Genomic DNA, 72,089 nt, shown 5'->3' with positions numbered 1-72,089 from the left:
ATAGTTTTTACTCTACCTTGGTAGGCACCTGAAAGACACCACAAAAGTTGTTCTTCCTGCTTTCTGGGCTGAGATGGGGAACCGCTGAATTTTGGAGTCGGCCGGTGACAAAATGTTCCAAAGACACCCCATGCACAACTCCACCGGGGAAGGTGCCAGAAAGGAGATCTCCTGATAGTTTTTACACTACCTTGGTAGGCATCTAAAAGACACCACAAAAGTTGTTCTACCTGCTTTCTGGGCTGAGATGGGGAACCGCTGAATTTTGGAGTCGGCTGGTGACAAAATGTTCCAAACACACCCCCTGCACAACTCCACCGGGGAAGGTGCCAGACAGGAGTTCTCTTAGTAGTTTTTACACTACCTTGGTAGGAATCTGAAAGGCACCACAAAAGTTGTTCTACCTGCTTTCTGGGCTGAGATGGGGAACCGCTGAATTTTGGAGTCGGCCGGTGACAAAATTTTAATAAATACACCCCATGCACAACTCCACCGGGGAAGGTGCCAGGAACGAATTCTGTTGGTAGTTTTTACACTACCTTGGTAGGCAGCTGCAAGGCACCACAAAAGTTGTTCTACCTGCTTTCTGGGCTGAGATGGGGAACCGCTGAATTTTGGACTCGGCTGGTGACAAAATGTTCCAAAGACACCCCCTGCACAACTCCACCGGGGAAGGTGCCAGACAGGAGTTCTCTTGGTAGATTTTACACTACCTTAGTAGGCATCTGAAAGGCACCACAAAAGTTGTTCTACCTGCTTTCTGGGCTGAGATGGGGAACAGCTGAATTTTGGAGCGGCTGGTGGCAAAATGTTCCAAACACACCCCATGCACGACTCCACCGGGGAAGGTGCCAGACAGGAGTTTTCTTGATAGATTTTACATTGCTCTGGTAGGCACCTCAAAGACACCACAAAACTCGTTCTACCTGCTTTCTGGGCTGAGATGGGGAAACGCTGAATTTTGGAGTCGGCTGGTGACAAAATGTTCCAAAGACACCCCATGCACAACTCCACCGGGGAAGGTGCCAGACAGGAGTTCTCTTAATAGTTTTTACACTACCTTGGTAGGCACCTGAAAGACACCACAAAAGTTGTTCTACCTGCTTTCTGGGCTGAGATGGGGAACAGCTGAATTTTGGACTCGGCTGGTGACAAAATGTTCCAAACACACCCCCTGCACAACTCCACCGGGGAAGGTGCCAGGCAGGAGTTCTCCTGGTAGTTTTTACATTGCTCCGGTAGGCATCTGAAAGACACCACAAAAGTTGTTCTACCTGCTTTCTGGGCTGAGATGGGGAACCGCTGAATTTTGGAGTCGGCCGGTGACAAAATGTTCCACAGACACCCTATGCACAACTCCACCGGGGAAGGTGCCAGGAACGAATTCTGTTGGTAGTTTTTACACTACCTTGGTAGGCAGCTGCAAGGCACAAGAAAAGTTGTTCTACCTGCTTGCTGGGCTGAGATGGGGAACCGCTGAATTTTGGAGTCGGCCGGTGACAAAATGTTCCACAGACACCCCATGCACAACTCCACCGGGGAAGGTGCCAGGAACGAATTCTGTTGGTAGTTTTTACACTACCTTGGTAGGCAGCTGCAAGGCACAAGAAAAGTTGTTCTACCTGCTTTCTGGGCTGAGATGGGGAACCGCTGAATTTTGGAGACGGCTGGTGACAAAATGTTCCAAACACACCCCATGCACAACTCCACCGGGGAAGGTGCCAGACAGGAGTTCTCCTGGTAGTTTTTACACTACCTTGGTAGGCATTTGAAAGGCACCACAAAAGTTGTTCTACCTGCTTTCTGGGCTGAGATGAGGAACAGCTGAATTTTGGAGTCGGCTGGTGGCAAAATGTTCCAAACACACCCCATGCACAACTCCACCGGGGAAGGTGCCAGACAGGAGTTTTCTTGATAGATTTTACATTGCTCTGGTAGGCACCTCAAAGACACCACAAAACTCCTTCTACCTGCTTTCTGGGCTGAGATGGGGAACAGCTGAATTTTGGAGTCGGCCGGTGACAAAATGTTCCAAACACACCCCATGCACAACTCCACCGGGGAAGGTGCCAGACAGGAGTTCTCTTAATAGTTTTTACACTACCTTGGTAGGCATCTGAAAGACACCACAAAAGTTGTTCTTCCTGCTTTCTGGGCTGAGATGGGGAACAGCTGAATTTTGGACTCAGCTGGTGACAAAATGTTCCAAACACACCCCCTGCACAACTCCACCACGGAAGGTGCCAGACAGGAGTTCTCCTGGTAGTTTTTACATTGCTCCGGTAGGCATCTGAAAGACACCACAAAAGTTGTTCTACCTGCTTTCTGGGCTGAGATGGGGAACCGCTGAATTTTGGAGTCGGCTGGTGACAAAATGTTCCAAACACACCCCCTGCACAACTCCACCGGGGAAGGTGCCAGACAGGAGTTCTCTTGATAGTTTTTACACTACCTTGGTAGGCACCTGAAAGACACCACAAAAGTTGTTCTACCTGCTTTCTGGGCTGAGATGGGGAACCGCTGAATTTTGGAGTCGGCCGGTGACAAAATGTTCCACAGACACCCCATGCACAACTCCACCGGGGAAGGTGCCAGGAACGAATTCTGTTGGTAGTTTTTACACTACCTTGGTAGGCAGCTGCAAGGCACAAGAAAAGTTGTTCTACCTGCTTTGTGGGCTGAGATGGGGAACCGCTGAATTTTGGACTCGGCTGGTGACAAAATGTTCCAAACACACCCCCTGCACAACTCCACCGGGGAAGGTGCCAGACAGGAGTTCTCTTAGTAGTTTTTACACTACCTTGGTAGGCACCTGAAAGACACCACAAAAGTTGTTCTACCTGCTTTCTGGGCTGAGATGGGGAACCGCTGAATTTTGGACTCGGCTGGTGACAAAATGTTCCAAACACACCCCCTGCACAACTCCACCGGGGAAGGTGCCAGACAAGAGTTCTCTTGATAGTTTTTACTCTACCTTGGTAGGCACCTGAAAGACACCACAAAAGTTGTTCTTCCTGCTTTCTGGGCTGAGATGGGGAAACGCTGAATTTTGGAGTCGGCCGGTGACAAAATGTTCCAAAGACACCCCATGCACAACTCCACCGGGGAAGGTGCCAGAAAGGAGATCTCTTGATAGTTTTTACACTACCTTGGTAGGCATCTAAAAGACACAACAAAAGTTGTTCTACCTGCTTTCTGGGCTGAGATGGGGAACCGCTGAATTTTGGAGTCGGCTGGTGACAAAATGTTCCAAACACACCCCCTGCACAACTCCACCGGGGAAGGTGCCAGACAGGAGTTCTCTTAGTAGTTTTTACACTACCTTGGTAGGAATCTGAAAGGCACCACAAAAGTTGTTCTACCTGCTTTCTGGGCTGAGATGGGGAACCGCTGAATTTTGGAGTCGGCCGGTGACAAAATTTTAATAAATACACCCCATGCACAACTCCACTAGCGAAGGTGCCAGGAACGAATTCTGTTGGTAGTTTTTACACTACCTTGGTAGGCAGCTGAAAGGCACAAGAAAAGTTGTTGTACCTGCTTTCTGGGCTGAGATGGGGAACCGCTGAATTTTGGACTCGGCTGGTGACAAAATGTTCCAAAGACACCCCCTGCACAACTCCACCGGGGAAGGATCCAGACAGGAGTTCTCTTGGTAGATTTTACACTACCTTAGTAGGCATCTGAAAGGCACCACAAAAGTTGTTCTACCTGCTTTCTGGGCTGAGATGGGGAATAGCTGAATTTTGGAGTCGGCCGGTGGCAAAATGTTCCAAACACACCCCATGCACGACTCCACCGGGGAAGGTGCCAGACAGGAGTTTTCTTGATAGATTTTACATTGCTCTGGTAGGCACCTCAAAGACACCACAAAACTCGTTCTACCTGCTTTCTGGGCTGAGATGGGGAACCGCTGAATTTTGGAGTCGGCTGGTGACAAAATGTTCCAAACACACCCCCTGCACAACTCCACCGGGGAAGGTGCCAGACAGGAGTTCTCTTGATAGTTTTTACACTACCTTGGTAGGCACCTGAAAGACACCACAAAAGTTGTTCTACCTGCTTTCTGGGCTGAGATGGGGAACAGCTGAATTTTGGAGTCGGCCGGTGACAAAATGTTCCAAACACACCCCATGCACAACTCCACCGGGGAAGGTGCCAGGCAGGAGTTCTCCTGGTAGTTTTTACATTGCTCCGGTAGGCATCTGAAAGACACCACAAAAGTTGTTCTACCTGCTTTCTGGGCTGAGATGCGGAACCGCTGAATTTTGGAGTCGGCCGGTGACAAAATGTTCCACAGACACCCTATGCACAACTCCACCGGGGAAGGTGCCAGGAACGAATTCTGTTGGTAGTTTTTACACTACGTTGGTAGGCAGCTGCAAGGCACAAGAAAAGTTGTTCTACCTGCTTTCTGGGCTGAGATGGGGAACCGCTGAATTTTGGAGTCGGCCGGTGACAAAATGTTCCTAACACACCCCATGCACAACTCCACCGGGGAAGGTGCCAGACAGGAGTTCTCTTAGTAGTTTTTACACTACCTTGGTAGGCATCTGAAAGGCACCACAAAAGTTGTTCTACCTGCTTTGTGGGCTGAGATGGGGAATCGCTGAATTTTGGACTCGGCTGGTGACAAAATGTTCCAAAGACACCCCATGCACAACTCCACCGGGGAAGGTGCCAGACAGGAGTTCTGTTGGTAGATTTTACACTACCTTGGTAGGCAGCTGAAAGGCACCACAAAAGTTGTTCTACCTGCTTTCTGGGCTGAGATGGGGAAACGCTGAATTTTGGACTCGGCTGGTGACAAAATGTTCCAAACACACCCCCTGCACAACTCCACCGGGGAAGGTGCCAGAAAGGAGATCTCTTGATAGATTTTACATTGCTCTGGTAGGCACCTCAAAGACACCACAAAAGTTGTTCTACCTGCTTTGTGGGCTGAGATGGGGAACCGCTGAATTTTGGAGTCGGCTGGTGACAAAATGTTCCAAACACACCCCCTGCACAACTCCACCGGGGAAGGTGCCAGACAAGAGTTCTCTTGATAGTTTTTACACTACCTTGGTAGGCACCTGAAAGACACCACAAAAGTTGTTCTTCCTGCTTTCTGGGCTGAGATGGGGAACCGCTGAATTTTGGAGTCGGCCGGTGACAAAATGTTCCAAAGACACCCCATGCACAACTCCACCGGGGAAGGTGCCAGGAACGAATTCTGTTGGTAGTTTTTACACTACCTTGGTAGGCAGCTGCAAGGCACAAGAAAAGTTGTTGTACCTGCTTTCTGGGCTGAGATGGGGAACCGCTGAATTTTGGAGTCGGCTGGTGACAAAATGTTCCAAACACACCCCCTGCACAACTCCACCGGGGAAGGTGCCAGACAGGAGTTCTCCTGGTAGTTTTTACATTGCTCCGGTAGGCATCTGAAAGACACCACAAAAGTTGTTCTACCTGCTTTCTGGGCTGAGATGGGGAACCGCTGAATTTTGGAGTCGGCCGGTGACAAAATGCTCCAAACACACCCCCTGCACAACTCCACCGGGGAAGGTGCCAGAAAGGAGATCTCTTGATAGTTTTTACACTACCTTGGTAGGCATCTGAAAGGCACCACAAAAGTTGTTCTACCTGCTTTCTGGGCTGAGATGGGGAACCGCTGAATTTTGGAGTCGGCCGGTGACAAAATGTTCCAAACACACCCCCTGCACAACTCCACCGGGGAAGGTGCCAGGCAGGAGTTCTCCTGGTAGTTTTTACATTGCTCCGGTAGGCATCTAAAAGACACCACAAAAGTTGTTGTACCTGCTTTCTGGGCTGAGATGGGGAACCGCTGAATTTTGGAGTCGGCTGGTGACAAAATGTTCCAAACACACCCCATGCACAACTCCACCGGGGAAGGTGCCAGACAGGAGTTTTCTTGATAGATTTTACATTGCTCTGGTAGGCACCTCAAAGACACCACAAAACTCGTTCTACCTGCTTTCTGGGCTGAGATGGGGAACCGCTGAATTTTGGACTCGGCCGGTGACAAAATGTTCCAAAGACACCCCATGCACAACTCCACCGGGGAAGGTGCCAGACAGGAGTTCTCTTAATAGTTTTTACACTACCTTGGTAGGCATCTGAAAGACACCACAAAAGTTGTTCTACCTGCTTTCTGGGCTGAGATGGGGAACAGCTGAATTTTGGACTCGGCTGGTGACAAAATGTTCCAAACACACCCCCTGCACAACTCCACCGGGGAAGGTGCCAGACAGGAGTTCTCCTGGTAGTTTTTACATTGCTCCGGTAGGCATCTGAAAGACACCACAAAAGTTGTTCTACCTGCTTTCTGGGCTGAGATGGGGAACCGCTGAATTTTGGAGTCGGCTGGTGACAAAATGTTCCAAACACACCCCCTGCACAACTCCACCGGGGAAGGTGCCAGACAAGAGTTCTCTTGATAGTTTTTACTCTACCTTGGTAGGCACCTGAAAGACACCACAAAAGTTGTTCTTCCTGCTTTCTGGGCTGAGATGGGGAACCGCTGAATTTTGGAGTCGGCCGGTGACAAAATGTTCCAAAGACACCCCATGCACAACTCCACCGGGGAAGGTGCCAGAAAGGAGATCTCTTGATAGTTTTTACACTACCTTGGTAGGCATCTAAAAGACACAACAAAAGTTGTTCTACCTGCTTTCTGGGCTGAGATGGGGAACCGCTGAATTTTGGAGTCGGCTGGTGACAAAATGTTCCAATCACACCCCCTGCACAACTCCACCGGGGAAGGTGCCAGACAGGAGTTCTCTTAGTAGTTTTTACACTACCTTGGTAGGCATCTGAAAGGCACCACAAAAGTTGTTCTACCTGCTTTGTGGGCTGAGATGGGGAACAGCTGAATTTTGGACTCGGCTGGTGACAAAATTTTAATAAATACACCCCATGCACAACTCCACTAGCGAAGGTGCCAGGAACGAATTCTGTTGGTAGTTTTTACATTGCTCCGGTAGGCAGCTGAAAGGCACAAGAAAAGTTGTTGTACCTGCTTTCTGGACTGAGATGGGGAACCGCTGAATTTTGGACTCGGCTGGTGACAAAATGTTCCAAAGACACCCCCTGCACAACTCCACCGGGGAAGGTGCCAGACAGGAGTTCTCTTGGTAGATTTTACACTACCTTGGTAGGGATCTGAAAGGCACCACAAAAGTTGTTCTACCTGCTTTCTGGGCTGAGATGAGGAACAGCTGAATTTTGGAGCGGCTGGTGGCAAAATGTTCCAAACACACCCCATGCTCAACTCCACCGGGGAAGGTGCCAGACAGGAGTTTTCTTGATAGATTTTACATTGCTCTGGTAGGCACCTCAAAGACACCACAAAACTCCTTCTACCTGCTTTCTGGGCTGAGATGGGGAACCGCTGAATTTTGGACTCGGCTGCTGACAAAATGTTCCAAACACACCCCATGCACAACTCCACCGGGGAAGGTGCCAGAAACGAGTTCTGTTGGTAGTTTTTACATTGCTCCGGTAGGCATCTGAAAGATACCACAAAAGATGTTCTACCTGCTTTCTGGGCTGAGATGGGGAACCGCTGAATTTTGGACTCGGCCGGTGACAAAATGTTCCAAACACACCCCATGCACAACTCCACCGGGGAAGGTGCCAGACAGGAGTTCTCCTGGTAGTTTTTACATTGCTCCGGTAGGCATCTGAAAGACACCACAAAAGTTGTTCTACCTGCTTTCTGGGCTGAGATGGGGAACCGCTGAATTTTGGAGTCGGCTGGTGACAAAATGTTCCAAACACACCCCCTGCACAACTCCACCGGGGAAGGTGCCAGACAGGAGTTCTCTTGATAGTTTTTACACTACCTTGGTAGGCACCTGAAAGACACCACAAAAGTTGTTCTACCTGCTTTCTGGGCTGAGATGGGGAACCGCTGAATTTTGGAGTCGGCCGGTGACAAAATGTTCCACAGACACCCCATGCATAACTCCACCACGGAAGGTGCCAGGAACGAATTCTGTTGGTAGTTTTTACACTACCTTGGTAGGCAGCTGCAAGGCACAAGAAAAGTTGTTGTACCTGCTTTGTGGGCTGAGATGGGGAACAGCTGAATTTTGGACTCGGCTGGTGACAAAATGTTCCAAACACACCCCATGCACAACTCCACCGGGGAAGGTGCCAGACAGGAGTTCTCCTGGTAGTTTTTACATTGCTCCGGTAGGCATCTGAAAGATACCACAAAAGTTGTTCTACCTGCTTTCTGGGCTGAGATGGGGAACCGCTGAATTTTGGAGTCGGCCGGTGACAAAATGTTCCAAACACACCCCATGCACAACTCCACCGGGGAAGGTGCCAGAAAGGAGTTCTGTTGCTAGTTTTTACACTACCTTGGTAGGCATCTGAAAGACACCACAAAAGTTGTTCTACCTGCTTTCTGGGCTGAGATGGGGAACCGCTGAATTTTGGAGTCGGCTGGTGACAAAATGTTCCAAACACACCCTATGCACAACTCCACCGGGGAAGGTGCCAGACAAGAGTTCTCTTGATAGTTTTTACACTACCTTGGTAGGCAGCTGAAAGGCACCAGAAAACTTGTTCTACCTGCTTTCTGGGCTGAGATGGGGAACCGCTGAATTTTGGAGTCGGCCGGTGACAAAATGTTCCACAGACACCCCATGCACAACTCCACCGGGGAAGGTTCCAGGAACGAATTCTGTTGGTAGTTTTTACACTACCTTGGTAGGCAGCTGCAAGGCACAAGAAAAGTTGTTCTACCTGCTTTCTGGGCTGAGATGGGGAACCGCTGAATTTTGGAGTTGGCTTGTGACAAAATGTTCCAAACACACCCCATGCACAACTCCACCGGGGAAGGTGCCAGACAGGAGTTCTCCTGGTAGTTTTTACACTACCTTGGTAGGCATTTGAAAGGCACCACAAAAGTTGTTCTACCTGCTTTCTGGGCTGAGATGAGGAACAGCTGAATTTTGGAGTCGGCTGGTGGCAAAATGTTCCAAACACACCCCATGCACAACTCCACCGGGGAAGGTGCCAGACAGGAGTTTTCTTGATAGATTTTACATTGCTCTGGTAGGCACCTCAAAGACACCACAAAACTCCTTCTACCTGCTTTCTGGGCTGAGATGGGGAACAGCTGAATTTTGGAGTCGGCCGGTGACAAAATGTTCCAAACACACCCCATGCACAACTCCACCGGGGAAGGTGCCAGACAGGAGTTCTCTTAATAGTTTTTACACTACCTTGGTAGGCATCTGAAAGACACCACAAAAGTTGTTCTTCCTGCTTTCTGGGCTGAGATGGGGAACAGCTGAATTTTGGAGTCGGCTGGTGACAAAATGTTCCAAACACACCCCCTGCACAACTCCACCACGGAAGGTGCCAGACAGGAGTTCTCCTGGTAGTTTTTACATTGCTCCGGTAGGCATCTGAAAGATACCACAAAAGTTGTTCTACCTGCTTTCTGGGCTGAGATGGGGAAACGCTGAATTTTGGACTCCGCTGGTGACAAAATGTTCCAAACACACCCCCTGCACAACTCCACCGGGGAAGGTGCCAGACAGGAGTTCTCTTGATAGTTTTTACACTACCTTGGTAGGCACCTGAAAGACACCAGAAAACTTGTTCTACCTGCTTTGTGGGCTGAGATGGGGAACCGCTGAATTTTGGAGTCGGCCGGTGACAAAATGTTCCACAGACACCCCATGCACAACTCCACCGGGGAAGGTGCCAGGAACGAATTCTGTTGGTAGTTTTTACACTACCTTGGTAGGCAGCTGCAAGGCACCACAAAAGTTGTTGTACCTGCTTTGTGGGCTGAGATGGGGAACCGCTGAATTTTGGAGTCGGCTGGTGACAAAATGTTCCAAACACACCCCCTGCACAACTCCACCGGGGAAGGTGCCAGGCAGGAGTTCTCCTGGTAGTTTTTACATTGCTCCGGTAGGCATCTAAAAGACACCACAAAAGTTGTTGTACCTGCTTTCTGGGCTGAGATGGGGAACCGCTGAATTTTGGAGTCGGCTGGTGACAAAATGTTCCAAACACACCCCATGCACAACTCCACCGGGGAAGGTGCCAGACAGGAGTTTTCTTGATAGATTTTACATTGCTCTGGTAGGCACCTCAAAGACACCACAAAACTCGTTCTACCTGCTTTCTGGGCTGAGATGGGGAACCGCTGAATTTTGGAGTCGGCTGGTGACAAAATGTTCCAAAGACACCCCATGCACAACTCCACCGGGGAAGGTGCCAGACAGGAGTTCTCTTAATAGTTTTTACACTACCTTGGTAGGCATCTGAAAAACACCACAAAACTCCTTCTACCTGCTTTCTGGGCTGAGATGGGGAACAGCTGAATTTTGGACTCGGCTGGTGACAAAATGTTCCAAACACACCCCCTGCACAACTCCACCGGGGAAGGTGCCAGACAGGAGTTCTCCTGGTAGTTTTTACATTGCTCCGGTAGGCACCTGAAAGACACCACAAAAGTTGTTCTACCTGCTTTCTGGGCTGAGATGGGGAACCGCTGAATTTTGGAGTCGGCCGGTGACAAAATGTTCCAAACACACCCCCTGCACAACTCCACCGGGGAAGGTGCCAGACAAGAGTTCTCTTGATAGTTTTTACTCTACCTTGGTAGGCACCTGAAAGACACCACAAAAGTTGTTCTTCCTGCTTTCTGGGCTGAGATGGGGAACCGCTGAATTTTGGAGTCGGCCGGTGACAAAATGTTCCAAAGACACCCCATGCACAACTCCACCGGGGAAGGTGCCAGAAAGGAGATCTCCTGATAGTTTTTACACTACCTTGGTAGGCATCTAAAAGACACAACAAAAGTTGTTCTACCTGCTTTCTGGGCTGAGATGGGGAACCGCTGAATTTTGGAGTCGGCTGGTGACAAAATGTTCCAAACACACCCCCTGCACAACTCCACCGGGGAAGGTGCCAGGAACGAATTCTGTTGGTAGTTTTTACACTACCTTGGTAGGCATCTGAAAGGCACCACAAAAGTTGTTCTACCTGCTTTCTGGGCTGAGATGGGGAACTGCTGAATTTTGGAGTCGGCCGGTGACAAAATTTAAATAAATACACCCCATGCACAACTCCACTAGCGAAGGTGCCAGGAACGAATTCTGTTGGTAGTTTTTACATTGCTCCGGTAGGCAGCTGAAAGGCACAAGAAAAGTTGTTGTACCTGCTTTCTGGGCTGAGATGGGGAACCGCTGAATTTTGGAGTCGGCTGGTGACAAAATGTTCCAAAGACACCCCCTGCACAACTCCACCGGGGAAGGTGCCAGACAGGAGTTCTCTTGGTAGATTTTACACTACCTTAGTAGGCATTTGAAAGGCACCACAAAAGTTGTTCTACCTGCTTTCTGGGCTGAGATGGGGAACAGCTGAATTTTGGAGCGGCTGGTGGCAAAATGTTCCAAACACACCCCATGCACGACTCCACCGGGGAAGGTGCCAGACAGGAGTTTTCTTGATAGATTTTACATTGCTCTGGTAGGCACCTCAAAGACACCACAAAACTCGTTCTACCTGCTTTCTGGGCTGAGATGGGGAAACGCTGAATTTTGGAGTCGGCTGGTGACAAAATGTTCCAAAGACACCCCATGCACAACTCCACCGGGGAAGGTGCCAGACAGGAGTTCTCTTAATAGTTTTTACACTACCTTGGTAGGCACCTGAAAGACACCACAAAAGTTGTTCTACCTGCTTTCTGGGCTGAGATGGGGAACCGCTGAATTTTGGAGTCGGCTGGTGACAAAATGTTCCAAACACACCCCCTGCACAACTCCACCGGGGAAGGTGCCAGGCAGGAGTTCTCCTGGTAGTTTTTACATTGCTCCGGTAGGCATCTGAAAGACACCACAAAAGTTGTTCTACCTGCTTTCTGGGCTGAGATGGGGAAACGCTGAATTTTGGACTCGGCCGGTGACAAAATGTTCCAAACACACCCCATGCACAACTCCACCGGGGAAGGTGCCAGACAAGAGTTCTCTTGATAGTTTTTACTCTACCTTGGTAGGCACCTGAAAGACACCACAAAAGTTGTTCTTCCTGCTTTCTGGGCTGAGATGGGGAACCGCTGAATTTTGGAGTCGGCCGGTGACAAAATGTTCCAAAGACACCCCATGCACAACTCCACCGGGGAAGGTGCCAGAAAGGAGATCTCCTGATAGTTTTTACACTACCTTGGTAGGCATCTAAAAGACACAACAAAAGTTGTTCTACCTGCTTTGTGGGCTGAGATGGGGAACCGCTGAATTTTGGAGTCGGCTGGTGACAAAATGTTCCAAACACACCCCCTGCACAACTCCACCGGGGAAGGTGCCAGACAGGAGTTCTCTTAGTAGTTTTTACACTACCTTGGTAGGAATCTGAAAGGCACCACAAAAGTTGTTCTACCTGCTTTCTGGGCTGAGATGGGGAACCGCTGAATTTTGGAGTCGGCCGGTGACAAAATTTTAATAAATACACCCCATGCACAACTCCACTAGCGAAGGTGCCAGGAACGAATTCTGTTGGTAGTTTTTACATTGCTCCGGTAGGCAGCTGAAAGGCACAAGAAAAGTTGTTGTACCTGCTTTCTGGGCTGAGATGGGGAACCGCTGAATTTTGGAGTCGGCTGGTGACAAAATGTTCCAAAGACACCCCCTGCACAACTCCACCGGGGAAGGTGCCAGGCAGGAGTTCTCTTGGTAGATTTTACACTACCTTAGTAGGCATCTGAAAGGCACCACAAAAGTTGTTCTACCTGCTTTCTGGGCTGAGATGGGGAACAGCTGAATTTTGGAGCGGCTGGTGGCAAAATGTTCCAAACACACCCCATGCACGACTCCACCGGGGAAGGTGCCAGACAGGAGTTTTCTTGATAGATTTTACATTGCTCTGGTAGGCACCTCAAAGACACCACAAAACTCGTTCTACCTGCTTTCTGGGCTGAGATGGGGAACCGCTGAATTTTGGAGTCGGCTGGTGACAAAATGTTCCAAAGACACCCCATGCACAACTCCACCGGGGAAGGTGCCAGACAGGAGTTCTCTTAATAGTTTTTACACTACCTTGGTAGGCACCTGAAAGACACCACAAAAGTTGTTCTACCTGCTTTCTGGGCTGAGATGGGGAACAGCTGAATTTTGGACTCGGCTGGTGACAAAATGTTCCAAACACACCCCCTGCACAACTCCACCGGGGAAGGTGCCAGGCAGGAGTTCTCCTGGTAGTTTTTACATTGCTCCGGTAGGCATCTGAAAGACACCACAAAAGTTGTTCTACCTGCTTTCTGGGCTGAGATGGGGAACCGCTGAATTTTGGAGTCGGCCGGTGACAAAATGTTCCACAGACACCCTATGCACAACTCCACCGGGGAAGGTGCCAGGAACGAATTCTGTTGGTAGTTTTTACACTACCTTGGTAGGCAGCTGCAAGGCACAAGAAAAGTTGTTCTACCTGCTTTCTGGGCTGAGATGGGGAAGCGCTGAATTTTGGAGTCGGCCGGTGACAAAATGTTCCACAGACACCCCATGCACAACTCCACCGGGGAAGGTGCCAGGAACGAATTCTGTTGGTAGTTTTTACACTACCTTGGTAGGCAGCTGCAAGGCACAAGAAAAGTTGTTCTACCTGCTTTCTGGGCTGAGATGGGGAACCGCTGAATTTTGGAGACGGCTGGTGACAAAATGTTCCAAACACACCCCATGCACAACTCCACCGGGGAAGGTGCCAGACAGGAGTTCTCCTGGTAGTTTTTACACTACCTTGGTAGGCATTTGAAAGGCACCACAAAAGTTGTTCTACCTGCTTTCTGGGCTGAGATGAGGAACAGCTGAATTTTGGAGTCGGCTGGTGGCAAAATGTTCCAAACACACCCCATGCACAACTCCACCGGGGAAGGTGCCAGACAGGAGTTTTCTTGATAGATTTTACATTGCTCTGGTAGGCACCTCAAAGACACCACAAAACTCCTTCTACCTGCTTTCTGGGCTGAGATGGGGAACAGCTGAATTTTGGAGTCGGCCGGTGACAAAATGTTCCAAACACACCCCATGCACAACTCCACCGGGGAAGGTGCCAGACAGGAGTTCTCTTAATAGTTTTTACACTACCTTGGTAGGCATCTGAAAGACACCACAAAAGTTGTTCTTCCTGCTTTCTGGGCTGAGATGGGGAACAGCTGAATTTTGGACTCGGCTGGTGACAAAATGTTCCAAACACACCCCCTGCACAACTCCACCACGGAAGGTGCCAGACAGGAGTTCTCCTGGTAGTTTTTACATTGCTCCGGTAGGCATCTGAAAGACACCACAAAAGTTGTTCTACCTGCTTTCTGGGCTGAGATGGGGAAACGCTGAATTTTGGACTCCGCTGGTGACAAAATGTTCCAAACACACCCCCTGCAGAACTCCACCGGGGAAGGTGCCAGACAGGAGTTCTCTTGATAGTTTTTACACTACCTTGGTAGGCACCTGAAAGACACCACAAAAGTTGTTCTACCTGCTTTCTGGGCTGAGATGGGGAACCGCTGAATTTTGGAGTCGGCCGGTGACAAAATGTTCCACAGACACCCCATGCACAACTCCACCGGGGAAGGTGCCAGGAACGAATTCTGTTGGTAGTTTTTACACTACCTTGGTAGGCAGCTGCAAGGCACAAGAAAAGTTGTTCTACCTGCTTTGTGGGCTGAGATGGGGAACCGCTGAATTTTGGACTCGGCTGGTGACAAAATGTTCCAAACACACCCCATGCACAACTCCACCGGGGAAGGTGCCAGACAGGAGTTCTCTTAGTAGTTTTTACACTACCTTGGTAGGCACCTGAAAGACACCACAAAAGTTGTTCTACCTGCTTTCTGGGCTGAGATGGGGAACCGCTGAATTTTGGACTCGGCTGGTGACAAAATGTTCCAAACACACCCCCTGCACAACTCCACCGGGGAAGGTGCCAGACAAGAGTTCTCTTGATAGTTTTTACTCTACCTTGGTAGGCACCTGAAAGACACCACAAAAGTTGTTCTTCCTGCTTTCTGGGCTGAGATGGGTAACCGCTGAATTTTGGAGTCGGCCGGTGACAAAATGTTCCAAAGACACCCCATGCACAACTCCACCGGGGAAGGTGCCAGAAAGGAGATCTCCTGATAGTTTTTACACTACCTTGGTAGGCATCTAAAAGACACAACAAAAGTTGTTCTACCTGCTTTCTGGGCTGAGATGGGGAACCGCTGAATTTTGGAGTCGGCTGGTGACAAAATGTTCCAAACACACCCCCTGCACAACTCCACCGGGGAAGGTGCCAGACAGGAGTTCTCTTAGTAGTTTTTACACTACCTTGGTAGGAATCTGAAAGGCACCACAAAAGTTGTTCTACCTGCTTTCTGGGCTGAGATGGGGAACCGCTGAATTTTGGAGTCGGCCGGTGACAAAATTTTAATAAATACACCCCATGCACAACTCCACTAGCGAAGGTGCCAGGAACGAATTCTGTTGGTAGTTTTTACATTGCTCCGGTAGGCAGCTGAAAGGCACAAGAAAAGTTGTTGTACCTGCTTTCTGGGCTGAGATGGGGAACCGCTGAATTTTGGACTCGGCTGGTGACAAAATGTTCCAAAGACACCCCCTGCACAACTCCACCGGGGAAGGTGCCAGACAGGAGTTCTCTTGGTAGATTTTACACTACCTTAGTAGGCATCTGAAAGGCACCACAAAAGTTGTTCTACCTGCTTTCTGGGCTGAGATGGGGAACAGCTGAATTTTGGAGCGGCTGGTGGCAAAATGTTCCAAACACACCCCATGCACGACTCCACCGGGGAAGGTGCCAGACAGGAGTTTTCTTGATAGATTTTACATTGCTCTGGTAGGCACCTCAAAGACACCACAAAACTCGTTCTACCTGCTTTCTGGGCTGAGATGGGGAAACGCTGAATTTTGGAGTCGGCTGGTGACAAAATGTTCCAAAGACACCCCATGCACAACTCCACCGGGGAAGGTGCCAGACAGGAGTTCTCTTAATAGTTTTTACACTACCTTGGTAGGCACCTGAAAGACACCACAAAAGTTGTTCTACCTGCTTTCTGGGCTGAGATGGGGAACAGCTGAATTTTGGAGTCGGCCGGTGACAAAATGTTCCAAACACACCCCCTGCACAACTCCACCGGGGAAGGTGCCAGGCAGGAGTTCTCCTGGTAGTTTTTACATTGCTCCGGTAGGCATCTGAAAGACACCACAAAAGTTGTTCTACCTGCTTTCTGGGCTGAGATGGGGAACCGCTGAATTTTGGAGTCGGCCGGTGACAAAATGTTCCACAGACACCCTATGCACAACTCCACCGGGGAAGGTGCCAGGAACGAATTCTGTTGGTAGTTTTTACACTACCTTGGTAGGCAGCTGCAAGGCACAAGAAAAGTTGTTCTACCTGCTTTCTGGGCTGAGATGGGGAACCGCTGAATTTTGGAGTCGGCCGGTGACAAAATGTTCCACAGACACCCCATGCACAACTCCACCGGGGAAGGTGCCAGACAGGAGTTCTCCTGGTAGTTTTTACATTGCTCCGGTAGGCATCTAAAAGACACCACAAAAGTTGTTGTACCTGCTTTCTGGGCTGAGATGGGGAACCGCTGAATTTTGGAGTCGGCTGGTGACAAAATGTTCCAAACACACCCCATGCACAACTCCACCGGGGAAGGTGCCAGACAGGAGTTTTCTTGATAGATTTTACATTGCTCTGGTAGGCACCTCAAAGACACCACAAAACTCGTTCTACCTGCTTTCTGGGCTGAGATGGGGAACCGCTGAATTTTGGACTCGGCCGGTGACAAAATGTTCCAAAGACACCCCATGCACAACTCCACCGGGGAAGGTGCCAGACAGGAGTTCTCTTAATAGTTTTTACACTACCTTGGTAGGCATCTGAAAGACACCACAAAAGTTGTTCTACCTGCTTTCTGGGCTGAGATGGGGAACAGCTGAATTTTGGACTCGGCTGGTGACAAAATGTTCCAAACACACCCCCTGCACAACTCCACCGGGGAAGGTGCCAGACAGGAGTTCTCCTGGTAGTTTTTACATTGCTCCGGTAGGCATCTGAAAGACACCACAAAAGTTGTTCTACCTGCTTTCTGGGCTGAGATGGGGAACCGCTGAATTTTGGAGTCGGCTGGTGACAAAATGTTCCAAACACACCCCCTGCACAACTCCACCGGGGAAGGTGCCAGACAAGAGTTCTCTTGATAGTTTTTACTCTACCTTGGTAGGCACCTGAAAGACACCACAAAAGTTGTTCTTCCTGCTTTCTGGGCTGAGATGGGGAACCGCTGAATTTTGGAGTCGGCCGGTGACAAAATGTTCCAAAGACACCCCATGCACAACTCCACCGGGGAAGGTGCCAGAAAGGAGATCTCTTGATAGTTTTTACACTACCTTGGTAGGCATCTAAAAGACACAACAAAAGTTGTTCTACCTGCTTTCTGGGCTGAGATGGGGAACCGCTGAATTTTGGAGTCGGCTGGTGACAAAATGTTCCAATCACACCCCCTGCACAACTCCACCGGGGAAGGTGCCAGACAGGAGTTCTCTTAGTAGTTTTTACACTACCTTGGTAGGCATCTGAAAGGCACCACAAAAGTTGTTCTACCTGCTTTGTGGGCTGAGATGGGGAACAGCTGAATTTTGGACTCGGCTGGTGACAAAATTTTAATAAATACACCCCATGCACAACTCCACTAGCGAAGGTGCCAGGAACGAATTCTGTTGGTAGTTTTTACATTGCTCCGGTAGGCAGCTGAAAGGCACAAGAAAAGTTGTTGTACCTGCTTTCTGGACTGAGATGGGGAACCGCTGAATTTTGGACTCGGCTGGTGACAAAATGTTCCAAAGACACCCCCTGCACAACTCCACCGGGGAAGGTGCCAGACAGGAGTTCTCTTGGTAGATTTTACACTACCTTGGTAGGCATCTGAAAGGCACCACAAAAGTTGTTCTACCTGCTTTCTGGGCTGAGATGAGGAACAGCTGAATTTTGGAGCGGCTGGTGGCAAAATGTTCCAAACACACCCCATGCTCAACTCCACCGGGGAAGGTGCCAGACAGGAGTTTTCTTGATAGATTTTACATTGCTCTGGTAGGCACCTCAAAGACACCACAAAACTCCTTCTACCTGCTTTCTGGGCTGAGATGGGGAACCGCTGAATTTTGGACTCGGCTGCTGACAAAATGTTCCAAACACACCCCATGCACAACTCCACCGGGGAAGGTGCCAGAAACGAGTTCTGTTGGTAGTTTTTACATTGCTCCGGTAGGCATCTGAAAGATACCACAAAAGATGTTCTACCTGCTTTCTGGGCTGAGATGGGGAACCGCTGAATTTTGGACTCGGCCGGTGACAAAATGTTCCAAACACACCCCATGCACAACTCCACCGGGGAAGGTGCCAGACAGGAGTTCTCCTGGTAGTTTTTACATTGCTCCGGTAGGCATCTGAAAGACACCACAAAAGTTGTTCTACCTGCTTTCTGGGCTGAGATGGGGAACCGCTGAATTTTGGAGTCGGCTGGTGACAAAATGTTCCAAACACACCCCCTGCACAACTCCACCGGGGAAGGTGCCAGACAGGAGTTCTCTTGATAGTTTTTACACTACCTTGGTAGGCACCTGAAAGACACCACAAAAGTTGTTCTACCTGCTTTCTGGGCTGAGATGGGGAACCGCTGAATTTTGGAGTCGGCCGGTGACAAAATGTTCCACAGACACCCCATGCATAACTCCACCACGGAAGGTGCCAGGAACGAATTCTGTTGGTAGTTTTTACACTACCTTGGTAGGCAGCTGCAAGGCACAAGAAAAGTTGTTGTACCTGCTTTGTGGGCTGAGATGGGGAAACGCTGAATTTTGGACTCGGCTGGTGACAAAATGTTCCAAACACACCCCATGCACAACTCCACCGGGGAAGGTGCCAGACAGGAGTTCTCCTGGTAGTTTTTACATTGCTCCGGTAGGCATCTGAAAGATACCACAAAAGTTGTTCTACCTGCTTTCTGGGCTGAGATGGGGAACCGCTGAATTTTGGAGTCGGCCGGTGACAAAATGTTCCAAACACACCCCATGCACAACTCCACCGGGGAAGGTGCCAGAAAGGAGTTCTGTTGCTAGTTTTTACACTACCTTGGTAGGCATCTGAAAGACACCACAAAAGTTGTTCTACCTGCTTTCTGGGCTGAGATGGGGAACCGCTGAATTTTGGAGTCGGCTGGTGACAAAATGTTCCAAACACACCCTATGCACAACTCCACCGGGGAAGGTGCCAGACAAGAGTTCTCTTGATAGTTTTTACACTACCTTGGTAGGCAGCTGAAAGGCACCAGAAAACTTGTTCTACCTGCTTTCTGGGCTGAGATGGGGAACCGCTGAATTTTGGAGTCGGCCGGTGACAAAATGTTCCACAGACACCCCATGCACAACTCCACCGGGGAAGGTTCCAGGAACGAATTCTGTTGGTAGTTTTTACACTACCTTGGTAGGCAGCTGCAAGGCACAAGAAAAGTTGTTCTACCTGCTTTCTGGGCTGAGATGGGGAACCGCTGAATTTTGGAGTTGGCTTGTGACAAAATGTTCCAAACACACCCCATGCACAACTCCACCGGGGAAGGTGCCAGACAGGAGTTCTCCTGGTAGTTTTTACACTACCTTGGTAGGCATTTGAAAGGCACCACAAAAGTTGTTCTACCTGCTTTCTGGGCTGAGATGAGGAACAGCTGAATTTTGGAGTCGGCTGGTGGCAAAATGTTCCAAACACACCCCATGCACAACTCCACCGGGGAAGGTGCCAGACAGGAGTTTTCTTGATAGATTTTACATTGCTCTGGTAGGCACCTCAAAGACACCACAAAACTCCTTCTACCTGCTTTCTGGGCTGAGATGGGGAACAGCTGAATTTTGGAGTCGGCCGGTGACAAAATGTTCCAAACACACCCCATGCACAACTCCACCGGGGAAGGTGCCAGACAGGAGTTCTCTTAATAGTTTTTACACTACCTTGGTAGGCATCTGAAAGACACCACAAAAGTTGTTCTTCCTGCTTTCTGGGCTGAGATGGGGAACAGCTGAATTTTGGAGTCGGCTGGTGACAAAATGTTCCAAACACACCCCCTGCACAACTCCACCACGGAAGGTGCCAGACAGGAGTTCTCCTGGTAGTTTTTACATTGCTCCGGTAGGCATCTGAAAGATACCACAAAAGTTGTTCTACCTGCTTTCTGGGCTGAGATGGGGAAACGCTGAATTTTGGACTCCGCTGGTGACAAAATGTTCCAAACACACCCCCTGCACAACTCCACCGGGGAAGGTGCCAGACAGGAGTTCTCTTGATAGTTTTTACACTACCTTGGTAGGCACCTGAAAGACACCAGAAAACTTGTTCTACCTGCTTTGTGGGCTGAGATGGGGAACCGCTGAATTTTGGAGTCGGCCGGTGACAAAATGTTCCACAGACACCCCATGCACAACTCCACCGGGGAAGGTGCCAGGAACGAATTCTGTTGGTAGTTTTTACACTACCTTGGTAGGCAGCTGCAAGGCACCACAAAAGTTGTTGTACCTGCTTTGTGGGCTGAGATGGGGAACCGCTGAATTTTGGAGTCGGCTGGTGACAAAATGTTCCAAACACACCCCATGCACAACTCCACCGGGGAAGGTGCCAGACAGGAGTTTTCTTGATAGATTTTACATTGCTCTGGTAGGCACCTCAAAGACACCACAAAACTCGTTCTACCTGCTTTCTGGGCTGAGATGGGGAACCGCTGAATTTTGGAGTCGGCTGGTGACAAAATGTTCCAAAGACACCCCATGCACAACTCCACCGGGGAAGGTGCCAGACAGGAGTTCTCTTAATAGTTTTTACACTACCTTGGTAGGCATCTGAAAAACACCACAAAACTCCTTCTACCTGCTTTCTGGGCTGAGATGGGGAACAGCTGAATTTTGGACTCGGCTGGTGACAAAATGTTCCAAACACACCCCCTGCACAACTCCACCGGGGAAGGTGCCAGACAGGAGTTCTCCTGGTAGTTTTTACATTGCTCCGGTAGGCACCTGAAAGACACCACAAAAGTTGTTCTACCTGCTTTCTGGGCTGAGATGGGGAACCGCTGAATTTTGGAGTCGGCCGGTGACAAAATGTTCCAAACACACCCCCTGCACAACTCCACCGGGGAAGGTGCCAGACAAGAGTTCTCTTGATAGTTTTTACTCTACCTTGGTAGGCACCTGAAAGACACCACAAAAGTTGTTCTTCCTGCTTTCTGGGCTGAGATGGGGAACCGCTGAATTTTGGAGTCGGCCGGTGACAAAATGTTCCAAAGACACCCCATGCACAACTCCACCGGGGAAGGTGCCAGAAAGGAGATCTCCTGATAGTTTTTACACTACCTTGGTAGGCATCTAAAAGACACAACAAAAGTTGTTCTACCTGCTTTCTGGGCTGAGATGGGGAACCGCTGAATTTTGGAGTCGGCTGGTGACAAAATGTTCCAAACACACCCCCTGCACAACTCCACCGGGGAAGGTGCCAGGAACGAATTCTTTTGGTAGTTTTTACACTACCTTGGTAGGCATCTGAAAGGCACCACAAAAGTTGTTCTACCTGCTTTCTGGGCTGAGATGGGGAACTGCTGAATTTTGGAGTCGGCCGGTGACAAAATTTAAATAAATACACCCCATGCACAACTCCACTAGCGAAGGTGCCAGGAACGAATTCTGTTGGTAGTTTTTACATTGCTCCGGTAGGCAGCTGAAAGGCACAAGAAAAGTTGTTGTACCTGCTTTCTGGGCTGAGATGGGGAACCGCTGAATTTTGGAGTCGGCTGGTGACAAAATGTTCCAAAGACACCCCCTGCACAACTCCACCGGGGAAGGTGCCAGACAGGAGTTCTCTTGGTAGATTTTACACTACCTTAGTAGGCATTTGAAAGGCACCACAAAAGTTGTTCTACCTGCTTTCTGGGCTGAGATGGGGAACAGCTGAATTTTGGAGCGGCTGGTGGCAAAATGTTCCAAACACACCCCATGCACGACTCCACCGGGGAAGGTGCCAGACAGGAGTTTTCTTGATAGATTTTACATTGCTCTGGTAGGCACCTCAAAGACACCACAAAACTCGTTCTACCTGCTTTCTGGGCTGAGATGGGGAAACGCTGAATTTTGGAGTCGGCTGGTGACAAAATGTTCCAAAGACACCCCATGCACAACTCCACCGGGGAAGGTGCCAGACAGGAGTTCTCTTAATAGTTTTTACACTACCTTGGTAGGCACCTGAAAGACACCACAAAAGTTGTTCTACCTGCTTTCTGGGCTGAGATGGGGAACCGCTGAATTTTGGAGTCGGCTGGTGACAAAATGTTCCAAACACACCCCCTGCACAACTCCACCGGGGAAGGTGCCAGGCAGGAGTTCTCCTGGTAGTTTTTACATTGCTCCGGTAGGCATCTGAAAGACACCACAAAAGTTGTTCTACCTGCTTTCTGGGCTGAGATGGGGAACCGCTGAATTTTGGAGTCGGCCGGTGACAAAATGTTCCAAACACACCCCCTGCACAACTCCACCGGGGAAGGTGCCAGACAAGAGTTCTCTTGATAGTTTTTACTCTACCTTGGTAGGCACCTGAAAGACACCACAAAAGTTGTTCTTCCTGCTTTCTGGGCTGAGATGGGGAACCGCTGAATTTTGGAGTCGGCCGGTGACAAAATGTTCCAAAGACACCCCATGCACAACTCCACCGGGGAAGGTGCCAGAAAGGAGATCTCCTGATAGTTTTTACACTACCTTGGTAGGCATCTAAAAGACACAACAAAAGTTGTTCTACCTGCTTTCTGGGCTGAGATGGGGAACCGCTGAATTTTGGAGTCGGCTGGTGACAAAATGTTCCAAACACACCCCCTGCACAACTCCACCGGGGAAGGTGCCAGACAGGAGTTCTCTTAGTAGTTTTTACACTACCTTGGTAGGAATCTGAAAGGCACCACAAAAGTTGTTCTACCTGCTTTCTGGGCTGAGATGGGGAACCGCTGAATTTTGGAGTCGGCCGGTGACAAAATTTTAATAAATACACCCCATGCACAACTCCACTAGCGAAGGTGCCAGGAACGAATTCTGTTGGTAGTTTTTACATTGCTCCGGTAGGCAGCTGAAAGGCACAAGAAAAGTTGTTGTACCTGCTTTCTGGGCTGAGATGGGGAACCGCTGAATTTTGGAGTCGGCTGGTGACAAAATGTTCCAAAGACACCCCCTGCACAACTCCACCGGGGAAGGTGCCAGGCAGGAGTTCTCTTGGTAGATTTTACACTACCTTAGTAGGCATCTGAAAGGCACCACAAAAGTTGTTCTACCTGCTTTCTGGGCTGAGATGGGGAACAGCTGAATTTTGGAGCGGCTGGTGGCAAAATGTTCCAAACACACCCCATGCACGACTCCACCGGGGAAGGTGCCAGACAGGAGTTTTCTTGATAGATTTTACATTGCTCTGGTAGGCACCTCAAAGACACCACAAAACTCGTTCTACCTGCTTTCTGGGCTGAGATGGGGAACCGCTGAATTTTGGAGTCGGCTGGTGACAAAATGTTCCAAAGACACCCCATGCACAACTCCACCGGGGAAGGTGCCAGACAGGAGTTCTCTTAATAGTTTTTACACTACCTTGGTAGGCACCTGAAAGACACCACAAAAGTTGTTCTACCTGCTTTCTGGGCTGAGATGGGGAACAGCTGAATTTTGGACTCGGCTGGTGACAAAATGTTCCAAACACACCCCCTGCACAACTCCACCGGGGAAGGTGCCAGGCAGGAGTTCTCCTGGTAGTTTTTACATTGCTCCGGTAGGCATCTGAAAGACACCACAAAAGTTGTTCTACCTGCTTTCTGGGCTGAGATGGGGAACCGCTGAATTTTGGAGTCGGCCGGTGACAAAATGTTCCACAGACACCCTATGCACAACTCCACCGGGGAAGGTGCCAGGAACGAATTCTGTTGGTAGTTTTTACACTACCTTGGTAGGCAGCTGCAAGGCACAAGAAAAGTTGTTCTACCTGCTTTCTGGGCTGAGATGGGGAAGCGCTGAATTTTGGAGTCGGCCGGTGACAAAATGTTCCACAGACACCCCATGCACAACTCCACCGGGGAAGGTGCCAGGAACGAATTCTGTTGGTAGTTTTTACACTACCTTGGTAGGCAGCTGCAAGGCACAAGAAAAGTTGTTCTACCTGCTTTCTGGGCTGAGATGGGGAACCGCTGAATTTTGGAGACGGCTGGTGACAAAATGTTCCAAACACACCCCATGCACAACTCCACCGGGGAAGGTGCCAGACAGGAGTTCTCCTGGTAGTTTTTACACTACCTTGGTAGGCATTTGAAAGGCACCACAAAAGTTGTTCTACCTGCTTTCTGGGCTGAGATGAGGAACAGCTGAATTTTGGAGTCGGCTGGTGGCAAAATGTTCCAAACACACCCCATGCACAACTCCACCGGGGAAGGTGCCAGACAGGAGTTTTCTTGATAGATTTTACATTGCTCTGGTAGGCACCTCAAAGACACCACAAAACTCCTTCTACCTGCTTTCTGGGCTGAGATGGGGAACAGCTGAATTTTGGAGTCGGCCGGTGACAAAATGTTCCAAACACACCCCATGCACAACTCCACCGGGGAAGGTGCCAGACAGGAGTTCTCTTAATAGTTTTTACACTACCTTGGTAGGCATCTGAAAGACACCACAAAAGTTGTTCTTCCTGCTTTCTGGGCTGAGATGGGGAACAGCTGAATTTTGGACTCGGCTGGTGACAAAATGTTCCAAACACACCCCCTGCACAACTCCACCACGGAAGGTGCCAGACAGGAGTTCTCCTGGTAGTTTTTACATTGCTCCGGTAGGCATCTGAAAGACACCACAAAAGTTGTTCTACCTGCTTTCTGGGCTGAGATGGGGAAACGCTGAATTTTGGACTCCGCTGGTGACAAAATGTTCCAAACACACCCCCTGCAGAACTCCACCGGGGAAGGTGCCAGACAGGAGTTCTCTTGATAGTTTTTACACTACCTTGGTAGGCACCTGAAAGACACCACAAAAGTTGTTCTACCTGCTTTCTGGGCTGAGATGGGGAACCGCTGAATTTTGGAGTCGGCCGGTGACAAAATGTTCCACAGACACCCCATGCACAACTCCACCGGGGAAGGTGCCAGGAACGAATTCTGTTGGTAGTTTTTACACTACCTTGGTAGGCAGCTGCAAGGCACAAGAAAAGTTGTTCTACCTGCTTTGTGGGCTGAGATGGGGAACCGCTGAATTTTGGACTCGGCTGGTGACAAAATGTTCCAAACACACCCCATGCACAACTCCACCGGGGAAGGTGCCAGACAGGAGTTCTCTTAGTAGTTTTTACACTACCTTGGTAGGCACCTGAAAGACACCACAAAAGTTGTTCTACCTGCTTTCTGGGCTGAGATGGGGAACCGCTGAATTTTGGACTCGGCTGGTGACAAAATGTTCCAAACACACCCCCTGCACAACTCCACCGGGGAAGGTGCCAGACAAGAGTTCTCTTGATAGTTTTTACTCTACCTTGGTAGGCACCTGAAAGACACCACAAAAGTTGTTCTTCCTGCTTTCTGGGCTGAGATGGGTAACCGCTGAATTTTGGAGTCGGCCGGTGACAAAATGTTCCAAAGACACCCCATGCACAACTCCACCGGGGAAGGTGCCAGAAAGGAGATCTCCTGATAGTTTTTACACTACCTTGGTAGGCATCTAAAAGACACAACAAAAGTTGTTCTACCTGCTTTCTGGGCTGAGATGGGGAACCGCTGAATTTTGGAGTCGGCTGGTGACAAAATGTTCCAAACACACCCCCTGCACAACTCCACCGGGGAAGGTGCCAGACAGGAGTTCTCTTAGTAGTTTTTACACTACCTTGGTAGGAATCTGAAAGGCACCACAAAAGTTGTTCTACCTGCTTTCTGGGCTGAGATGGGGAACCGCTGAATTTTGGAGTCGGCCGGTGACAAAATTTTAATAAATACACCCCATGCACAACTCCACTAGCGAAGGTGCCAGGAACGAATTCTGTTGGTAGTTTTTACATTGCTCCGGTAGGCAGCTGAAAGGCACAAGAAAAGTTGTTGTACCTGCTTTCTGGGCTGAGATGGGGAACCGCTGAATTTTGGACTCGGCTGGTGACAAAATGTTCCAAAGACACCCCCTGCACAACTCCACCGGGGAAGGTGCCAGACAGGAGTTCTCTTGGTAGATTTTACACTACCTTAGTAGGCATCTGAAAGGCACCACAAAAGTTGTTCTACCTGCTTTCTGGGCTGAGATGGGGAACAGCTGAATTTTGGAGCGGCTGGTGGCAAAATGTTCCAAACACACCCCATGCACGACTCCACCGGGGAAGGTGCCAGACAGGAGTTTTCTTGATAGATTTTACATTGCTCTGGTAGGCACCTCAAAGACACCACAAAACTCGTTCTACCTGCTTTCTGGGCTGAGATGGGGAAACGCTGAATTTTGGAGTCGGCTGGTGACAAAATGTTCCAAAGACACCCCATGCACAACTCCACCGGGGAAGGTGCCAGACAGGAGTTCTCTTAATAGTTTTTACACTACCTTGGTAGGCACCTGAAAGACACCACAAAAGTTGTTCTACCTGCTTTCTGGGCTGAGATGGGGAACAGCTGAATTTTGGAGTCGGCCGGTGACAAAATGTTCCAAACACACCCCCTGCACAACTCCACCGGGGAAGGTGCCAGGCAGGAGTTCTCCTGGTAGTTTTTACATTGCTCCGGTAGGCATCTGAAAGACACCACAAAAGTTGTTCTACCTGCTTTCTGGGCTGAGATGGGGAACCGCTGAATTTTGGAGTCGGCCGGTGACAAAATGTTCCACAGACACCCTATGCACAACTCCACCGGGGAAGGTGCCAGGAACGAATTCTGTTGGTAGTTTTTACACTACCTTGGTAGGCAGCTGCAAGGCACAAGAAAAGTTGTTCTACCTGCTTTCTGGGCTGAGATGGGGAACCGCTGAATTTTGGAGTCGGCCGGTGACAAAATGTTCCACAGACACCCCATGCACAACTCCACCGGGGAAGGTGCCAGACAGGAGTTCTCCTGGTAGTTTTTACACTACCTTGGTAGGCATTTGAAAGGCACCACAAAAGTTGTTCTACCTGCTTTCTGGGCTGAGATGAGGAACAGCTGAATTTTGGAGTCGGCTGGTGGCAAAATGTTCCAAACACACCCCATGCACAACTCCACCGGGGAAGGTGCCAGACAGGAGTTTTCTTGATAGATTTTACATTGCTCTGGTAGGCACCTCAAAGACACCACAAAACTCCTTCTACCTGCTTTCTGGGCTGAGATGGGGAACAGCTGAATTTTGGACTCGGCCGGTGACAAAATGTTCCAAACACACCCCATGCACAACTCCACCGGGGAAGGTGCCAGACAGGAGTTCTCTTAATAGTTTTTACACTACCTTGGTAGGCATCTGAAAGACACCACAAAAGTTGTTCTTCCTGCTTTCTGGGCTGAGATGGGGAACAGCTGAATTTTGGACTCGGCTGGTGACAAAATGTTCCAAACACACCCCCTGCACAACTCCACCACGGAAGGTGCCAGACAGGAGTTCTCCTGGTAGTTTTTACACTACCTTGGTAGGCATCTGAAAGACACCACAAAAGTTGTTCTACCTGCTTTCTGGGCTAAGATGGGGAAACGCTGAATTTTGGACTCCGCTGGTGACAAAATGTTCCAAACACACCCCCTGCACAACTCCACCGGGGAAGGTGCCAGACAGGAGTTCTCTTGATAGTTTTTACACTACCTTGGTAGGCACCTGAAAGACACCACAAAAGTTGTTCTACCTGCTTTCTGGGCTGAGATGGGGAACCGCTGAATTTTGGAGTCGGCCGGTGACAAAATGTTCCACAGACACCCCATGCACAACTCCACCGGGGAAGGTGCCAGGAACGAATTCTGTTGGTAGTTTTTACACTACCTTGGTAGGCAGCTGCAAGGCACAAGAAAAGTTGTTCTACCTGCTTTGTGGGCTGAGATGGGGAACCGCTGAATTTTGGACTCGGCCGGTGACAAAATTTTAATAAATACACCCCCTGCACAACTCCACCGGGGAAGGTGCCAGACAGGAGTTCTCTTGGTAGATTTTACACTACCTTAGTAGGCATCTGAAAGGCACCACAAAAGTTGTTCTACCTGCTTTCTGGGCTGAGATGGGGAACAGCTGAATTTTGGAGCGGCTGGTGGCAAAATGTTCCAAACACACCCCATGCACGACTCCACCGGGGAAGGTGCCAGACAGGAGTTTTCTTGATAGATTTTACATTGCTCTGGTAGGCACCTCAAAGACACCACAAAACTCGTTCTACCTGCTTTCTGGGCTGAGATGGGGAACCGCTGAATTTTGGAGTCGGCTGGTGACAAAATGTTCCAAACACACCCCCTGCACAACTCCACCGGGGAAGGTGCCAGACAGGAGTTCTCTTAATAGTTTTTACACTACCTTGGTAGGCACCTGAAAGACACCACAAAAGTTGTTCTACCTGCTTTCTGGGCTGAGATGGGGAACAGCTGAATTTTGGACTCGGCTGGTGACAAAATGTTCCAAACACACCCCCTGCACAACTCCACCGGGGAAGGTGCCAGGCAGGAGTTCTCCTGGTAGTTTTTACATTGCTCCGGTAGACATCTGAACGACACCACAAAAGTTGTTCTACCTGCTTTCTGGGCTGAGATGGGGAACCGCTGAATTTTGGAGTCGGCTGGTGACAAAATGTTCCAAAGACACCCCATGCACAACTCCACCGGGGAAGGTGCCAGGAACGAATTCTGTTGGTAGTTTTTACACTACCTTGGTAGGCAGCTGCAAGGCACAAGAAAAGTTGTTCTACCTGCTTTCTGGGCTGAGATGGGGAACCGCTGAATTTTGGAGTCGGCTGGTGACAAAATGTTCCAAACACACCCCATGCACAACTCCACCACGGAAGGTGCCAGACAGGAGTTCTCCTGGTAGTTTTTACACTACCTTGGTAGGCATTTGAAAGGCACCACAAAAGTTGTTCTTCCTGCTTTCTGGGCTGAGATGGGGAACCGCTGAATTTTGGAGTCGGCCGGTGACAAAATGTTCCAAACACACCCCATGCACAACTCCACCGGGGAAGGTGCCAGAAAGGAGATCTCCTGATAGTTTTTACACTACCTTGGTAGGCATCTAAAAGACACAACAAAAGTTGTTCTACCTGCTTTCGGGGCTGAGATGGGGAACCGCTGAATTTTGGAGTCGGCTGGTGACAAAATGTTCCAAACACACCCCATGCACAACTCCACCGGGGAAGGTGCCAGACAGGAGTTCTCCTGGTAGTTTTTACACTACCTTGGTAGGCATCTGAAAGACACCACAAAAGTTGTTCTACCTGCTTTCTGGGCTGAGATGGGGAATCGCTGAATTTTGGAGTCGGCCGGTGACAAAATGTTCCAAACACACCCCATGCACAACTCCACCGGGGAAGGTGCCAGACAGGAGTTCTCTTGGTAGTTTTTACACTACCTTGGTAGGCATCTGAAAGACACCACAAAAGTTGTTCTACCTGCTTTCTGGGCTGAGATGGGGAATCGCTGAATTTTGGACTCTGCCGGTGACAAAATGTTCCAAACACACCCCATGCACAACTCCACCGGGGAAGGTGCCAGACAGGAGTTCTCCTAGTAGTTTTTACACTACCTTGGTAGGCATCTGAAAGACACCACAAAAGTTGTTTTACCTGCTTTCTGGGCTGAGATGGGGAACCGCTGAATTTTGGAGTCGGCTGGTGACAAAATGTTCCAAACACACCCCATGCACAACTCCACCACGGAAGGTGCCAGACAGGAGTTCTCCTGGTAGTTTTTACATTGCTCCGGTAGGCATCTGAAAGACACCACAAAAGTTGTTCTACCTGCTTTCTGGGCTGAGATGGGGAACCGCTGAATTTTGGAGTCGGCTGGTGACAAAATGTTCCAAACACACCCCCTGCACAACTCCACCGGGGAAGGTGCCAGACAGGAGTTCTCCTGGTAGTTTTTACATTGCTCCGGTAGGCATCTGAAAGACACCACAAAAGTTGTTCTACCTGCTTTCTGGGCTGAGATGGGGAATCGCTGAATTTTGGAGTCGGACGGTGACAAAATGTTCCACAGACACCCCATGCACAACTCCACCGGGGAAGGTGCCAGGAACGAATTCTGTTGGTAGTTTTTACACTACCTTGGTAGGCAGCTGAAACGCACAAGAAAAGTTGTTGTACCTGCTTTGTGGGCTGAGATGGGGAACCGCTGAATTTTGGAGTCGGCCGTTGACAAAATGTTCCAAACACACCCCATGCACAACTCCACCGGGGAAGGTGCCAGGCAGGAGTTCTCTTGATAGATTTTACATTGCTCTGGTAGGCACCTCAAAGACACCAGAAAAGTTGTTCTACCTGCTTTCTGGGCTGAGATGGGGAATCGCTGAATTTTGGAGTCGGCCGGTGACAAAATGTTCCAAACACACCCCATGCACAACTCCACCGGGGAAGGTGCCAGACAGGAGTTCTCCTGGTAGTTTTTACACTACCTTGGTAGGCATCTGAAAGACACCACAAAAGTTGTTCTACCTGCTTTCTGGGCTGAGATGGGGAACCGCTGAATTTTGGAGTCGGCTGGTGGCAAAATGTTCCAAACACACCCCCTGCACAACTCCACCGGGGAAGGTGCCAGACAGGAGTTCTCCTGGTAGTTTTTACACTACCTTGGTAGGCAGCTGAAAGGCACCACAAAAGTTGTTCTACCTGCTTTGTGGGCTGAGATGGGGAAACGCTGAATTTTGGACTCGGCCGGTGACAAAATGTTCCAAACACACCCCATGCACAACTCCACCACGGAAGGTGCCAGACAGGAGTTCTCTTAGTAGTTTTTACACTACCTTGGTAGGCATCTGAAAGACACCACAAAAGTTGTTCTACCTGCTTTCTGGGCTGAGATGGGGAACAGATGAATTTTGGAGTCGGCTGGTGACAAAATGTTCCAAACACACCCCATGCACAACTCCACCGGGGAAGGTGCCAGACAGGAGTTCTCCTGGTAGTTTTTACACTACCTTGGTAGGCATCTGAAAGACACCACAAAAGTTGTTCTACCTGCTTTCTGGGCTGAGATGGGGAACCGCTGAATTTTGGAGTCGGCTGGTGACAAAATGTTCCAAACACACCCCATGCACAACTCCACCGGGGAAGGTGCCAGACAGGAGTTCTCCTGGTAGTTTTTACATTGCTCCGGTAGGCATCTGAAAGACACCACAAAAGTTGTTCTACCTGCTTTCTGGGCTGAGATGGGGAATCGCTGATTTTTGGAGTCGGCCGGTGGCAAAATGTTCCACAGACATCCCATGCACAACTCCACCGGGGAAGGTGCCAGACAGGAGTTCTCCTGGTAGTTTTTACATTGCTCCGGTAGGCATCTGAAAGACACCACAAAAGTTGTTCTACCTGCTTTCTGGGCTGAGATGGGGAACCGCTGAAGTTTGGAGTCGGCCGGTGACAAAATGTTCCAAACACACCCCATGCACAACTCCACCGGGGAAGGTGCCAGGAACGAATTCTGTTGGTAGTTTTTACACTACCTTGGTAGGCAGCTGAAAGGCACAAGAAAAGTTGTTGTACCTGCTTTGTGGGCTGAGATGGGGAACCGCTGAATTTTGGAGTCGGCCGTTGACAAAATGTTCCAAACACACCCCATGCACAACTCCACCGGGGAAGGTGCCAGACAGGAGTTTTCTTGATAGATTTTACACTACCTTGGTAGGCATCTGAAAAACACCACAAAACTCCTTCTACCTGCTTTCTGGGCTGAGATGGGGAACCGCTGAATTTTGGAGTCGGCCGGTGACAAAATGTTCCACAGACACCCCATGCACAACTCCACCGGGGAAGGTGCCAGGAACGAATTCTGTTGGTAGTTTTTACACTACCTTGGTAGGAAGCTGAAAGGCACCACAAAAGTTGTTCTACCTGCTTTCTGGGCTGAGATGGGGAACCGCTGAATTTTGGAGTCGGCTGGTGGCAAAATGTTCCAAACACACCCCCTGCACAACTCCACCACGGAAGGTGCCAGACAGGAGTTCTCCTGGTAGTTTTTACATTGCTCCGGTAGGCATCTGAAAGATACCACAAAAGATGTTCTACCTGCTTTCTGGGCTGAGATGGGGGAAACGCTGAATTTTGGACTCGGCCGGTGACAAAATGTTCCAAACACACCCCATGCACAACTCCACCGGGGAAGGTGCCAGACAGGAGTTCTCCTGGTAATTTTTACACTACCTTGGTAGGCATCTGAAAGACACCACAAAAGTTGTTCTACCTGCTTTCTGGGCTGAGATGGGGAAACGCTGAATTTTGGAGTCGGCTGGTGACAAAATGTTCCAAACACACCCCATGCACAACTCCACCGGGGAAGGTGCCAGACAGGAGTTCTCCTGGTAGTTTTTACACTACCTTGGTAGGCAGCTGAAAGGCACCACAAAAGTTGTTCTACCTGCTTTCTGGGCTGAGATGGGGAAACGCTGAATTTTGGACTCGGCCGGTGACAAAATGTTCCAAACACACCCCATGCACAACTCCACCGGGGAAGGTGCCAGACAGGAGTTCTCTTGGTAGTTTTTACACTACCTTGGTAGGCATCTGAAAGACACCACAAAAGTTGTTCTACCTGCTTTCTGGGCTGAGATGGGGAAACGCTGAATTTTGGACTCGGCCGGTGACAAAATGTTCCAAACACACCCCATGCACAACTCCACCGGGGAAGGTGCCAGACAGGAGTTCTCCTAGTAGTTTTTTACACTACCTTGGTAGGCATCTGAAAGGCACCACAAAAGTTGTTTTACCTGCTTTCTGGGCTGAGATGGGGAACCGCTGAATTTTGGAGTCGGCTGGTGACAAAATGTTCCAAACACACCCCCTGCACAACTCCACCACGGAAGGTGCCAGACAGGAGTTCTCCTGGTAGTTTTTACATTGCTCCGGTAGGCATCTGAAAGACACCACAAAAGTTGTTCTACCTGCTTTCTGGGCTGAGATGGGGAACCGCTGAATTTTGGAGTCGGCTGGTGACAAAATGTTCCAAACACACCCCCTGCACAACTCCACCGGGGAAGGTGCCAGACAGGAGTTCTCCTGGTAGTTTTTACATTGCTCCGGTAGGCATCTGAAAGACACCACAAAAGTTGTTCTACCTGCTTTCTGGGCTGAGATGGGGAATCGCTGAATTTTGGAGTCGGCCGGTGGCAAAATGTTCCACAGACACCCCATGCACAACTCCACCGGGGAAGGTGCCAGACAGGAGTTCTCCTGGTAGTTTTTACATTGCTCCGGTAGGCATCTGAAAGACACCACAAAAGTTGTTCTACCTGCTTTCTGGGCTGAGATGGGGAATCGCTGAATTTTGGACTCGGCCGGTGGCAAAATGTTCCACAGACACCCCAAGCACAACTCCACCGGGGAAGGTGCCAGGAACGAATTCTTTTGGTAGTTTTTACACTACCTTGGTAGGCAGCTGAAAGGCACAAGAAAAGTTGTTGTACCTGCTTTCTGGGCTGAGATGGGGAACCGCTGAATTTTGGAGTCGGCTGGTGACAAAATGTTCCAAACACACCCCATGCACAACTCCACCACGGAAGGTGCCAGACAGGAGTTCTCCTGGTAGTTTTTACACTACCTTGGTAGGCATCTGAAAGACACCACAAAAGTTGTTCTACCTGCTTTGTGGGCTGAGATGGGGAATCGCTGAATTTTGGAGTCGGCCGGTGACAAAATGTTCCAAACACACCCCATGCACAACTCCACCGGGGAAGGTGCCAGACAGGAGTTCTCTTGGTAGTTTTTACACTACCTTGGTAGGCATCTGAAAGACACCACAAAAGTTGTTCTACCTGCTTTCTGGGCTGAGATGGGGAATCGCTGAATTTTGGACTCGGCCGGTGACAAAATGTTCCAAACACACCCCATGCACAACTCCACCGGGGAAGGTGACAGACAGGAGTTCTCCTGGTAGTTTTTACACTACCTTGGTAGGCATCTGAAAGACACCACAAAAGTTGTTTTACCTGCTTTCGGGGCTGAGATGGGGAATCGCTGAATTTTGGACTCGGCCGGTGACAAAATGTTCCAAACACACCCCATGCACAACTCCACCGGGGAAGGTGCCAGACAGGAGTTCTCTTAGTAGTTTTTACACTACCTTGGTAGGCATCTGAAAGACACCACAAAAGATGTTCTACCGGCTTTCTGGGCTGAGATGGGGAACAGCTGAATTTTGGACTCGGCTGGTGACAAAATGTTCCAAACACACCCCATGCACAACTCCACCGGGGAAGGTGCCAGACAGGAGTTCTCCTGGTAGTTTTTACACTACCTTGGTAGGCATCTGAAAGACACCACAAAAGTTGTTCTACCTGCTTTCTGGGCTGAGATGGGGAACCGCTGAATTTTGGAGTCGGCTGGTGACAAAATGTTCCAAACACACCCCCTGCACAACTCCACCGGGGAAGGTGCCAGACAGGAGTTCTCCTGGTAGTTTTTACATTGCTCCGGTAGGCATCTGAAAGACACCACAAAAGTTGTTCTACCTGCTTTCTGGGCTGAGATGGGGAACCGCTGAATTTTGGAGTCGGCCGGTGACAAAATGTTCCAAACACACCCCATGCACAACTCCACCGGGGAAGGTGACAGACAGGAGTTCTCCTGGTAGTTTTTACACTACCTTGGTAGGCATCTGAAAGACACCACAAAAGTTGTTTTACCTGCTTTCTGGGCTGAGATGGGGAACCGCTGAATTTTGGAGTCGGCTGGTGACAAAATGTTCCAAACACACCCCCTGCACAACTCCACCACGGAAGGTGCCAGACAGGAGTTCTCCTGGTAGTTTTTACATTGCTCCGGTAGGCATCTGAAAGACACCACAATAGTTGTTCTACCTGCTTTCTGGGCTGAGATGGGGAACCGCTGAATTTTGGAGTCGGCTGGTGACAAAATGTTCCAAACACACCCCATGCACAACTCCACCGGGGAAGGTGCCAGACAGGAGTTCTCCTGGTAGTTTTTACATTGCTCCGGTAGGCATCTGAAAGACACCACAAAAGTTGTTCTACCTGCTTTCTGGGCTGAGATGGGGAATCGCTGAATTTTGGAGTCGGCTGGTGACAAAATGTTCCACAGACACCCCATGCACAACTCCACCGGGGAAGGTGCCAGGAACGAATTCTGTTGGTAGTTTTTACAATACCTTGGTAGGAAGCTGAAAGGCACAAGAAAAGTTGTTGTACCTGCTTTGTGGGCTGAGATGGGGAACCGCTGAATTTTGGAGTCGGCCGTTGACAAAATGTTCCAAACACACCCCATGCACAACTCCACCGGGGAAGGTGCCAGACAGGAGTTCTCTTGGTAGTTTTTACACTACCTTGGTAGGCATTTGAAAGGCACCACAAAAGTTGTTCTACCTGCTTTCTGGGCTGAGATGGGGAACCGCTGAATTTTGGACTCGGCTGGTGACAAAATGTTCCAAACACACCCCATGCACAACTCCACCACGGAAGGTGCCAGACAGGAGTTCTCCTGGTAGTTTTTACACTACCTTGGTAGGCATCTGAAAGACACCACAAAAGTTGTTCTACCTGCTTTCTGGGCTGAGATGGGGAACCGCTGAATTTTGGAGTCGGCTGGTGACAAAATGTTCCAAACACACCCCATGCACAACTCCACCGGGGAAGGTGCCAGACAGGAGTTCTCCTGGTAGTTTTTACATTGCTCCGGTAGGCATCTGAAAGACACCACAAAAGTTGTTCTACCTGCTTTCTGGGCTGAGATGGGGAATCGCTGAATTTTGGAGTCGGCCGGTGACAAAATGTTCCACAGACACCCCATGCACAACTCCACCGGGGAAGGTGCCAGGAACGAATTCTGTTGGTAGTTTTTACACTACCTTGGTAGGCAGCTGAAAGGCACAAGAAAAGTTGTTGTACCTGCTTTGTGGGCTGAGATGGGGAACCGCTGAATTTTGGAGTCGGCCGTTGACAAAATGTTCCAAACACACCCCATGCACAACTCCACCGGGGAAGGTGCCAGACAGGAGTTCTCTTGGTAGTTTTTACACTACCTTGGTAGGCATTTGAAAGGCACCACAAAAGTTGTTCTACCTGCTTTCTGGGCTGAGATGGGGAACCGCTGAATTTTGGAGTCGGCTGGTGACAAAATGTTCCAAACACACCCCATGCACAACTTTACCGGGGAAGGTGCCAGAAAGGAGTTCTGTTGCTAGTTTTTACACTACCTTGGTAGGCATCTGAAAGACACCACAAAAGTTGTTCTACCTGCTTTCTGGGCTGAGATGGGGAACCGCTGAATTTTGGAGTCGGCTGGTGACAAAATGTTCCAAACACACCCCCTGCACAACTCCACCGGGGAAGGTGCCAGACAGGAGTTCTCCTGGTAGTTTTTACATTGCTCCGGTAGGCATCTGAAAGACACCACAAAAGTTGTTCTACCTGCTTTCTGGGCTGAGATGGGGAAACGCTGAATTTTGGAGTCGGCTGGTGACAAAATGTTCCAAACACACCCCCTGCACAACTCCACCGGGGAAGGTGCCAGACAGGAGTTCTCCTGGTAGTTTTTACACTACCTTGGTAGGCATTTGAAAGACACCACAAAAGTTGTTCTTCCTGCTTTCTGGGCTGAGATGGGGAATCGCTGAATTTTGGAGTCGGCCGGTGACAAAATGTTCCAAACACACCCCATGCACAACTCCACCGGGGAAGGTGCCAGACAGGAGTTCTCCTGGTAGTTTTTACACTACCTTGGTAGGCATCTGAAAGACACCACAAAAGTTGTTCTACCTGCTTTCGGGGCTGAGATGGGGAATCGCTGAATTTTGGACTCGGCCGGTGACAAAATGTTCCAAACACACCCCATGCACAACTCCACCGGGGAAGGTGCCAGACAGGAGTTCTCTTGGTAGTTTTTACACTACCTTGGTAGGCATTTGAAAGGCACCACAAAAGTTGTTCTACCTGCTTTCTGGGCTGAGATGGGGAAACGCTGAATTTTGGACTCGGCTGGTGACAAAATGTTCCAAACACACCCCATGCACAACTCCACCGGGGAAGGTGCCAGACAGGAGTTCTCTTGGTAGTTTTTACACTACCTTGGTAGGCATTTGAAAGGCACCACAAAAGTTGTTCTACCTGCTTTCTGGGCTGAGATGGGGAAACGCTGAATTTTGGACTCGGCTGGTGACAAAATGTTCCAAACACACCCCATGCACAACTCCACCGGGGAAGGTGCCAGACAGGAGTTCTCTTAGTAGTTTTTACACTACCTTGGTAGGCATTTGAAAGGCACCACAAAAGTTGTTCTACCTGCTTTCTGGTCTGAGATGGGGAATCGCTGAATTTTGGACTCGGCCGGTGACAAAATGTTCCAAACACACCCCATGCACAACTCCACCGGGGAAGGTGCCAGGAACGAATTCTGTTGGTAGTTTTTACACTACCTTGGTAGGAAGCTGAAAGGCACAAGAAAAGAAGTTGTACCTGCTTTGTGGGCTGAGATGGGGAACCGCTGAATTTTGGAGTCGGCTGGTGGCAAAATGTTCCAAACACACCCCATGCACAACTCCACCGGGGAAGGTGCCAGACAGGAGTTCTCCTGGTAGTTTTTACATTGCTCCGGTAGGCAGCTGAAAGGCACCACAAAAGTTTTTCTACCTGCTTTCTGGGCTGAGATGGGGAACCGCTGAATTTTGGAGTCGGCCGGTGACAAAATGTTCCAAACACACCCCATGCACAACTCCACCGGGGAAGGTGCCAGACAGGAGTTCTCTTGGTAGTTTTTACACTACCTTGGTAGGCAGCTGAAAGGCACCACAAAAGTTGTTCTACCTGCTTTCTGGGCTGAGATGGGGAAACGCTGAATTTTGGACTCGGCCGGTGACAAAATGTTCCAAACACACCCCATGCACAACTCCACCGGGGAAGGTGCCAGACAGCAGTTCTCCTGGTAGTTTTTACACTACCTTGGTAGGCATCTGAAAGACACGACAAAAGTTGTTCTACCTGCTTTCTGGGCTGAGATGGGGAAACGCTGAATTTTGGACTCGGCCGGTGACAAAATGTTCCAAACACACCCCATGCACAACTCCACCGGGGAAGGTGCCAGACAGGAGTTCTCCTGGTAGTTTTTACACTACCTTGGTAGGCATCTGAAAGACACCACAAAAGTTGTTGTACCTGCTTTCTGGGCTGAGATGGGGAACCGCTGAATTTTGGAGTCGGCTGGTGACAAAATGTTCCAAACACACCCCCTGCACAACTCCACCGGGGAAGGTGCCAGACAGGAGTTCTCCTGGTAGTTTTTACACTACCTTGGTAGGCATCTGAAAGGCACCACAAAAGTTGTTCTACCTGCTTTCTGGGCTGAGATGGGGAATCGCTGAATTTTGGAGTCGGCTGGTGACAAAATGTTCCAAACACACCCCATGCACAACTCCACCGGGGAAGGTGCCAGACAGGAGTTCTCTTGATAGATTTTACATTGCTCTGGTAGGCACCTCAAAGACACCACAAAACGTCTTCTATCTGCTTTCTCGGCTGAGACGGGGAATCACTGAATTTTGGAGTCGGCCGGTGACAAAATGTTCCAAACACACCCCATGCACAACTCCACCGGGGAAGGTGCCAGACAGGAGTTCTCCTGGTAGTTTTTACACTACCTTGGTAGGCATTTGAAAGGCACCACAAAAGTTGTTCTTCCTGCTTTCTGGGCTGAGATGGGGAACCGCTGAATTTTGGACTCGGCCGGTGACAAAATGTTCCACAGACACCCCATGCACAACTCCACCGGGGAAGGTGCCAGACAGGAGTTCTCTTGGTAGTTTTTACACTACCTTGGTAGGCAGCTGAAAGGCACCACAAAAGTTGTTCTACCTGCTTTCTGGGCTGAGATGGGGAAACGCTGAATTTTGGACTCGGCCGGTGACAAAATGTTCCAAACACACCCCATGCACAACTCCACCGGGGAAGGTGCCAGACAGGAGTTCTCCTGGTAGTTTTTACACTACCTTGGTAGGCAGCTGAAAGGCACCACAAAAGTTGTTCTACCTGCTTTCTGGGCTGAGATGGGGAAACGCTGAATTTTGGAGTCGGCTGGTGACAAAATGTTCCAAACACACCCCATGCACAACTCCACCAGGGAAGGTGCCAGACAGGAGTTCTCCTGGTAGTTTTTACACTACCTTGGTAGGCAGCTGAAAGGCACCACAAAAGTTGTTCTACCTGCTTTCTGGGCTGAGATGGGGAAACGCTGAATTTTGGAGTCGGCTGGTGACAAAATGTTCCAAACACACCCCATGCACAACTCCACCAGGGAAGGTGCCAGACAGGAGTTCTCCTGGTAGTTTTTACACTACCTTGGTAGGCATCTGAAAGGCACCACAAAAGTTGTTCTACCTGCTTTCTGGGCTGAGATGGGGAAACGCTGAATTTTGGACTCGGCTGGTGACAAAATGTTCCAAACACACCCCATGCACAACTCCACCGGGGAAGGTGCCAGACAGGAGTTCTCCTGGTAGTTTTTACACTACCTTGGTAGGCATCTGAAAGACACCACAAAAGTTGTTCTACCTGCTTTCTGGGCTGAGATGGGGAACCGCTGAATTTTGGAGTCGGCTGGTGACAAAATGTTCCAAACACACCCCATGCACAACTCCACCGGGGAAGGTGCCAGACAGGAGTTCTCCTGGTAGTTTTTACACTACCTTGGTAGGCAGCTGAAAGGCACCACAAAAGTTGTTCTACCTGCTTTCTGGGCTGAGATGGGGAAACGCTGAATTTTGGACTCGGCCGGTGACAAAATGTTCCAAACACACCCCATGCAAAACTCCACCGGGGAAGGTGCCAGACAGGAGTTCTCCTGGTAGTTTTTACACTACCTTGGTAGGCATCTGAAAGGCACCACAAAAGTTGTTCTACCTGCTTTCTGGGCTGAGATGGGGAATCGCTGAATTTTGGAGTCGGCCATTGACAAAATGTTCCAAACACACCCCATGCACAACTCCACCGGGGAAGGTGCCAGACAGGAGTTCTCCTGGTAGTTTTTACACTACCTTGGTAGGCATCTGAAAGACACCATAAAAGTTGTTCTACCTGCTTTCTGGGCTGAGATGGGGAATCGCTGAATTTTGAACTCGGCCGGTGACAAAATGTTCCAAACACACCCCATGCACAACTCCACCGGGGAAGGTGCCAGACAGGAGTTCTCTTGGTAGTTTTTACACTACCTTGGTAGGCAGCTGAAAGGCACCACAAAAGTTGTTCTACCTGCTTTCTGGGCTGAGATGGGGAAACGCTGAGTTTTGGACTCGGCCGGTGACAAAATGTTCCAAACACACCCCATGCACAACTCCACCGGGGAAGGTGCCAGACAGGAGTTCTCCTGGTAGTTTTTACACTACCTTGGTAGGCATTTGAAAGGCACCACAAAAGTTGTTCTTCCTGCTTTCTGGTGTGAGATGGGGAACCGCTGAATTTTGGAGTCGGCCGGTGACAAAATGTTCCAAACACACCCCATGCACAACTCCACCGGGGAAGGTGCCAGACAGGAGTTCTCTTGGTAGTTTTTACACTACCTTGGTAGGCAGCTGAAAGGCACCACAAAAGTTGTTCTACCTGCTTTCTGGGCTGAGATGGGGAAACGCTGAATTTTGGACTCGGCCGGTGACAAAATGTTCCAAACACACCCCATGCACAACTCCACCGGGGAAGGTGCCAGACAGGAGTTCTCCTGGTAGTTTTTACACTACCTTGGTAGGCAGCTGAAAGGCACCACAAAAGTTGTTCTACCTGCTTTCTGGGCTGAGATGGGGAACCGCTGAATTTTGGAGTCGGCTGGTAACAAAATGTTCCAAACACACCCCATGCACAACTCCACCGGGGAAGGTGCCAGACAGGAGTTCTCCTGGTAGTTTTTACACTACCTTGGTAGGCATCTGAAAGACACCACAAAAGTTGTTCTACCTGCTTTCTGGGCTGAGATGGGGAATCGCTGAATTTTGGAGTCGGCCATTGACAAAATGTTCCAAACACACCCCATGCACAACTCCACCGGGGAAGGTGCCAGACAGGAGTTCTCCTGGTAGTTTTTACACTACCTTGGTAGGCATCTGAAAGGCACCACAAAAGTTGTTCTACCTGCTTTCTGGGCTGAGATGGGGAAACGCTGAATTTTGGAGTCGGCTGGTGACAAAATGTTCCAAACACACCCCATGCACAACTTTACCGGGGAAGGTGCCAGACAGGAGTTCTCCTGGTAGTTTTTACACTACCTTGGTAGGCATCTGAAAGACACCACAAAAGTTGTTCTACCTGCTTTCTGGGCTGAGATGGGGAACCGCTGAATTTTGGAGTCGGCTGGTGACAAAATGTTCCAAACACACCCCATGCACAACTCCACCGGGGAAGGTGCCAGACAGGAGTTCTCCTGGTAGTTTTTACACTACCTTGGTAGGCAGCTGAAAGGCACCACAAAAGTTGTTCTACCTGCTTTCTGGGCTGAGATGGGGAAACGCTGAATTTTGGACTCGGCCGGTGACAAAATGTTCCAAACACACCCCATGCAAAACTCCACCGGGGAAGGTGCCAGACAGGAGTTCTCCTGGTAGTTTTTACACTACCTTGGTAGGCATCTGAAAGACACCACAAAAGTTGTTCTACCTGCTTTCTGGGCTGAGATGGGGAATCGCTGAATTTTGGAGTCGGCCATTGACAAAATGTTCCAAACACACCCCATGCACAACTCCACCGGGGAAGGTGCCAGACAGGAGTTCTCCTGGTAGTTTTTACACTACCTTGGTAGGCATCTGAAAGACACCACAAAAGTTGTTCTACCTGCTTTCTGGGCTGAGATGGGGAATCGCTGAATTTTGAACTCGGCCGGTGACAAAATGTTCCAAACACACCCCACGCACAACTCCACCGGGGAAGGTGCCAGACAGGAGTTCTCCTGGTAGTTTTTACACTACCTTGGTAGGCATTTGAAAGGCACCACAAAAGTTGTTCTTCCTGCTTTCTGGGCTGAGATGGGGAACCGCTGAATTTTGGAGTCGGCCGGTGACAAAATGTTCCAAACACACCCCATGCACAACTCCACCGGGGAAGGTGCCAGACAGGAGTTCTCTTGGTAGTTTTTACACTACCTTGGTAGGCAGCTGAAAGGCACCACAAAAGTTGTTCTACCTGCTTTCTGGGCTGAGATGGGGAAACGCTGAGTTTTGGACTCGGCCGGTGACAAAATGTTCCAAACACACCCCATGCACAACTCCACCGGGGAAGGTGCCAGACAGGAGTTCTCCTGGTAGTTTTTACACTACCTTGGTAGGCAGCTGAAAGGCACCACAAAAGTTGTTCTACCTGCTTTCTGGGCTGAGATGGGGAAACGCTGAATTTTGGACTCGGCTGGTGACAAAATGTTCCAAACACACCCCATGCACAACTCCACCGGGGAAGGTGCCAGACAGGAGTTCTCCTGGTAGTTTTTACACTACCTTGGTAGGCATCTGAAAGACACCACAAAAGTTGTTCTACCTGCTTTCTGGGCTGAGATGGGGAATCGCTGAATTTTGGACTCGGCCGGTGACAAAATGTTCCAAACACACCCCATGCACAACTCCACCGGGGAAGGTGCCAGACAGGAGTTCTCTTGGTAGTTTTTACACTACCTTGGTAGGCATTTGAAAGGCACCACAAAAGTTGTTCTACCTGCTTTCTGGGCTGAGATGGGGAACCGCTGAATTTTGGAGTCGGCCGGTGACAAAATGTTCCAAACACACCCCATGCACAACTCCACCGGGGAAGGTGCCAGACAGGAGTTCTCTTAGTAGTTTTTACACTACCTTGGTAGGCATCTGAAAGACACCACAAAAGTTGTTCTACCTGCTTTCTGGGCTGAGATGGGGAACAGCTGAATTTTGGACTCGGCTGGTGACAAAATGTTCCAAACACACCCCATGCACAACTCCACCGGGGAAGGTGCCAGACAGGAGTTCTCCTGGTAGTTTTTACACTACCTTGGTAGGCATCTGAAAGGCACCACAAAAGTTGTTCTTCCTGCTTTCTGGGCTGAGATGGGGAAACGCTGAATTTTGGACTCGGCTGGTGACAAAATGTTCCAAACACACCCCCTGCACAACTCCACCGGGGAAGGTGCCAGACAGGAGTTCTCCTGGTAGTTTTTACATTGCTCCGGTAGGCATCTGAAAGACACCACAAAAGTTGTTCTACCTGCTTTCTGGGCTGAGATGGGGAATCGCTGAATTTTGGAGTCGGCCGGTGACAAAATGTTCCAAACACACCCCATGCACAACTCCACCGGGGAAGGTGCCAGACAGGAGTTCTCTTGGTAGTTTTTACACTACCTTGGTAGGAAGCTGAAAGGCACAAGAAAAGAAGTTGTACCTGCTTTGTGGGCTGAGATGGGGAACCGCTGAATTTTGGAGTCGGCTGGTGGCAAAATGTTCCAAACACACCCCATGCACAACTCCACCGGGGAAGGTGCCAGACAGGAGTTCTCCTGGTAGTTTTTACATTGCTCCGGTAGGCAGCTGAAAGGCACCACAAAAGTTTTTCTACCTGCTTTCTGGGCTGAGATGGGGAACCGCTGAATTTTGGAGTCGGCCGGTGACAAAATGTTCCAAACACACCCCATGCACAACTCCACCGGGGAAGGTGCCAGACAGGAGTTCTCTTGGTAGTTTTTACATTACCTTGGTAGGCAGATGAAAGGCACCACAAAAGTTGTTCTACCTGCTTTCTGGGCTGAGATGGGGAATCGCTGAATTTTGGACTCGGCCGGTGACAAAATGTTCCAAACACACCCCATGCACAACTCCACCGGGGAAGGTGCCAGACAGGAGTTCTCCTGGTAGTTTTTACACTACCTTGGTAGGCATCTGAAAGACACGACAAAAGTTGTTCTACCTGCTTTCTGGGCTGAGATGGGGAACCGCTGAATTTTGGAGTCGGCCGGTGACAAAATGTTCCAAACACACCCCATGCACAACTCCACCGGGGAAGGTGCCAGACAGGAGTTCTCCTGGTAGTTTTTACACTACCTTGGTAGGCATCTGAAAGACACCACAAAAGTTGTTCTACCTGCTTTCTGGGCTGAGATGGGGAAACACTGAATTTTGGAGTCGGCTGGTGACAAAATGTTCCAAACACACCCCATGCACAACTCCACCGGGGAAGGTGCCAGACAGGAGTTCTCCTGGTAGTTTTTACACTACCTTGGTAGGCATCTGAAAGGCACCACAAAAGTTGTTCTACCTGCTTTCTGGGCTGAGATGGGGAAACGCTGAATTTTGGACTCGGCTGGTGACAAAATGTTCCAAACACACCCCATGCACAACTCCACCGGGGAAGGTGCCAGACAGGAGTTCTCCTGGTAGTTTTTACACTACCTTGGTAGGCATCTGAAAGACACCACAAAAGTTGTTCTACCTGCTTTCTGGGCTGAGATGGGGAACCGCTGAATTTTGGAGTCGGCTGGTGACAAAATGTTCCAAACACACCCCATGCACAACTCCACCGGGGAAGGTGCCAGGCAGGAGTTCTCCTGCTAGTTTTTACATTGCTCCGGTAGGCATCTGAAAGACACCACAAAAGTTGTTCTACCTGCTTTCTGGGCTGAGATGGGGAACCGCTGAATTTTGGAGTCGGCTGGTGGCAAAATGTTCCAAACACACCCCCTGCACAACTCCACCGGGGAAGGTGCCAGACAGGAGTTCTCCTGGTAGTTTTTACATTGCTCCGGTAGGCATCTGAAAGACACCACAAAAGTTGTTCTACCTGCTTTCTGGGCTGAGATGGGGAACCGCTGAATTTTGGAGTCGGCCGGTGACAAAATGTTCCAAACACACCCCCTGCACAACTCCACCGGGGAAGGTGCCAGACAGGAGTTCTCCTGGTAGTTTTTACACTACCTTGGTAGGCATTTGAAAGGCAGCACAAAAGTTGTTGTACCTGCTTTCTGGGCTGAGATGGGGAACCGCTGAATTTTGGAGTCGGCCGGTGACAAAATGTTCCAAACACACCCCATGCACAACTCCACCACGGAAGGTGCCAGACAGGAGTTCTCCTGGTAGTTTTTACACTACCTTGGTAGGCATCTGAAAGACACCACAAAAGTTGTTCTACCTGCTTTCGGGGCTGAGATGGGGAATCGCTGAATTTTGGACTCGGCCGGTGACAAAATGTTCCAAACACACCCCATGCACAACTCCACTGGGGAAGGTGCCAGACAGGAGTTCTCCTGGTAGTTTTTACACTACCTTGGTAGGCATTTGAAAGGCACCACAAAAGTTGTTCTACCTGCTTTCTGGGCTGAGATGGGGAATCGCTGAATTTTGGACTCGGCCGGTGACAAAATGTTCCAAACACACCCCATGCACAACTCCACCGGGGAAGGTGCCAGGAACGAATTCTGTTGGTAGTTTTTACACTACCTTGCTAGGAAGCTGAAAGGCACAAGAAAAGAAGTTGTACCTGCTTTGTGGGCTGAGATGGGGAACCGCTGAATTTTGGAGTCGGCTGGTGGCAAAATGTTCCAAACACACCCCATGCACAACTCCACCGGGGAAGGTGCCAGACAGGAGTTCTCCTGGTAGTTTTTACATTGCTCCGGTAGGCAGCTGAAAGGCACCACAAAAGTTTTTCTACCTGCTTTCTGGGCTGAGATGGGGAACCGCTGAATTTTGGAGTCGGCCGGTGACAAAATGTTCCAAACACACCCCATGCACAACTCCACCGGGGAAGGTGCCAGACAGGAGTTCTCTTGGTAGTTTTTACACTACCTTGGTAGGCAGCTGAAAGGCACCACAAAAGTTGTTCTACCTGCTTTGTGGGCTGAGATGGGGAAACGCTGAATTTTGGACTCGGCCGGTGACAAAATGTTCCAAACACACCCCCTGCACAACTCCACCGGGGAAGGTGCCAGACAGGAGTTCTCCTGGTAGTTTTTACACTACCTTGGTAGGCATCTGAAAGACACCACAAAAGTTGTTCTACCTGCTTTCTGGGCTGAGATGGGGAAACGCTGAATTTTGGAGTCGGCTGGTGACAAAATGTTCCAAACACACCCCATGCACAACTCCACCGGGGAAGGTGCCAGACAGGAGTTCTCCTGGTAGTTTTTACACTACCTTGGTAGGCATCTGAAAGGCACCACAAAAGTTGTTCTACCTGCTTTCTGGGCTGAGATGGGGAAACGCTGAATTTTGGACTCGGCCGGTGACAAAATGTTCCAAACACACCCCATGCACAACTCCACCGGGGAAGGTGCCAGACAGGAGTTCTCCTGGTAGTTTTTACACGACCTTGGTAGGCACCTGAAAGGCACCACAAAAGTTGTTCTACCTGCTTTCTGGGCTGAGATGGGGAATCGCTGAATTTTGGACTCGGCCGGTGACAAAATGTTCCAAACACACCCCATGCACAACTCCACCGGGGAAGGTGCCAGACAGGAGTTCTCCTGGTAGTTTTTACACTACCTTGGTAGGCATCTGAAAGACACCACAAAAGTTGTTCTACCTGCTTTCGGGGCTGAGATGGGGAATCGCTGAATTTTGGAGTCGGCCGGTGACAAAATGTTCCAAACACACCCCATGCACAACTCCACCACGGAAGGTGCCAGACAGGAGTTCTCTTGGTAGTTTTTACACTACCTTGGTAGGCATTTGAAAGGCACCACAAAAGTTGTTCTACCTGCTTTCTGGGCTGAGATGGGGAATAGCTGAATTTTGGAGTCGGCCGGTGACAAAATGTTCCAAACACACCCCATGCACAACTCCACCGGGGAAGGTGCCAGACAGGAGTTCTCCTGGTAGTTTTTACACTACCTTGGTAGGCATCTGAAAGACACCACAAAAGTTGTTCTACCTGCTTTCTGGGCTGAGATGGGGAACAGCTGAATTTTGGACTCGGCTGGTGACAAAATGTTCCAAACACACCCCATGCACAACTCCACCGGGGAAGGTGCCAGACAGGAGTTCTCCTGGTAGTTTTTACACTACCTTGGTAGGCATCTGAAAGGCACCACAAAAGTTGTTCTTCCTGCTTTCTGGGCTGAGATGGGGAAACGCTGAATTTTGGAGTCGGCTGGTGACAAAATGTTCCAAACACACCCCATGCACAACTCCACCGGGGAAGGTGCCAGACAGGAGTTCTCCTGGTAGTTTTTACATTGCTCCGGTAGGCATCTGAAAGACACCACAAAAGTTGTTCTACCTGCTTTCTGGGCTGAGATGGGGAACCGCTGAATTTTGGAGTCGGCCGGTGACAAAATGTTCCAAACACACCCCATGCACAACTCCACCGGGGAAGGTGCCAGGCAGGAGTTCTCTTTGTAGTTTTTACACTACCTTGCTAGGAAGCTGAAAGGCACAAGAAAAGAAGTTGTACCTGCTTTGTGGGCTGAGATGGGGAACCGCTGAATTTTGGAGTCGGCTGGTGGCAAAATGTTCCAAACACACCCCATGCACAACTCCACCGGGGAAGGTGCCAGACAGGAGTTCTCCTGGTAGTTTTTACATTGCTCCGGTAGGCAGCTGAAAGGCACCACAAAAGTTTTTCTACCTGCTTTCTGGGCTGAGATGGGGAACCGCTGAATTTTGGAGTCGGCCGGTGACAAAATGTTCCAAACACACCCCATGCACAACTCCACCGGGGAAGGTGCCAGACAGGAGTTCTCTTGGTAGTTTTTACACTACCTTGGTAGGCAGCTGAAAGACACCACAAAAGTTGTTCTACCTGCTTTCTGGGCTGAGATGGGGAAACGCTGAATTTTGGACTCGGCTGGTGACAAAATGTTCCAAACACACCCCATGCACAACTCCACCGGGGAAGGTGCCAGACAGGAGTTCTCCTGGTAGTTTTTACACTACCTTGGTAGGCATCTGAAAGACACCACAAAAGTTGTTCTACCTGCTTTCTGGGCTGAGATGGGGAACCGCTGAATTTTGGACTCGGCCGGTGACAAAATGTTCCAAACACACCCCATGCACAACTCCACCGGGGAAGGTGCCAGACAGGAGTTCTCCTGGTAGTTTTTACACTACCTTGGTAGGCATCTGAAAGACACCACAAAAGTTGTTCTACCTGCTTTCTGGGCTGAGATGGGGAAACGCTGAATTTTGGAGTCGGCTGGTGACAAAATGTTCCAAACACACCCCATGCACAACTCCACCGGGGAAGGTGCCAGACAGGAGTTCTCCTGGTAGTTTTTACATTGCTCCGGTAGGCAGCTGAAAGGCACCACAAAAGTTTTTCTACCTGCTTTCTGGGCTGAGATGGGGAACCGCTGAATTTTGGAGTCGGCCGGTGACAAAATGTTCCAAACACACCCCATGCACAACTCCACCGGGGAAGGTGCCAGACAGGAGTTCTCCTGGTAGTTTTTACACTACCTTGGTAGGCATCTGAAAGACACCACAAAAGTTGTTCTACCTGCTTTCGGGGCTGAGATGGGGAATCGCTGAATTTTGGACTCGGCCGGTGACAAAATGTTCCAAACACACCCCATGCACAACTCCACCGGGGAAGGTGCCAGACAGGAGTTCTCTTGGTAGTTTTTACACTACCTTGGTAGGCATTTGAAAGGCACCACAAAAGTTGTTCTACCTGCTTTCTGGGCTGAGATGGGGAAACGCTGAATTTTGGACTCGGCTGGTGACAAAATGTTCCAAACACACCCCATGCACAACTCCACCGGGGAAGGTGCCAGACAGGAGTTCTCTTAGTAGTTTTTACACTACCTTGGTAGGCATTTGAAAGGCACCACAAAAGTTGTTCTACCTGCTTTCGGGGCTGAGATGGGGAATCGCTGAATTTTGGACTCGGCCGGTGACAAAATGTTCCAAACACACCCCATGCACAACTCCACTGGGGAAGGTGCCAGACAGGAGTTCTCCTGGTAGTTTTTACACTACCTTGGTAGGCATTTGAAAGGCACCACAAAAGTTGTTCTACCTGCTTTCTGGGCTGAGATGGGGAATCGCTGAATTTTGGACTCGGCCGGTGACAAAATGTTCCAAACACACCCCATGCACAACTCCACCGGGGAAGGTGCCAGGAACGAATTCTGTTGGTAGTTTTTACACTACCTTGCTAGGAAGCTGAAAGGCACAAGAAAAGAAGTTGTACCTGCTTTGTGGGCTGAGATGGGGAACCGCTGAATTTTGGAGTCGGCTGGTGGCAAAATGTTCCAAACACACCCCATGCACAACTCCACCGGGGAAGGTGCCAGACAGGAGTTCTCCTGGTAGTTTTTACATTGCTCCGGTAGGCAGCTGAAAGGCACCACAAAAGTTTTTCTACCTGCTTTCTGGGCTGAGATGGGGAACCGCTGAATTTTGGAGTCGGCCGGTGACAAAATGTTCCAAACACACCCCATGCACAACTCCACCGGGGAAGGTGCCAGACAGGAGTTCTCTTGGTAGTTTTTACACTACCTTGGTAGGCAGCTGAAAGGCACCACAAAAGTTGTTCTACCTGCTTTGTGGGCTGAGATGGGGAAACGCTGAATTTTGGACTCGGCCGGTGACAAAATGTTCCAAACACACCCCCTGCACAACTCCACCGGGGAAGGTGCCAGACAGGAGTTCTCCTGGTAGTTTTTACACTACCTTGGTAGGCATCTGAAAGACACCACAAAAGTTGTTCTACCTGCTTTCTGGGCTGAGATGGGGAAACGCTGAATTTTGGAGTCGGCTGGTGACAAAATGTTCCAAACACACCCCATGCACAACTCCACCGGGGAAGGTGCCAGACAGGAGTTCTCCTGGTAGTTTTTACACTACCTTGGTAGGCATCTGAAAGGCACCACAAAAGTTGTTCTACCTGCTTTCTGGGCTGAGATGGGGAAACGCTGAATTTTGGACTCGGCCGGTGACAAAATGTTCCAAACACACCCCATGCACAACTCCACCGGGGAAGGTGCCAGACAGGAGTTCTCCTGGTAGTTTTTACACGACCTTGGTAGGCACCTGAAAGGCACCACAAAAGTTGTTCTACCTGCTTTCTGGGCTGAGATGGGGAATCGCTGAATTTTGGAGTCGGCCGGTGACAAAATGTTCCAAACACACCCCATGCACAACTCCACCGGGGAAGGTGCCAGACAGGAGTTCTCCTGGTAGTTTTTACACTACCTTGGTAGGCATCTGAAAGACACCACAAAAGTTGTTCTACCTGCTTTCGGGGCTGAGATGGGGAATCGCTGAATTTTGGAGTCGGCCGGTGACAAAATGTTCCAAACACACCCCATGCACAACTCCACCACAGAAGGTGCCAGACAGGAGTTCTCTTGGTAGTTTTTACACTACCTTGGTAGGCATTTGAAAGGCACCACAAAAGTTGTTCTACCTGCTTTCTGGGCTGAGATGGGGAATAGCTGAATTTTGGAGTCGGCCGGTGACAAAATGTTCCAAACACACCCCATGCACAACTCCACCGGGGAAGGTGCCAGACAGGAGTTCTCCTGGTAGTTTTTACACTACCTTGGTAGGCATCTGAAAGACACCACAAAAGTTGTTCTACCTGCTTTCTGGGCTGAGATGGGGAACAGCTGAATTTTGGACTCGGCTGGTGACAAAATGTTCCAAACACACCCCATGCACAACTCCACCGGGGAAGGTGCCAGACAGGAGTTCTCCTGGTAGTTTTTACACTACCTTGGTAGGCATCTGAAAGGCACCACAAAAGTTGTTCTTCCTGCTTTCTGGGCTGAGATGGGGAAACGCTGAATTTTGGAGTCGGCTGGTGACAAAATGTTCCAAACACACCCCATGCACAACTCCACCGGGGAAGGTGCCAGACAGGAGTTCTCCTGGTAGTTTTTACATTGCTCCGGTAGGCATCTGAAAGACACCACAAAAGTTGTTCTACCTGCTTTCTGGGCTGAGATGGGGAACCGCTGAATTTTGGAGTCGGCCGGTGACAAAATGTTCCAAACACACCCCATGCACAACTCCACCGGGGAAGGTGCCAGGCAGGAGTTCTCTTTGTAGTTTTTACACTACCTTGCTAGGAAGCTGAAAGGCACAAGAAAAGAAGTTGTACCTGCTTTGTGGGCTGAGATGGGGAACCGCTGAATTTTGGAGTCGGCTGGTGGCAAAATGTTCCAAACACACCCCATGCACAACTCCACCGGGGAAGGTGCCAGACAGGAGTTCTCCTGGTAGTTTTTACATTGCTCCGGTAGGCAGCTGAAAGGCACCACAAAAGTTTTTCTACCTGCTTTCTGGGCTGAGATGGGGAACCGCTGAATTTTGGAGTCGGCCGGTGACAAAATGTTCCAAACACACCCCATGCACAACTCCACCGGGGAAGGTGCCAGACAGGAGTTCTCTTGGTAGTTTTTACACTACCTTGGTAGGCAGCTGAAAGACACCACAAAAGTTGTTCTACCTGCTTTCTGGGCTGAGATGGGGAAACGCTGAATTTTGGACTCGGCTGGTGACAAAATGTTCCAAACACACCCCATGCACAACTCCACCGGGGAAGGTGCCAGACAGGAGTTCTCCTGGTAGTTTTTACACTACCTTGGTAGGCATCTGAAAGACACCACAAAAGTTGTTCTACCTGCTTTCTGGGCTGAGATGGGGAACCGCTGAATTTTGGACTCGGCCGGTGACAAAATGTTCCAAACACACCCCATGCACAACTCCACCGGGGAAGGTGCCAGACAGGAGTTCTCCTGGTAGTTTTTACACTACCTTGGTAGGCATCTGAAAGACACCACAAAAGTTGTTCTACCTGCTTTCTGGGCTGAGATGGGGAAACGCTGAATTTTGGAGTCGGCTGGTGACAAAATGTTCCAAACACACCCCATGCACAACTCCACCGGGGAAGGTGCCAGACAGGAGTTCTCCTGGTAGTTTTTTACATTGCTCCGGTAGGCAGCTGAAAGGCACCACAAAAGTTTTTCTACCTGCTTTCTGGGCTGAGATGGGGAACCGCTGAATTTTGGAGTCGGCCGGTGACAAAATGTTCCAAACACACCCCATGCACAACTCCACCGGGGAAGGTGCCAGACAGGAGTTCTCCTGGTAGTTTTTACACTACCTTGGTAGGCATCTGAAAGACACCACAAAAGTTGTTCTACCTGCTTTCGGGCTGAGATGGGGAATCGCTGAATTTTGGACTCGGCCGGTGACAAAATGTTCCAAACACACCCCATGCACAACTCCACCGGGGAAGGTGCCAGACAGGAGTTCTCTTGGTAGTTTTTACACTACCTTGGTAGGCATTTGAAAGGCACCACAAAAGTTGTTCTACCTGCTTTCTGGGCTGAGATGGGGAAACGCTGAATTTTGGACTCGGCTGGTGACAAAATGTTCCAAACACACCCCATGCACAACTCCACCGGGGAAGGTGCCAGACAGGAGTTCTCCTGGTAGTTTTTACACTACCTTGGTAGGCATCTGAAAGACACCACAAAAGTTGTTCTACCTGCTTTCTGGGCTGAGATGGGGAAACGCTGAATTTTGGAGTCGGCTGGTGACAAAATGTTCCAAACACACCCCATGCACAACTCCACCGGGGAAGGTGCCAGACAGGAGTTCTCCTGGTAGTTTTTACACTACCTTGGTAGGCATCTGAAAGGCACCACAAAAGTTGTTCTACCTGCTTTCTGGGCTGAGATGGGGAAACGCTGAATTTTGGACTCGGCCGGTGACAAAATGTTCCAAACACACCCCATGCACAACTCCACCGGGGAAGGTGCCAGACAGGAGTTCTCCTGGTAGTTTTTACACGACCTTGGTAGGCACCTGAAAGGCACCACAAAAGTTGTTCTACCTGCTTTCTGGGCTGAGATGGGGAATCGCTGAATTTTGGACTCGGCCGGTGACAAAATGTTCCAAACACACCCCATGCACAACTCCACCGGGGAAGGTGCCAGACAGGAGTTCTCCTGGTAGTTTTTACACTACCTTGGTAGGCATCTGAAAGACACCACAAAAGTTGTTCTACCTGCTTTCGGGGCTGAGATGGGGAATCGCTGAATTTTGGAGTCGGCCGGTGACAAAATGTTCCAAACACACCCCATGCACAACTCCACCACGGAAGGTGCCAGACAGGAGTTCTCTTGGTAGTTTTTACACTACCTTGGTAGGCATTTGAAAGGCACCACAAAAGTTGTTCTACCTGCTTTCTGGGCTGAGATGGGGAATAGCTGAATTTTGGAGTCGGCCGGTGACAAAATGTTCCAAACACACCCCATGCACAACTCCACCGGGGAAGGTGCCAGACAGGAGTTCTCCTGGTAGTTTTTACACTACCTTGGTAGGCATCTGAAAGACACCATAAAAGTTGTTCTACCTGCTTTCTGGGCTGAGATGGGGAACAGCTGAATTTTGGACTCGGCTGGTGACAAAATGTTCCAAACACACCCCATGCACAACTCCACCGGGGAAGGTGCCAGACAGGAGTTCTCCTGGTAGTTTTTACACTACCTTGGTAGGCATCTGAAAGGCACCACAAAAGTTGTTCTTCCTGCTTTCTGGGCTGAGATGGGGAAACGCTGAATTTTGGAGTCGGCTGGTGACAAAATGTTCCAAACACACCCCATGCACAACTCCACCGGGGAAGGTGCCAGACAGGAGTTCTCCTGGTAGTTTTTACATTGCTCCGGTAGGCATCTGAAAGACACCACAAAAGTTGTTCTACCTGCTTTCTGGGCTGAGATGGGGAACCGCTGAATTTTGGAGTCGGCCGGTGACAAAATGTTCCAAACACACCCCATGCACAACTCCACCGGGGAAGGTGCCAGGCAGGAGTTCTCTTTGTAGTTTTTACACTACCTTGCTAGGAAGCTGAAAGGCACAAGAAAAGAAGTTGTACCTGCTTTGTGGGCTGAGATGGGGAACCGCTGAATTTTGGAGTCGGCTGGTGGCAAAATGTTCCAAACACACCCCATGCACAACTCCACCGGGGAAGGTGCCAGACAGGAGTTCTCCTGGTAGTTTTTACATTGCTCCGGTAGGCAGCTGAAAGGCACCACAAAAGTTTTTCTACCTGCTTTCTGGGCTGAGATGGGGAACCGCTGAATTTTGGAGTCGGCCGGTGACAAAATGTTCCAAACACACCCCATGCACAACTCCACCGGGGAAGGTGCCAGACAGGAGTTCTCTTGGTAGTTTTTACACTACCTTGGTAGGCAGCTGAAAGACACCACAAAAGTTGTTCTACCTGCTTTCTGGGCTGAGATGGGGAAACGCTGAATTTTGGACTCGGCTGGTGACAAAATGTTCCAAACACACCCCATGCACAACTCCACCGGGGAAGGTGCCAGACAGGAGTTCTCCTGGTAGTTTTTACACTACCTTGGTAGGCATCTGAAAGACACCACAAAAGTTGTTCTACCTGCTTTCTGGGCTGAGATGGGGAACCGCTGAATTTTGGACTCGGCCGGTGACAAAATGTTCCAAACACACCCCATGCACAACTCCACCGGGGAAGGTGCCAGACAGGAGTTCTCCTGGTAGTTTTTACACTACCTTGGTAGGCATCTGAAAGACACCACAAAAGTTGTTCTACCTGCTTTCTGGGCTGAGATGGGGAAACGCTGAATTTTGGAGTCGGCTGGTGACAAAATGTTCCAAACACACCCCATGCACAACTCCACCGGGGAAGGTGCCAGACAGGAGTTCTCCTGGTAGTTTTTACATTGCTCCGGTAGGCAGCTGAAAGGCACCACAAAAGTTTTTCTACCTGCTTTCTGGGCTGAGATGGGGAACCGCTGAATTTTGGAGTCGGCCGGTGACAAAATGTTCCAAACACACCCCATGCACAACTCCACCGGGGAAGGTGCCAGACAGGAGTTCTCCTGGTAGTTTTTACACTACCTTGGTAGGCATCTGAAAGACACCACAAAAGTTGTTCTACCTGCTTTCGGGGCTGAGATGGGGAATCGCTGAATTTTGGACTCGGCCGGTGACAAAATGTTCCAAACACACCCCATGCACAACTCCACCGGGGAAGGTGCCAGACAGGAGTTCTCTTGGTAGTTTTTACACTACCTTGGTAGGCATTTGAAAGGCACCACAAAAGTTGTTCTACCTGCTTTCTGGGCTGAGATGGGGAAACGCTGAATTTTGGACTCGGCTGGTGACAAAATGTTCCAAACACACCCCATGCACAACTCCACCGGGGAAGGTGCCAGACAGGAGTTCTCTTAGTAGTTTTTACACTACCTTGGTAGGCATTTGAAAGGCACCACAAAAGTTGTTCTACCTGCTTTCGGGGCTGAGATGGGGAATCGCTGAATTTTGGACTCGGCCGGTGACAAAATGTTCCAAACACACCCCATGCACAACTCCACTGGGGAAGGTGCCAGACAGGAGTTCTCCTGGTAGTTTTTACACTACCTTGGTAGGCATTTGAAAGGCACCACAAAAGTTGTTCTACCTGCTTTCTGGGCTGAGATGGGGAATCGCTGAATTTTGGACTCGGCCGGTGACAAAATGTTCCAAACACACCCCATGCACAACTCCACCGGGGAAGGTGCCAGGAACGAATTCTGTTGGTAGTTTTTACACTACCTTGCTAGGAAGCTGAAAGGCACAAGAAAAGAAGTTGTACCTGCTTTGTGGGCTGAGATGGGGAACCGCTGAATTTTGGAGTCGGCTGGTGGCAAAATGTTCCAAACACACCCCATGCACAACTCCACCGGGGAAGGTGCCAGACAGGAGTTCTCCTGGTAGTTTTTACATTGCTCCGGTAGGCAGCTGAAAGGCACCACAAAAGTTTTTCTACCTGCTTTCTGGGCTGAGATGGGGAACCGCTGAATTTTGGAGTCGGCCGGTGACAAAATGTTCCAAACACACCCCATGCACAACTCCACCGGGGAAGGTGCCAGACAGGAGTTCTCTTGGTAGTTTTTACACTACCTTGGTAGGCAGCTGAAAGGCACCACAAAAGTTGTTCTACCTGCTTTGTGGGCTGAGATGGGGAAACGCTGAATTTTGGACTCGGCCGGTGACAAAATGTTCCAAACACACCCCCTGCACAACTCCACCGGGGAAGGTGCCAGACAGGAGTTCTCCTGGTAGTTTTTACACTACCTTGGTAGGCATCTGAAAGACACCACAAAAGTTGTTCTACCTGCTTTCTGGGCTGAGATGGGGAAACGCTGAATTTTGGAGTCGGCTGGTGACAAAATGTTCCAAACACACCCCATGCACAACTCCACCGGGGAAGGTGCCAGACAGGAGTTCTCCTGGTAGTTTTTACACTACCTTGGTAGGCATCTGAAAGGCACCACAAAAGTTGTTCTACCTGCTTTCTGGGCTGAGATGGGGAAACGCTGAATTTTGGACTCGGCCGGTGACAAAATGTTCCAAACACACCCCATGCACAACTCCACCGGGGAAGGTGCCAGACAGGAGTTCTCCTGGTAGTTTTTACACGACCTTGGTAGGCACCTGAAAGGCACCACAAAAGTTGTTCTACCTGCTTTCTGGGCTGAGATGGGGAATCGCTGAATTTTGGACTCGGCCGGTGACAAAATGTTCCAAACACACCCCATGCACAACTCCACCGTGGAAGGTGCCAGACAGGAGTTCTCCTGGTAGTTTTTACACTACCTTGGTAGGCATCTGAAAGACACCACAAAAGTTGTTCTACCTGCTTTCGGGGCTGAGATGGGGAATCGCTGAATTTTGGAGTCGGCCGGTGACAAAATGTTCCAAACACACCCCATGCACAACTCCACCACGGAAGGTGCCAGACAGGAGTTCTCTTGGTAGTTTTTACACTACCTTGGTAGGCATTTGAAAGGCACCACAAAAGTTGTTCTACCTGCTTTCTGGGCTGAGATGGGGAATAGCTGAATTTTGGAGTCGGCCGGTGACAAAATGTTCCAAACACACCCCATGCACAACTCCACCGGGGAAGGTGCCAGACAGGAGTTCTCCTGGTAGTTTTTACACTACCTTGGTAGGCATCTGAAAGACACCACAAAAGTTGTTCTACCTGCTTTCTGGGCTGAGATGGGGAACAGCTGAATTTTGGACTCGGCTGGTGACAAAATGTTCCAAACACACCCCATGCACAACTCCACCGGGGAAGGTGCCAGACAGGAGTTCTCCTGGTAGTTTTTACACTACCTTGGTAGGCATCTGAAAGGCACCACAAAAGTTGTTCTTCCTGCTTTCTGGGCTGAGATGGGGAAACGCTGAATTTTGGAGTCGGCTGGTGACAAAATGTTCCAAACACACCCCATGCACAACTCCACCGGGGAAGGTGCCAGACAGGAGTTCTCCTGGTAGTTTTTACATTGCTCCGGTAGGCATCTGAAAGACACGACAAAAGTTGTTCTACCTGCTTTCTGGGCTGAGATGGGGAACCGCTGAATTTTGGAGTCGGCCGGTGACAAAATGTTCCAAACACACCCCATGCACAACTCCACCGGGGAAGGTGCCAGGCAGGAGTTCTCTTTGTAGTTTTTACACTACCTTGCTAGGAAGCTGAAAGGCACAAGAAAAGAAGTTGTACCTGCTTTGTGGGCTGAGATGGGGAACCGCTGAATTTTGGAGTCGGCTGGTGGCAAAATGTTCCAAACACACCCCATGCACAACTCCACCGGGGAAGGTGCCAGACAGGAGTTCTCCTGGTAGTTTTTACACTACCTTGGTAGGCATCTGAAAGACACCACAAAAGTTGTTCTACCTGCTTTCTGGGCTGAGATGGGGAACCGCTGAATTTTGGACTCGGCCGGTGACAAAATGTTCCAAACACACCCCATGCACAACTCCACCGGGGAAGGTGCCAGACAGGAGTTCTCCTGGTAGTTTTTACACTACCTTGGTAGGCATCTGAAAGACACCACAAAAGTTGTTCTACCTGCTTTCTGGGCTGAGATGGGGAAACGCTGAATTTTGGAGTCGGCTGGTGACAAAATGTTCCAAACACACCCCATGCACAACTCCACCGGGGAAGGTGCCAGACAGGAGTTCTCCTGGTAGTTTTTACATTGCTCCGGTAGGCAGCTGAAAGGCACCACAAAAGTTTTTCTACCTGCTTTCTGGGCTGAGATGGGGAACCGCTGAATTTTGGAGTCGGCCGGTGACAAAATGTTCCAAACACACCCCATGCACAACTCCACCGGGGAAGGTGCCAGACAGGAGTTCTCCTGGTAGTTTTTACACTACCTTGGTAGGCATCTGAAAGACACCACAAAAGTTGTTCTACCTGCTTTCGGGGCTGAGATGGGGAATCGCTGAATTTTGGACTCGGCCGGTGACAAAATGTTCCAAACACACCCCATGCACAACTCCACCGGGGAAGGTGCCAGACAGGAGTTCTCTTGGTAGTTTTTACACTACCTTGGTAGGCATTTGAAAGGCACCACAAAAGTTGTTCTACCTGCTTTCTGGGCTGAGATGGGGAAACGCTGAATTTTGGACTCGGCTGGTGACAAAATGTTCCAAACACACCCCATGCACAACTCCACCGGGGAAGGTGCCAGACAGGAGTTCTCTTAGTAGTTTTTACACTACCTTGGTAGGCATTTGAAAGGCACCACAAAAGTTGTTCTACCTGCTTTCTGGGCTGAGATGGGGAATCGCTGAATTTTGGAGTCGGCCGTTGACAAAATGTTCCAAACACACCCCATGCACAACTCCACCGGGGAAGGTGCCAGGAACGAATTCTGTTGGTAGTTTTTACACTACCTTGGTAGGAAGCTGAAAGGCACAAGAAAAGAAGTTGTACCTGCTTTGTGGGCTGAGATGGGGAACCGCTGAATTTTGGAGTCGGCTGGTGGCAAAATGTTCCAAACACACCCCATGCACAACTCCACCGGGGAAGGTGCCAGACAGGAGTTCTCCTGGTAGTTTTTACATTGCTCCGGTAGGCAGCTGAAAGGCACCACAAAAGTTTTTCTACCTGCTTTCTGGGCTGAGATGGGGAACCGCTGAATTTTGGAGTCGGCCGGTGACAAAATGTTCCAAACACACCCCATGCACAACTCCACCGGGGAAGGTGCCAGACAGGAGTTCTCTTGGTAGTTTTTACACTACCTTGGTAGGCAGCTGAAAGGCACCACAAAAGTTGTTCTACCTGCTTTCTGGGCTGAGATGGGGAAACGCTGAATTTTGGACTCGGCCGGTGACAAAATGTTCCAAACACACCCCCTGCACAACTCCACCGGGGAAGGTGCCAGACAGGAGTTCTCCTGGTAGTTTTTACACTACCTTGGTAGGCATCTGAAAGGCACCACAAAAGTTGTTCTACCTGCTTTCTGGGCTGAGATGGGGAAACGCTGAATTTTGGAGTCGGCTGGTGACAAAATGTTCCAAACACACCCCATGCACAACTCCACCGGGGAAGGTGCCAGACAGGAGTTCTCCTGGTAGTTTTTACACTACCTTGGTAGGCAGCTGAAAGGCACCACAAAAGTTGTTCTACCTGCTTTCTGGGCTGAGATGGGGAAACGCTGAATTTTGGACTCGGCCGGTGACAAAATGTTCCAAACACACCCCATGCAAAACTCCACCGGGGAAGGTGCCAGACAGGAGTTCTCCTGGTAGTTTTTACACGACCTTGGTAGGCACCTGAAAGGCACCACAAAAGTTGTTCTACCTGCTTTCTGGGCTGAGATGGGGAATCGCTGAATTTTGGAGTCGGCCGTTGACAAAATGTTCCAAAGACACCCCATGCACAACTCCACCGGGGAAGGTGCCAGACAGGAGTTCTCCTGGTAGTTTTTACACTACCTTGGTAGGCATCTGAAAGACACCACAAAAGTTGTTCTACCTGCTTTCTGGGCTGAGATGGGGAAACGCTGAATTTTGAACTCGGCCGGTGAAAAAATGTTCCAAACACACCCCATGCACAACTCCACCGGGGAAGGTGCCAGACAGGAGTTCTCCTGGTAGTTTTTACACTACCTTGGTAGGCATTTGAAAGGCACCACAAAAGTTGTTCTTCCTGCTTTCTGGGCTGAGATGGGGAACCGCTGAATTTTGGAGTCGGCCGGTGACAAAATGTTCCAAACACACCCCATGCACAACTCCACCGGGGAAGGTGCCAGACAGGAGTTCTCTTGGTAGTTTTTACACTACCTTGGTAGGCAGCTGAAAGGCACCACAAAAGTTGTTCTACCTGCTTTCTGGGCTGAGATGGGGAAACGCTGAATTTTGGAGTCGGCCGGTGACAAAATGTTCCAAACACACCCCATGCACAACTCCACCGGGGAAGGTGCCAGACAGGAGTTCTCCTGGTAGTTTTTACACTACCTTGGTAGGCAGCTGAAAGGCACCACAAAAGTTGTTCTACCTGCTTTCTGGGCTGAGATGGGGAACCGCTGAATTTTGGAGTCGGCTGGTGACAAAATGTTCCAAACACACCCCATGCACAACTCCACCGGGGAAGGTGCCAGACAGGAGTTCTCCTGGTAGTTTTTACACTACCTTGGTAGGCATCTGAAAGACACCAAAAAAGTTGTTCTACCTGCTTTCGGGGCTGAGATGGGGAATCGCTGAATTTTGGACTCGGCCGGTGACAAAATGTTCCAAACACACCCCATGCACAACTCCACCGGGGAAGGTGCCAGACAGGAGTTCTCCTGGTAGTTTTTACACTACCTTGGTAGGCATCTGAAAGACACCACAAAAGTTGTTCTACCTGCTTTCGGGGCTGAGATGGGGAATCGCTGAATTTTGGACTCGGCCGGTGACAAAATGTTCCAAACACACCCCATGCACAACTCCACCGGGGAAGGTGCCAGACAGGAGTTCTCTTGGTAGTTTTTACACTACCTTGGTAGGCATTTGAAAGGCACCACAAAAGTTGTTCTACCTGCTTTCTGGGCTGAGATGGGGAATAGCTGAATTTTGGAGTCGGCCGGTGACAAAATGTTCCAAACACACCCCATGCACAACTCCACCGGGGAAGGTGCCAGACAGGAGTTCTCTTAGTAGTTTTTACACTACCTTGGTAGGCATCTGAAAGGCACCACAAAAGTTGTTCTTCCTGCTTTCTGGGCTGAGATGGGGAAACGCTGAATTTTGGACTCGGCTGGTGACAAAATGTTCCAAACACACCCCATCCACAACTCCACCGGGGAAGGTGCCAGACAGGAGTTCTCCTGGTAGTTTTTACATTGCTCCGGTAGGCATCTGAAAGACACCACAAAAGTTGTTCTACCTGCTTTCTGGGCTGAGATGGGGAACCGCTGAATTTTGGAGTCGGCCGGTGACAAAATGTTCCAAACACACCCCATGCACAACTCCACCGGGGAAGGTGCCAGACAGGAGTTCTCCTGGTAGTTTTTACACTACCTTGGTAGGAAGCTGAAAGGCACAAGAAAAGAAGTTGTACCTGCTTTGTGGGCTGAGATGGGGAACCGCTGAATTTTGGAGTCGGCTGGTGGCAAAATGTTCCAAACACACCCCATGCACAACTCCACCGGGGAAGGTGCCAGACAGGAGTTCTCCTGGTAGTTTTTACATTGCTCCGGTAGGCAGCTGAAAGGCACCACAAAAGTTGTTCTACCTGCTTTCTGGGCTGAGATGGGGAACCGCTGAATTTTGGAGTCGGCCGGTGACAAAATGTTCCAAACACACCCCATGCACAACTCCACCGGGGAAGGTGCCAGACAGGAGTTCTCTTGGTAGTTTTTACACTACCTTGGTAGGCATCTGAAAGACACCACAAAAGTTGTTCTACCTGCTTTCTGGGCTGAGATGGGGAAACGCTGAATTTTGGACTCGGCCGGTGACAAAATGTTCCAAACACACCCCATGCACAACTCCACCGGGGAAGGTGCCAGACAGGAGTTCTCCTGGTAGTTTTTACACTACCTTGGTAGGCATCTGAAAGACACCACAAAAGTTGTTCTACCTGCTTTCTGGGCTGAGATGGGGAAACGCTGAATTTTGGAGTCGGCTGGTGACAAAATGTTCCAAACACACCCCATGCACAACTCCACCGGGGAAGGTGCCAGACAGGAGTTCTCCTGGTAGTTTTTACACTACCTTGGTAGGCATCTGAAAGGCACCACAAAAGTTGTTCTACCTGCTTTCTGGGCTGAGATGGGGAACCGCTGAATTTTGGAGTCGGCTGGTGACAAAATGTTCCAAACACACCCCATGCACAACTCCACCGGGGAAGGTGCCAGACAGGAGTTCTCCTGGTAGTTTCTACATTGCTCCGGTAGGCAGCTGAAAGGCACCACAAAAGTTGTTCTACCTGCTTTCTGGGCTGAGATGGGGAAACGCTGAATTTTGGACTCGGCCGGTGACAAAATGTTCCAAACACACCCCATGCAAAACTCCACCGGGGAAGGTGCCAGACAGGAGTTCTCCTGGTAGTTTTTACACTACCTTGGTAGGCATCTGAAAGACACCACAAAAGTTGTTCTACCTGCTTTCTGGGCTGAGATGGGGAATCGCTGAATTTTGGAGTCGGCCGTTGACAAAATGTTCCAAACACACCCCATGCACAACTCCACCGGGGAAGGTGCCAGACAGGAGTTCTCCTGGTAGTTTTTACACTACCTTGGTAGGCATTTGAAAGGCACCACAAAAGTTGTTCTACCTGCTTTCTGGGCTGAGATGGGGAATCGCTGAATTTTGAACTCGGCCGGTGACAAAATGTTCCAAACACACCCCCTGCACAACTCCACCACGGAAGGTGCCAGACAGGAGTTCTCCTGGTAGTTTTTACATTGCTCCGGTAGGCATCTGAAAGACACCACAAAAGTTGTTCTACCTGCTTTCTGGGCTGAGATGGGGAATCGCTGAATTTTGGAGTCGGCCGGTGACAAAATGTTCCAAACACACCCCATGCACAACTCCACCGGGGAAGGTGCCAGACAGGAGTTCTCTTGGTAGTTTTTACACTACCTTGGTAGGCATTTGAAAGGCACCACAAAAGTTGTTCTACCTGCTTTCTGGGCTGAGATGGGGAACCGCTGAATTTTGGACTCGGCTGGTAACAAAATGTTCCAAACACACCCCATGCACAACTCCACCGGGGAAGGTGCCAGACAGGAGTTCTCCTGGTAGTTTTTACACTACCTTGGTAGGCAGCTGAAAGGCACCACAAAAGTTGTTCTACCTGCTTTCTGGGCTGAGATGGGGAACCGCTGAATTTTGGAGTCGGCTGGTGGCAAAATGTTCCAAACACACCCCCTGCACAACTCCACCGGGGAAGGTGCCAGACAGGAGTTCTCCTGGTAGTTTTTACATTGCTCCGGTAGGCATCTGAAAGACACCACAAAAGTTGTTCTACCTGCTTTCTGGGCTGAGATGGGGAACCGCTGAATTTTGGAGTCGGCTGGTGACAAAATGTTCCAAACACACCCCATGCACAACTCCACCGGGGAAGGTGCCAGACAGGAGTTCTCTTGGTAGTTTTTACACTACCTTGGTAGGCAGCTGAAAGGCACCACAAAAGTTGTTCTACCTGCTTTCTGGGCTGAGATGGGGAAACGCTGAATTTTGGACTCGGCTGGTGACAAAATGTTCCAAACACACCCCATGCACAACTCCACCACGGAAGGTGCCAGACAGGAGTTCTCCTGATAGTTTTTACACTACCTTGGTGGGCATTTGAAAGGCACCACAAAAGTTGTTCTACCTGCTTTCTGGGCTGAGATGGGGAAACGCTGAATTTTGGAGTCGGCTGGTGACAAAATGTTCCAAACACACCCCCTGCACAACTCCACCGGGGAAGGTGCCAGACAGGAGTTCTCCTGGTAGTTTTTACACTACCTTGGTAGGCATTTGAAAGGCACCACAAAAGTTGTTCTTCCTGCTTTCTGGTCTGAGATGGGGAACCGCTGAATTTTGGAGTCGGCCGGTGACAAAATGTTCCAAACACACCCCATGCACAACTCCACCGGGGAAGGTGCCAGACAGGAGTTCTCTTGGTAGTTTTTACACTACCTTGGTAGGCAGCTGAAAGGCACCACAAAAGTTGTTCTACCTGCTTTCTGGGCTGAGATGGGGAACCGCTGAATTTTGGACTCGGCCGGTGACAAAATGTTCCAAACACACCCCATGCACAACTCCACCGGGGAAGGTGCCAGACAGGAGTTCTCCTGGTAGTTTTTACACTACCTTGGTAGGCAGCTGAAAGGCACCACAAAAGTTGTTCTACCTGCTTTCTGGGCTGAGATGGGGAAACGCTGAATTTTGGACTCGGCTGGTGACAAAATGTTCCAAACACACCCCATGCACAACTCCACCGGGGAAGGTGCCAGACAGGAGTTCTCCTGGTAGTTTTTACACTACCTTGGTGGGCATTTGAAAGGCACCACAAAAGTTGTTCTACCTGCTTTCTGGGCTGAGATGGGGAAACGCTGAATTTTGGAGTCGGCTGGTGACAAAATGTTCCAAACACACCCCATGCACAACTCCACCGGGGAAGGTGCCAGACAGGAGTTCTCCTGGTAGTTTTTACACTACCTTGGTAGGCATTTGAAAGGCACCACAAAAGTTGTTCTTCCTGCTTTCTGGTCTGAGATGGGGAACCGCTGAATTTTGGACTCGGCCGGTGACAAAATGTTCCAAACACACCCCATGCAAAACTCCACCGGGGAAGGTGCCAGACAGGAGTTCTCTTGGTAGTTTTTACACTACCTTGGTAGGCATTTGAAAGGCACCACAAAAGTTGTTCTACCTGCTTTCTGGGCTGAGATGGGGAACCGCTGAATTTTGGACTCGGCTGGTGACAAAATGTTCCAAACACACCCCATGCACAACTCCACCACGGAAGGTGCCAGACAGGAGTTCTCCTGATAGTTTTTACACTACCTTGGTGGGCATTTGAAAGGCACCACAAAAGTTGTTCTACCTGCTTTCTGGGCTGAGATGGGGAAACGCTGAATTTTGGAGTCGGCTGGTGACAAAATGTTCCAAACACACCCCCTGCACAACTCCACCGGGGAAGGTGCCAGACAGGAGTTCTCCTGGTAGTTTTTACACTACCTTGGTAGGCAGCTGAAAGGCACCACAAAAGTTGTTCTACCTGCTTTCTGGGCTGAGATGGGGAACCGCTGAATTTTGGACTCGGCCGGTGACAAAATGTTCCAAACACACCCCCTGCACAACTCCACCGGGGAAGGTGCCAGACAGGAGTTCTCCTGGTAGTTTTTACACTACCTTGGTAGGCATCTGAAAGACACCACAAAAGTTGTTCTACCTGCTTTCTGGGCTGAGATGGGGAAACGCTGAATTTTGGAGTCGGCTGGTGACAAAATGTTCCAAACACACCCCATGCACAACTCCACCGGGGAAGGTGCCAGACAGGAGTTCTCCTGGTAGTTTTTACACTACCTTGGTAGGCAGCTGAAAGGCACCACAAAAGTTGTTCTACCTGCTTTCTGGGCTGAGATGGGGAAACGCTGAATTTTGGAGTCGGCTGGTGACAAAATGTTCCAAACACACCCCATGCACAACTCCACCGGGGAAGGTGCCAGACAGGAGTTCTCCTGGTAGTTTTTACACTACCTTGGTAGGCAGCTGAAAGGCACCACAAAAGTTGTTCTACCTGCTTTCTGGGCTGAGATGGGGAAACGCTGAATTTTGGACTCGGCCGGTGACAAAATGTTCCAAACACACCCCATGCAAAACTCCACCGGGGAAGGTGCCAGACAGGAGTTCTCCTGGTAGTTTTTACACGACCTTGGTAGGCACCTGAAAGGCACCACAAAAGTTGTTCTACCTGCTTTCTGGGCTGAGATGGGGAAACGCTGAATTTTGGAGTCGGCCGTTGACAAAATGTTCCAAACACACCCCATGCACAACTCCACCGGGGAAGGTGCCAGACAGGAGTTCTCCTGGTAGTTTTTACACTACCTTGGTAGGCATCTGAAAGACACCACAAAAGTTGTTCTACCTGCTTTCTGGGCTGAGATGGGGAATCGCTGAATTTTGAACTCGGCCGGTGACAAAATGTTCCAAACACACCCCATGCACAACTCCACCACGGAAGGTGCCAGACAGGAGTTCTCCTGGTAGTTTTTACACTACCTTGGTAGGCATTTGAAAGGCACCACAAAAGTTGTTCTTCCTGCTTTCTGGGCTGAGATGGGGAACCGCTGAATTTTGGAGTCGGCCGGTGACAAAATGTTCCAAACACACCCCCTGCACAACTCCACCGGGGAAGGTGCCAGACAGGAGTTCTCTTGGTAGTTTTTACACTACCTTGGTAGGCAGCTGAAAGGCACCACAAAAGTTGTTCTACCTGCTTTCTGGGCTGAGATGGGGAAACGCTGAATTTTGGACTCGGCCGGTGACAAAATGTTCCAAACACACCCCATGCACAACTCCACCGGGGAAGGTGCCAGACAGGAGTTCTCCTGGTAGTTTTTACACTACCTTGGTAGGCAGCTGAAAGGCACCACAAAAGTTGTTCTATTTGCTTTCTGGGCTGAGATGGGGAAACGCTGAATTTTGGAGTCGGCCGGTGACAAAATGTTCCAAACACACCCCATGCACAACTCCACCGGGGAAGGTGCCAGACAGGAGTTCTCCTGGTAGTTTTTACACTACCTTGGTAGGCATCTGAAAGACACCACAAAAGTTGTTCTACCTGCTTTCGGGGCTGAGATGGGGAATCGCTGAATTTTGGACTCGGCCGGTGACAAAATGTTCCAAACACACCCCATGCACAACTCCACCGGGGAAGGTGCCAGACAGGAGTTCTCCTGGTAGTTTTTACACTACCTTGGTAGGCATTTGAAAGGCACCACAAAAGTTGTTCTACCTGCTTTCTGGGCTGAGATGGGGAATAGCTGAATTTTGGAGTCGGCCGGTGACAAAATGTTCCAAACACACCCCATGCACAACTCCACCGGGGAAGGTGCCAGACAGGAGTTCTCTTAGTAGTTTTTATACTACCTTGGTAGGCATCTGAAAGACACCACAAAAGTTGTTCTACCTGCTTTCTGGGCTGAGATGGGGAACCCCTGAATTTTGGACTCGGCCGGTGACAAAATGTTCCAAACACACCCCATGCACAACTCCACCGGGGAAGGTGCCAGACAGGAGTTCTCCTGGTAGTTTTTACACTACCTTGGTAGGCATCTGAAAGGCACCACAAAAGTTGTTCTTCCTGCTTTCTGGGCTGAGATGGGGAAACGCTGAATTTTGGACTCGGCTGGTGACAAAATGTTCCAAACACACCCCATGCACAACTCCACCGGGGAAGGTGCCAGACAGGAGTTCTCCTGGTAGTTTTTACATTGCTCCGGTAGGCATCTGAAAGACACCACAAAAGTTGTTCTACCTGCTTTCTGGGCTGAGATGGGGAACCGCTGAATTTTGGAGTCGGCCGGTGACAAAATGTTCCAAACACACCCCATGCACAACTCCACCGGGGAAGGTGCCAGGCAGTTCTCTTTGTAGTTTTTACACTACCTTGGTAGGAAGCTGAAAGGCACAAGAAAAGAAGTTGTACCTGCTTTGTGGGCTGAGATGGGGAACCGCTGAATTTTGGAGTCGGCTGGTGGCAAAATGTTCCAAACACACCCCATGCACAACTCCACCGGGGAAGGTGCCAGACAGGAGTTCTCCTGGTAGTTTTTACATTGCTCCGGTAGGCAGCTGAAAGGCACCACAAAAGTTGTTCTACCTGCTTTCTGGGCTGAGATGGGGAACCGCTGAATTTTGGAGTCGGCCGGTGACAAAATGTTCCAAACACACCCCATGCACAACTCCACCGGGGAAGGTGCCAGACAGGAGTTCTCTTGGTAGTTTTTACACTACCTTGGTAGGCAGCTGAAAGGCACCACAAAAGTTGTTCTACCTGCTTTCTGGGCTGAGATGGGGAACTGCTGAATTTTGGAGTCGGCCGGTGACAAAATGTTCCAAACACACCCCCTGCACAACTCCACCGGGGAAGGTGCCAGACAGGAGTTCTCCTGGTAGTTTTTACACTACCTTGGTAGGCATCTGAAAGACACCACAAAAGTTGTTCTACCTGCTTTCTGGGCTGAGATGGGGAACCGCTGAATTTTGGACTCGGCCGGTGACAAAATGTTCCAAACACACCCCATGCACAACTCCACCGGGGAAGGTGCCAGACAGGAGTTCTCCTGGTAGTTTTTACACTACCTTGGTAGGCATCTGAAAGACACCACAAAAGTTGTTCTACCTGCTTTCTGGGCTGAGATGGGGAAACGCTGAATTTTGGAGTCGGCTGGTGACAAAATGTTCCAAACACACCCCATGCACAACTCCACCGGGGAAGGTGCCAGACAGGAGTTCTCTTGGTAGTTTTTACACTACCTTGGTAGGCATCTGAAAGACACCACAAAAGTTGTTCTACCTGCTTTCGGGGCTGAGATGGGGAATCGCTGAATTTTGGAGTCGGCTGGTGACAAAATGTTCCAAACACACCCCATGCACAACTCCACCGGGGAAGGTGCCAGACAGGAGTTCTCCTGGTAGTTTTTACACTACCTTGGTAGGCATCTGAAAGGCACCACAAAAGTTGTTCTACCTGCTTTCTGGGCTGAGATGGGGAAACGCTGAATTTTGGAGTCGGCCGGTGACAAAATGTTCCAAACACACCCCATGCACAACTCCACCGGGGAAGGTGCCAGACAGGAGTTCTCCTGGTAGTTTTTACACTACCTTGGTAGGCATCTGAAAGACACCACAAAAGTTGTTCTACCTGCTTTCTGGGCTGAGATGGGGAAACGCTGAATTTTGGACTCGGCTGGTGACAAAATGTTCCAAACACACCCCATGCACAACTCCACCACGGAAGGTGCCAGACAGGAGTTCTCCTGGTAGTTTTTACATTGCTCCGGTAGGCATCTGAAAGACACCACAAAAGTTTTTCTACCTGCTTTCTGGGCTGAGATGGGGAACCGCTGAATTTTGGAGTCGGCCGGTGACAAAATGTTCCAAACACACCCCATGCACAACTCCACCGGGGAAGGTGCCAGACAGGAGTTCTCTTGGTAGTTTTTACACTACCTTGGTAGGCAGCTGAAAGGCACCACAAAAGTTGTTCTACCTGCTTTCTGGGCTGAGATGGGGAAACGCTGAATTTTGGACTCGGCCGGTGACAAAATGTTCCAAACACACCCCATGCACAACTCCACCGGGGAAGGTGCCAGACAGGAGTTCTCCTGGTAGTTTTTACACTACCTTGGTAGGCATCTGAAAGACACCACAAAAGTTGTTCTACCTGCTTTCTGGGCTGAGATGGGGAAACGCTGAATTTTGGAGTCGGCTGGTGACAAAATGTTCCAAACACACCCCATGCACAACTCCACCGGGGAAGGTGCCAGACAGGAGTTCTCCTGGTAGTTTTTACACTACCTTGGTAGGCATCTGAAAGGCACCACAAAAGTTGTTCTACCTGCTTTCTGGGCTGAGATGGGGAAACGCTGAATTTTGGAGTCGGCTGGTGACAAAATGTTCCAAACACACCCCATGCACAACTCCACCGGGGAAGGTGCCAGACAGGAGTTCTCCTGGTAGTTTTTACACTACCTTGGTAGGCAGCTGAAAGGCACCACAAAAGTTGTTCTACCTGCTTTCTGGGCTGAGATGGGGAAACGCTGAATTTTGGACTCGGCCGGTGACAAAATGTTCCAAACACACCCCATGCACAACTCCACCGGGGAAGGTGCCAGACAGGAGTTCTCCTGGTAGTTTTTACACTACCTTGGTAGGCAGCTGAAAGACACCACAAAAGTTGTTCTACCTGCTTTCTGGGCTGAGATGGGGAAACGCTGAATTTTGGACTCGGCCGGTGACAAAATGTTCCAAACACACCCCATGCACAACTCCACCGGGGAAGGTGCCAGACAGGAGTTCTCCTGGTAGTTTTTACACTACCTTGGTAGGCATCTGAAAGGCACCACAAAAGTTGTTCTACCTGCTTTCTGGGCTGAGATGGGGAAACGCTGAATTTTGGAGTCGGCTGGTGACAAAATGTTCCAAACACACCCCATGCACAACTCCACCGGGGAAGGTGCCAGACAGGAGTTCTCCTGGTAGTTTTTACACGACCTTGGTAGGCAGCTGAAAGGCACCACAAAAGTTGTTCTACCTGCTTTCTGGGCTGAGATGGGGAAACGCTGAATTTTGGACTCGGCCGGTGACAAAATGTTCCAAACACACCCCATGCAAAACTCCACCGGGGAAGGTGCCAGACAGGAGTTCTCCTGGTAGTTTTTACACTACCTTGGTAGGCATCTGAAAGACACCACAAAAGTTGTTCTACCTGCTTTCTGGGCTGAGATGGGGAATCCTTGAATTTTGGAGTCGGCCGTTGACAAAATTTTCCAAACACACCCCATGCACAACTCCACCGGGGAAGGTGCCAGACAGGAGTTCTCCTGGTAGTTTTTACACTACCTTGGTAGGCATTTGAAAGGCACCACAAAAGTTGTTCTACCTGCTTTCTGGGCTGAGATGGGGAATCGCTGAATTTTGGACTCGGCCGGTGACAAAATGTTCCAAACACACCCCATGCACAACTCCACCGGGGAAGGTGCCAGACAGGAGTTCTCCTGGTAGTTTTTACACTACCTTGGTAGGCATCTGAAAGGCACCACAAAAGTTGTTCTACCTGCTTTCTGGGCTGAGATGGGGAAACGCTGAATTTTGGAGTCGGCTGGTGACAAAATGTTCCAAACACACCCCATGCACAACTCCACCGGGGAAGGTGCCAGACAGGAGTTCTCCTGGTAGTTTTTACATTGCTCCGGTAGGCATCTGAAAGACACCACAAAAGTTGTTCTACCTGCTTTCTGGGCTGAGATGGGGAAACGCTGAATTTTGGACTCGGCCGGTGACAAAATGTTCCAAACACACCCCCTGCACAACTCCACCGGGGAAGGTGCCAGACAGGAGTTCTCCTGGTAGTTTTTACACTACCTTGGTAGGCATTTGAAAGGCACCACAAAAGTTGTTCTACCTGCTTTCTGGGCTGAGATGGGGAACCGCTGAATTTTGGACTCGGCTGGTAACAAAATGTTCCAAACACACCCCATGCACAACTCCACCACGGAAGGTGCCAGACAGGAGTTCTCCTGGTAGTTTTTACACTACCTTGGTAGGCATCTGAAAGACACCACAAAAGTTGTTCTACCTGCTTTCTGGGCTGAGATGGGGAACCGCTGAATTTTGGAGTCGGCTGGTGGCAAAATGTTCCAAACACACCCCCTGCACAACTCCACCGGGGAAGGTGCCAGACAGGAGTTCTCCTGGTAGTTTTTACATTGCTCCGGTAGGCATCTGAAAGACACCACAAAAGTTGTTCTACCTGCTTTCTGGGCTGAGATGGGGAACCGCTGAATTTTGGACTCGGCCGGTGACAAAATGTTCCAAACACACCCCATGCACAACTCCACCGGGGAAGGTGCCAGACAGGAGTTCTCTTGGTAGTTTTTACACTACCTTGGTAGGCAGCTGAAAGGCACCACAAAAGTTGTTCTACCTGCTTTCTGGGCTGAGATGGGGAAACGCTGAATTTTGGAGTCGGCTGGTGACAAAATGTTCCAAACACACCCCATGCACAACTCCACCACGGAAGGTGCCAGACAGGAGTTCTCCTGATAGTTTTTACACTACCTTGGTGGGTATTTGAAAGGCACCACAAAAGTTGTTCTACCTGCTTTCTGGGCTGAGATGGGGAAACGCTGAATTTTGGAGTCGGCTGGTGACAAAATGTTCCAAACACACCCCCTGCACAACTCCACCGGGGAAGGTGCCAGACAGGAGTTCTCTTGGTAGTTTTTACACTACCTTGGTAGGCAGCTGAAAGGCACCACAAAAGTTGTTCTACCTGCTTTCTGGGCTGAGATGGGGAACCGCTGAATTTTGGACTCGGCCGGTGACAAAATGTTCCAAACACACCCCATGCACAACTCCACCGGGGAAGGTGCCAGACAGGAGTTCTCCTGGTAGTTTTTACACTACCTTGGTAGGCAGCTGAAAGGCACCACAAAAGTTGTTC

The sequence above is a fragment of the Falco biarmicus genome, chromosome 12, assembly GCF_023638135.1.
Source record: "Falco biarmicus isolate bFalBia1 chromosome 12, bFalBia1.pri, whole genome shotgun sequence".
NCBI classification, from domain to species: domain Eukaryota; kingdom Metazoa; phylum Chordata; class Aves; order Falconiformes; family Falconidae; genus Falco; species Falco biarmicus.
The sequence above is the reverse complement of the archived record's forward strand: the minus strand, read 5'-3'. Positions refer to the sequence as shown.